The sequence below is a fragment of the Nyctereutes procyonoides genome, unplaced genomic scaffold (assembly GCF_905146905.1).
Source record: "Nyctereutes procyonoides isolate TBG_1078 unplaced genomic scaffold, NYPRO_anot_genome, whole genome shotgun sequence".
Classification (NCBI taxonomy): domain Eukaryota; kingdom Metazoa; phylum Chordata; class Mammalia; order Carnivora; family Canidae; genus Nyctereutes; species Nyctereutes procyonoides.
The window spans coordinates 59932253-59997128 of NW_026575020.1; the positions used below are offsets into that span (position 1 = coordinate 59932253).

The 64876-nt window shown below is 63.2% G+C and overlaps 7 protein-coding genes across 10 annotated transcripts in view; 5 read left to right on the plus strand and 2 right to left on the minus strand.

Annotated features, from left to right (window-relative positions):
• Window positions 1-810: 810 nt before the first annotated feature.
• Window positions 811-2014, minus strand: OXLD1 (oxidoreductase like domain containing 1). The gene is made up of 2 exons (XM_055315672.1): window positions 1942-2014; window positions 811-1395 (listed from the first exon to the last, which is right to left on the minus strand). The coding sequence occupies exons 1-2, from the start codon at window positions 1999-2001 to the stop codon at window positions 976-978; spliced, it is 480 nt and encodes a 159-aa protein (XP_055171647.1). The 5' UTR covers window positions 2002-2014; the 3' UTR covers window positions 811-975.
• A 109-nt stretch (window positions 2015-2123) lies between these two features.
• Window positions 2124-7479, plus strand: CCDC137 (coiled-coil domain containing 137). 2 transcript variants are annotated; one of them, XM_055315645.1, is made up of 6 exons: window positions 2124-2271; window positions 2584-2717; window positions 4134-4356; window positions 5873-5955; window positions 6090-6169; window positions 6305-7479. In XM_055315645.1, the coding sequence occupies exons 1-6, from the start codon at window positions 2156-2158 to the stop codon at window positions 6518-6520; spliced, it is 852 nt and encodes a 283-aa protein (XP_055171620.1). In that variant the 5' UTR covers window positions 2124-2155; the 3' UTR covers window positions 6521-7479. The 2 variants fall into 2 exon arrangements, with proteins under 2 accessions (XP_055171620.1, XP_055171628.1); XM_055315653.1 differs by lacking the exons at window positions 2124-2271; window positions 2584-2717 and adding an exon at window positions 2724-3111 and having other exon boundaries at window positions 4139-4356.
• Window positions 7480-7502: 23 nt separating this feature from the next.
• Window positions 7503-11292, minus strand: ARL16 (ADP ribosylation factor like GTPase 16). Its single transcript, XM_055315690.1, has 5 exons — window positions 11234-11292; window positions 10961-11021; window positions 10488-10601; window positions 9829-9944; window positions 7503-9682 (listed from the first exon to the last, which is right to left on the minus strand). The coding sequence occupies exons 1-5, from the start codon at window positions 11290-11292 to the stop codon at window positions 9511-9513; spliced, it is 522 nt and encodes a 173-aa protein (XP_055171665.1). The 3' UTR covers window positions 7503-9510.
• A 172-nt stretch (window positions 11293-11464) lies between these two features.
• On the plus strand, window positions 11465-25418 carry HGS (hepatocyte growth factor-regulated tyrosine kinase substrate). Of its 2 annotated transcripts, none has more exons than XM_055315576.1 (22): window positions 11465-11569; window positions 12712-12796; window positions 13147-13222; window positions 13630-13722; window positions 15243-15366; window positions 16632-16684; window positions 17203-17271; window positions 17895-18019; window positions 19136-19214; window positions 19288-19386; window positions 19502-19609; window positions 20190-20228; window positions 20305-20448; window positions 20526-20585; window positions 21161-21371; window positions 21782-21954; window positions 22027-22167; window positions 22251-22428; window positions 23890-24023; window positions 24097-24216; window positions 24384-24473; window positions 24828-25418. In XM_055315576.1, the coding sequence occupies exons 1-22, from the start codon at window positions 11533-11535 to the stop codon at window positions 24936-24938; spliced, it is 2349 nt and encodes a 782-aa protein (XP_055171551.1). In that variant the 5' UTR covers window positions 11465-11532; the 3' UTR covers window positions 24939-25418. The 2 variants fall into 2 exon arrangements, with proteins under 2 accessions (XP_055171551.1, XP_055171559.1); XM_055315584.1 differs by having other exon boundaries at window positions 21164-21371.
• Window positions 25419-26241: 823 nt separating this feature from the next.
• MRPL12 (mitochondrial ribosomal protein L12) lies at window positions 26242-29909 on the plus strand. Its single transcript, XM_055315659.1, has 5 exons — window positions 26242-26424; window positions 26992-27178; window positions 27341-27424; window positions 29291-29425; window positions 29548-29909. The coding sequence occupies exons 1-5, from the start codon at window positions 26351-26353 to the stop codon at window positions 29662-29664; spliced, it is 597 nt and encodes a 198-aa protein (XP_055171634.1). The 5' UTR covers window positions 26242-26350; the 3' UTR covers window positions 29665-29909.
• A 3723-nt stretch (window positions 29910-33632) lies between these two features.
• On the plus strand, window positions 33633-40389 carry SLC25A10 (solute carrier family 25 member 10). The gene is made up of 11 exons (XM_055315633.1): window positions 33633-33781; window positions 35898-36017; window positions 36531-36645; window positions 36729-36777; window positions 36949-36990; window positions 37677-37720; window positions 37829-37899; window positions 38187-38279; window positions 38457-38534; window positions 39229-39285; window positions 39437-40389. The coding sequence occupies exons 1-11, from the start codon at window positions 33689-33691 to the stop codon at window positions 39536-39538; spliced, it is 864 nt and encodes a 287-aa protein (XP_055171608.1). The 5' UTR covers window positions 33633-33688; the 3' UTR covers window positions 39539-40389.
• A 20953-nt stretch (window positions 40390-61342) lies between these two features.
• Window positions 61343-64876, plus strand: part of GCGR (glucagon receptor) — an 8965-nt gene continuing 5431 nt past the window's right edge. The window contains exon 1 of one of the 2 annotated variants that reach the window (XM_055327755.1): window positions 61343-61361. The gene's annotated coding sequence lies outside the window, so the exon portion shown is untranslated. Of the gene's footprint in view, window positions 61362-62243; window positions 62322-64876 lie in introns of those variants that run through there. The other variant, XM_055327752.1, reaches the window with a different exon arrangement.

Consider the following 64876-nt stretch of genomic DNA (forward strand, 5'->3'; position numbering starts at 1 on the left):
CTCTATGGAACTCGCTAGCTTTATGTTAAAGCTCCTCCCTGGGAAGGCCTGTTTACCAGCTCAAACCCATCATGGATTTATGCTTCAACCTTAGCTTTTCCTTTAGATGAGAGAAAACACACACAAGGTCCTTGGCCTCTGCTCCATCTAGGCCACTGGTATGAGCGCCTGGGCTTGCTGGGGGAGGGAGATAGGTGGGGTTAGTTCCATGATGGGGGTGAGCGGGAGGTGGAGATGGGCAGTGGGGGCCCAAAGATAAAGTTCTTCCTGGGCTCAACAGTCCTGTGGCCAGGTCTGCAGCTGAGGACCAGGCTAGTGCCAGGAGGCTGATTCTAGGGCTGATGCCGGAGGCCTCCGGGTCCTTACAGTTGCCTCGATGGTCATGGCTAAGTGGGATGGAGGGCTGGAGGGTCAGGCCCCTGCGGGCTGATGCACAGCCTTCTACCTGGCTGCTGAATGGGGTGTCTCCCCAGAAGCCCTGCAGCTGGAAGAACGGACCCTTCCCAGGCTGCCTACCGGGGTTCCTGCCTGCCAAGGGCTTTGCCAATGGCAGCTTCATGGGACTGAGTGGTCCTCCCTCCGCCACTGAGAATAACCAGAGCTGACCTCGGGGCAGGACTCCTGGGCTGCGGGGGCATGGAAGGGGGCTCCTGGGGTTGTTGTCATGCGGATATTCAAAGCAATGGATCTTACTTCACTCGTATAGGTTGGTGAAAGCTGTAGGCTGACGACAAAACTTGGATGGCAACCCGAACCTGCTTTCTTTGACAACGTAACTTAAGCCTAAGAGGACAGCACAGAAACCTCCCGTCCAACCACCACAAGAACTTATTTATTCTCAGATAAAGTCAGTAAATGATGCTTCCTACTGCCGTCTGACACCTGCCACGTGAAGGGCCGAGAAAAAAGCTCCGTGTTGCTGCCTGTGGAGGAGCCGTCTGGCTGGAGCCTGTGTGGGTGTTCGGGCGAGTCGGCTCAGCCTCCACTCCTCACTCGGAGCTGGATCTCCAACCTGAGGAAGGCCTTGAGGTTCTGGTCAGCCACGTGTTCCTCCAGGGCAGCGAGGGCGTGCTCCCCACCATCCTGGTAGTGCTGCAGCAGCGCACCTGCGTACTCCACCCACACGCAGTTGGGGCAGCCACTCATGCAGCAGTTTGTGGGGGGCTGGAGCTCAGGGGGAGGGGGATACCGGGCTTCTGCCGGGCCTGCACCGGGCAGGGAGGACTTGGGCTGCCTGGTGCCATCTGCACCTGACGGACAGCCCCCCTCTGCGTGGTCCTTCCCAGACTCTCCGTGGCCGTCACGGACCTGGATCCGGGCCTGAGGCCTGTAGAGAATGCTGCTGCCTCCGGGAAGCCTTGGGCGCGGGTCCCAGCTGCAGAGTGGCCACGGCCCCTAAGAGGACAGATGCTCGTGAGGCCTTGCCTGCCCCCAGCTCTGGGGGAACTGGCAGGGGGCTCCAGGTGGTGCGTCTCTGCTTCCTCATTTCCCGAGACCTGAGACAGGTTACTTCGCCTGCAGACTCGGTTTCCCCTCCGTGACACGGATGTAAGGGCCGGGCAGACGCTGGGTCAGGGACAGGCAGTCGGTGCACACTCCAGCAGGTGCGGGGGGCGGGTAGGTGGCACCCCACCGTGGGCAGAAATGGGGGCAGGGTGGAAGTGGCTCCTCCCTCCCCCTACCAGGCTGGGCCGTCCTGACCGGCGGCGCCCCCGCGGCCCTGGCCTCCCCCAGGTCACCGCCCAAGGCCCCGAGGGCAGCCCCCTCCCCCCAGAGGCACGGCTGCGCCCTTCTGTGCCTCCTCCGGCCCGGGCCGCACGGTCCTCTCCCCTGCTCTGCCGTCTCCGGGCCCTCGACCCCCGCCGCGCCGCCCCGGCCTCACTGGCGCGAGGAGCAGGAGCGCGGGTCCCCGGCCTCCCGCACGCGCCCGCCGGTACTTGCCGCAGCGCGCGCAGCAGCAGCCGCCGACCGGCCTCCCCCAGCCAGGCTCCGCAGCAGCATCCTCTGCGCACGCGCGGCGGCCCCGCCGGCGGCGTGACGGGCAGCCACCCTGGCCAATGGGCGGCGGGCTGAGCGCAGGAAGCGGAAGTGGCGGCGTGGGGCGGGGCCCGCGGAAGGGCGGAAGTGCCTTGGCCCGGGAGCGCCCGGCGTGGGGATGGCGGCGGCTCGCCGCGGAGGGGCTGCGCCCGTGGGCCCGGGGGGTCCGGGGCGGCCGCAGGGGCGGCAGCCGCCGGGGAAGCAGCGCTCAGCGCCGAGGCCCGGGCCGCGCAGGTGGGTCTCAGCGCCCGCGCTCCCTGCCCACCCCGCTCTGCCCGGGGGGCGGGCGCGCCGGAGGATCGGGGGCGGGGGGGGCGGAGGCTCCAGGGTCTCCGGCCCGGCACTAGGCAGCTCCCTCCCGCCCTCCTGGGCCAGCGCCTGCGAGAACCCAGCGCAGGGGCGGCCCCCGGGCAGGAGGCGCCCTCGCCGGGCCCGCACCCCAGCAGCCAGGCGGCCTGCCGGGGCCCTTGCCAGCCCAGCTTCGGCGCCTCTGACTCCGCCTATGCCGAACCTAGCTCGCGTCCCACCCTCCTATTCTCGCTCCAGAAAAGAAAAGAAGAAAGTGAATTGCAAGCCCAAGAACCAGGATGAACAGGAAATCCCCTTCCGCCTCCGAGAGATTATGAGGAGCCGCCAGGAGATGAAAAATGCCACCAGTAACAGGAAGAGGAAGAGAGAAGGTAACGTGCAGGCCCGGGCGGGGCGGCCATGCAGCTGTGTGTGTCCCAGTCCCCAGCTGCCTGGATGTGCACCCGGGCTTCAGCAGAAGAAACCTGCCAGCACGCGGTGGTCCGAAGGCGCAGGAAGGAGCACGTGGGGCTCTGACCAAAGGCTGGTGTCCCCAGGGCCAAGGAGGTGGCTGGCAGCAGGTGGCAGCGTGGTTTCAGATGAGGCTTTTTTTTTTTTTTTAAGATTTTTATTTACTTATTCATGAGAGAGAGAGAGGCAGGCTCCATGCAGGGAGCCCGACGTGGGACTCGATCCCAGGACCCCAGGATCACGCCCTGGGCTGAAGCCGCTAAACCGCTGAGCCACCCGGGCTGCCCTCAGATGAGGTTTCGACAGAGCCCTCCTGTAAGGATTGTTGATTCCCGCCCCCCAAACTAGCAGAGATCCATCCGAAGGGATGATGGGTTCAGATGTACTTTGAGAAACGATCTCTGAAACAATTGAGGGCTTGGGCAGGGCAGGCCCGTGAGGCTGTTGCAAAGTGATGGTGGAGAGAAGTGGCTGTTTTCCAGAAGTGAAGGAGGGAATTGGTGAAACCCCGCCCTCCCCGGAAAAGCTTACCTTTCCAACCCCTCACTCAAGGCTGGGTTGGGTGCCCACCTGTCACCCTCTGCCAGAGAGGACACTTGGAGAAAGGAGTCCGGCTTGTTGGTGTTTTGCGCATATACGTTTGTCTTCTCAAATATGAGATTGTTTTTACATCGATTTTTTTGTAACCTTCTGGTTTTTCATTGGAGGTATACGGGTATAAAGAGATAGCGACAGAGGCAGGGAAGGTGGGAAGTACAGTCGGCGTACTGGCGCCAGTGGAAGGTGGCACGTTTTGAACTGTGCTTTACTGAACTGCCTCCTGGTTTGGGTTATTTAAGACCTACAGTCACACACAGTGGTGAAAGGTATGAGGTACGGCATAGCGCCCCTCCCTGTCTCTGAATCCTGCTCCTCCGCCTGAAACAAAGCACTGTTCATCCTCCCGTATACCTGCCGCAGAGAAATACCACGCAAGTTCTCATGTATCCATGATGGAAAAGCTTCGTGTTCCTTCTGTGCATTGGTTAACATTCTGGGTTTGTGCGGTGAATCGTTACATAAACGGGGTAGTGATTCACCGAGTCCCCTGTTGACTAATGTTTAGGTTATCCGCTGTTTTCCTTTTGAACGGAGCTGTGGTGGACGTCTTTGATGCCCAGCAGTGGGCGTGTGGATCCCTCCGCGTGGCTGCCTGAGCTGGGCATCGCAAATCCTCTCTAGCTCCCGTGGTTGGGCTGCCCCCACTCACTGGAGTCAGGTCTTCCCTGTGGCTCCGTGCAGGGACAGGAGCATGGAGCCGCCAGCACCACAGCCCCGACATCTCCCTTTGTCCTCAGCCCAGGTGGCCTTCAGAAAGACACTGGAGAAGGAAGCCAAGGGAGTGGAGCCGGACATCGCGGTCCCCAAATTCAAGCAGAGGAAGTGGGAGTCTGACAAGGCCTACGTCCAGCGAATGGAGCAGGAGGCCCAGCACGTGCTCTTCCTCAGCAAGAACCAGGTGGTCCGGCAGCCTGAGGTGCAGGCGGCTCCCAAAAAGGAGAAGTCGGAGCGGAAGAAAGCGTGAGTAGGGGTGAGGTAGGGATCCTGTGACTGTTCTCTGTGGTGACCGTGTTTTCTTGCTGGGGGACCAGCACCCCACCCCACGACTCAGGGGGAGCACAGAAGGAAGTGAAAACCTGGTTGGTTGCTGAGCATTTTTCTCTCCGTCAGAGCTTCTTAACCCTGGGGGTTCGGGGAGCCTCTGAATCCACAGAACTCGTGGCCTAGCTTTGTCTTTGCCTTTCTCATCAAGGGGGCCCAAGGGCCAGTTGCAATGGGGGAGAGGGGGGAGATAAGGCTGATGCTCCCTCAGGAAGGCTTGCTGGCTCCTGGGGGACCGTGGCTGCCCGCTGGAGATGGGTACTGCAGGTGGGGGATCCCACGCGGCTATGGGGCTCCCCCGCTTCTGCCTGGCTGATGCCACCTCCGAGAACCTGATCTGGGGTCGTTTCCCTGAAGTTGGGGGGCCTTCAGCTGTGACCTCTTTCGGTTCCAGTGCCTCATCTGTAAAGTGGGGATACTGGCATGTCCAGCGGGGGCTCGGGTGAGATCCTTGCAGGGTTCCTGAGCGTGGCATCCGGCACCAAGAGGGAGCCTACCACCAGCTGTAGCTCCTCTGCCCCCCAGCCCTGTAGAAGCCTGGGAAGGAAGCCATGGGCCGCCTCCCTGAGCCTGTGGGCAGGGGCTGGGAGGTGGTTTCTTTTTTCTTTTATAGATTTTACTTGTTCCTGAGAGACACAGAGAGCGGCTGAGACACAGGCAGAGGGAGAAGCAGGCTCCCTGTGGGGAGCTCGATGTGGGACTCAAGCCCAGGACCCCGGGGTCACACCCCAGGCCAAAGGCAGATGCTCAACCACTGAGCCACTCAGGCACCCCACGGGAGGTTGTTTCAATAAAAAAAGAGCTTTTTGAGATGTTTCTGCCATAACTCTGTTTTTGAGATGAGCTGCTCCAAGCTTTGTTTAACAGCTGTGAGGGTTGGAGATGGTCTGCAGCCTCCTGGGGCTGCCTGCACCCGAGCGCTCTCCATACTGGTAGTCAGCTCGAGTGACAAAAAGTACGTCACAGAAAACTGTCCCACATGCCACCTAGAGCCGCAGCGATCTCCTGAACACAGCGCTGCTCTGTGAGACCATTTAGGTGCAGCAGCACAATCCACATGTGGGGCCAGTGAGTCTCGGGGTGGGGATGGGGGGCGTTGTATACAGCACGGCCAGCAACAGCCTCGTCTCTACCCCTGAGGTGCCAGGAGCACCCCACCCATTGTGACCACCCAGAATGTCTCCAGGCGTGGTCAGGTGTGCCCTAGGGAGCACAGTGTCCCCCACTGAGAACGTGGACTTGGAACTCTGGGGCCTGCTGTTCAGAGCCCTCTCGGGCGCATGGCTGTGGGTGCAGGTGGTTGCCAGAGTGGGGACTTGGCAGCAGCTCGCTGGGCTCTGCTGTGGGGCATCCTCCTGGACAGGGGTGACCTCTGCTTTGAGTCTAATGAGGTAAGACTTTAGGAGTCTGAGCAGCATTGTGCTTTCTTCCTCAGGTTCCAGCAACGGCGACTGGATAAAATCCGGCAGAGGAGGGAGGAGAAGGCAGCAGAAAGGCTGGAGCAGGAGCTGCTCCGAGGTAGCTCTTCCTGGGCACCTATGTGTCGGCAGGGTTGGGGGGGTGGCAGGCGGCCGTTGGGTGGCCGGGTCCTGGGGGCCTGGGGGCAGAGGTTGCATGGGCAGAGGCATCAGTGTGCTCCTCTTTCCCCCCAGACCCAGTGAAGTTCGGTGAGGTGGCCCTGCAGCCCCCAGAGCTGACTGCCCAGCCCAGGTCGAGCGCGAGCAGGGGCCAAGTAAGTAGGCCTGGTCGGGAGCCTACGTGGAATGCCACGTTCTCACCAGGCGTACAGCTGTTGGGCCAACACGGGTTCTTCGTTATCTCCCCTCCTTCCTGAACCTGGCCTCAGTCTTCCATCTCTGTTCTTTAGCCTGGGAAGAAATCGCTGATGCTGAGGAAGCTTTTGAGCTCTGGTGGCGTGTCCCAGCCTCTGACCACGTCACTGGCCCGACAGCGGATTATTGGGGAGGAGAGAGAGCGGGCCGTGCAGGCCTATAGGGCACTGAAGAAGCGGCAGCAGCAGGGGACTCAGTCACCACAGCCACCCCACCTCGCTTCCAGGAAGAAGGCAGAGATGTGTCTGTGACGGCAGGACCAGGGCCTCCACGCCTGTGTGGGGGAGGACGAGTAGACGGCCTGGAACACACACTGGGACTCTCAGGGCCCCCATGGACTCGCTCTCTGGTGCAGAAGGCTCCAGGCCTTTTCTCTCGTTTTTTCTCCTTAGGATGGCTCTCCTGTGAGTGACCGTCTGCTTGTGTGTCCGAAGTCCCCATAGAGTGGCCAGCGGCTGTTTGGGACACAGTCGGGCACACCTAGCCTCATTCCCCTGAAGCTGGCATCACTCACAGCTTTGTTCTGAATACTCAGGTCCAGGCTGAGATAATCAGGGCTACTTTAGGGAGGACAGTCCTTAAACGCCAGTCCACTGGAGAGACCATGCTCGCTCGGCCGAATTTAACTGAAGCTCTGTGGGGCTGAACAGCACAGTATGGCGGGAAGCACAGGCCAGGCAGCGGGTCGGGGTCCGCATCCCTACAGAGGCAGGTGGAGCCCACCCAGGCTCTCACTGGGGTACAGAGACTGATGGCACCACCCACACCTAGTGGGTTTGAGAGGAGGTTGGGGAAAGAAGAGGTATGAAGCCGTGTGATGGCAAGGACAGAACTCTGGCCCAGGTCCTGCCTGTGGTTAAAAAAAGGTGATGTTGGAATTCCTGCCAACCACAGGGCCTGGTGAGGTTTGACCCTTCCACCAGAGCCGAGGGAGGGAAGGAGGGAGGGCGGGCGGGCACGCATGCCCGGACAGCAATGTGCTTAAGACCTTAAGGGGAGAGTCCTGCTGCTCCTACCCTGGTGAGGACAGCACCTGGCTCTGCTTGGCCTCGCCAGCTCCGGCTCTGTAGCTGGCAGACGTGGGCCTGGACAGTCCAGGAAATGCTCTATCTCAGCCTCGGCCAGGTGGCCCTACACAGGCAGTGTGCTCTGTGGGATCCTTCTTTTGCCCTTGTTTGCATCTTTTTTTTTTTAATTAAAAACCTGAGTTAAAAAAAAAAAAAAAAAACAAACTTGAGTTGAAGTTGTATTTGTGCTCAGGGGTGTCTTTCTGTGTGGTGGGGGCCCTGTCCTACATCAGGTGACCAGGAGTGCTGGGCGCCCTGCAGCAGCCAGGACTCATGCCAGCTCTCCAGTGGCAGTGGGGTGGGCAGCACGCCTGCTCCTTCAGTGGCTGGCACCCTTTCTGCAGTAAGATTCCAGGACGTGGCATAGTGGCAAGACCAGGACCGAACGAGTCCCTGAGAAACGCCCATGCTCCTGGACGTGTTGCCAAGCGTGGCACTAAAGCAGGAAGATGGAAACAGGTTGTGGCTGGAGGAGGTCTGCCTTTCACACCAGGTTCGCCAGTCACATGACATATGGAATCCTCTCAGGCCTGTCAGAGTGTCCCCAAAACTCAACAACTTGGCCCGGGGTGGCTTTATCATGAGATGTCACCAGGTGTAAAGTTTGAGGTGAAGCCTGTGCCGGGGGGCCAGCCCCTGAGAGATGGTGCCCAGACTGAGGTCACCCCAAAGACAGAGCCAGGTGCTTGTCTCCTGAGTGCACGGTGTGTAACTGAAGCGGGGCGGGGTGGGGGTGGTGGGTGAAGGCTGGGGACTCTGGGTGCCAAGTTGTCTGAAAGCCACAAGGACTTCATCCTGGGGTGGAGGCCATTCACACCCAGGGCTGCATGGGGTGATTCACGGGCGATTCACGCAGTGACGCAGCACACAGTGATCCCAGGCTTTCCAGAGAGGAGCACGTCCACGGGGTGGGTGGGGGGCAGAGACTCAGCCCCAGGGGCCCCGCAAGAGCTTCTCGGAGGCATCCAACTCCCGCATACAGACCCTGGCAACGAAGTAGCCAAGTGGAAACTGCGGCTGAAGCCTGTGCCCCGCTCTGCACGCCCGGAGGCCCTACTAGCCTCACCCGCCAGCTGAGCTGAAGGAATCCATCTGTAGGAAACACCACCACACCCAGGAGCGGAGGGCTCAACCCCAAGCACAGTGGGCTGAACAGCAGCCCTGAGAACACGTCTCACTGTAATCCTGGAGACATGCAAGCGTGACCTTATTTTGACAAAGGATCTTTGCAGATGCAACTAGAGATCTCTAGATCATCCTAGATTTAGGGTGGGCCCTAGATCCAGTAACGGGTCCCTATAAGGAAAGAAGGCCACATGCACAGGCAAGGATTCTAGTTCCACAAGTCACAAGCCAAGTTCTATGGAGAACCGCCAGCAGCCACTCGAAGCCAGAAAAGCAGCAAGGAATGCATTCTCCCTCACAGCCTCTAGAAGGAACCAGCGCTGCGGACACCTTGCTGTTAGTTTTTTGACCTCCAGGACCATGAGCATAAATTTAGGTGGCTGTGAGCCATCAAGTTGGTGACAATTTGTTACGGAGGCCCTAGGACATGAATACACCCGACAGGTGTTCTGCAAACCCCTCAGCTGACATCAGGATGAGCTTGCCAGGACCTCCTGCGCTCTATCAGAGCCGCCCCCACGCTCGCCTACCCGTGGGACCCCGATGCCCTCCTGGGCACACAAGTGCATTCGGCACATGAACTAATGAAAACACTGTTCTCGTTTTGACTCCAGGCTCGGTTCTTTCTATGACAGCGGCCTCACACAGTGGAGGTCATGTCATCGGCATGTCAGAAACTCGTGGGTACAATCTGTACCACAGTCAAGAAACCAAGTCTGTGGGGCTGTGCAGCGCAAACACCTCTGGGGAAGCAGAGCAGTCCTGATGGGAAAGGAGTAGATTCCAGGACGGCAGCAGGACACCCAGCCACCCTGCAAGCCCGGCTTCCTCTCCCTGCCATGGGGACAATTTTTTCATTCAGAGGCCAGCTATCAGGAGTCTCTGTAACTAGGGTGCCTCAGTTTGCCCATCACTGCAACTCAGGCCAGGAGCCCCCTGGCTTGTGTTGGGTCATCCTGTCCCTGATGAGTAGAGATCGCTGGAGGCCGAACGGTGCTATTCTCTGCCTCCTCCCCGGAGCCAGCCTGTCACACTTCTGCTCCAGGTGGTCAGCGGTTGGGCCTGTGGGTGTCCTGGAGCCAGTGCATCACCTCAGATAAGCCAGTGCCCTTGTGGGCACTGATTTCTGCCGTGGTGATGTTCTGCTTGGCACAGGCAATGATGTCTGGGAGTCTGATCAAGGACTTCATCTCCTCGATGGTCATGTAACAGGGCAGATCACTAGAGCAGAAGCAGCGCGCAGTCACGGTGTGCTGCCACAAGCCCATCCCAGCCCTCGCCGCCCCATGGGCCACCCTCCTGGCTATGGTCCAAGGGAGCTCCTCCCCCGGGGCACCCCACACTCCTCCAGGAGGACAGACCCGTACATTTTATTGAAGAGTATCAGGACTGATGCTTCCGCAAGTCCTTCTGCAGAAAGAAGACCCAGGAGTTGCACACAGGACGCGGACAGCTGAGTGGGGTTGGCGGCATCCATCATGAACTGGGGAAGAAAATGCAGACCGGGACCACCCCATGAGGGAGACATTGCCAAATGCCCTCCTTTGGGCATTGAGACCTTGCTCAGAAAAGCAAAATGACTTTTAAACAAATGACTTTGGGGCCAGGGGAAATAGAGGAAATTGCATTGCACGAGAGTGACCTGGTGTCACTTGTTTCCACCCATGTGGAAGCCTCTCTACTCGTGTGGCCGTCACTTCTCCCAGGAAGGGTCCTGGGATTTGGGGCCAGGCCTTGCTAGGATGGAACAAACCCACAATGGGTACAATTCAATAGTAAACATTAAAACACACCCGAGGGAACACTGCAGACAGCAAGCGCCTTACAAGTGGAGAATAAACACTTCTGCCAGCAAGCCCCACACGGGCTGCGCATCAGCTCTGGGGCAGGAGCACTAGGGATCAAACTGGGGTCCCAAAAGGAAGCCGCTGGAAGGTGAGTCCTGTTCCCTTGACTAGCATCACTGCCCAGGAACCCAAACTCCTGCCCAGCAATGCCTAAAGCAGCCCACGGGCTGCTGACCTACCAGGAGACAATGGCAATCTCCATAGTAGCTGGGCCAGATGGGGCCCATGCAGCCCCCCAGCTCCCGGATGGTGATCTTCCTCGGGACCACGATGTCCGTCAGGTCGGTGCCCACCTGTGGGAAAAAACCAGGAAGCATTAAGGACACAGGCGCTTCTCCACTGGGAGCGTGCACTGGCCTAAGGCCCAACACACCGGCTCTCAGGGGCTTAGACGGTCCAGCACAACCCCAAGCAAAGAGGGTGAACCTGGCTTCCAGGGGCCAACGCCCTAACCCCGGAGCTGACTGGCCGCGGCTCCAACACCCACCAGCGGGTCGGGTCGGCCTCTGGGGGACCAGCTCCGTCCCAGGGGGCAGGCTCCTCCCCGTGACACCGGCTCACCTCCCGCGGGCTGCCCTAACACACCGACCGGCCGGATCCAGGCCCCAGAGGGTCCCCGTTTGTGCCACCCCGCGGGAGAGCGGAAACCTACCGTGGGCCGCGTCGGGGGGGGGTCGCCCAGGTCGCCCTTCCCGTCCGCGGAGCTCAGCTGTGCGGGCCGTCAAGGATGCGGAGCCAGGCAGGGAAGGCGGCGGCGGCCGGAGCCCGCCCCGGGCCACCCCGGGCGCCCAGCCCCGCCCCGCCCCCACCCCCCGCGCCCCAGGCCCCCGCGCCCCCCAGCCCCGCCCCCCCGGGCGCCCCGCTCCCCCGGGGTCCCAGCCCCCCACCGCCACTCCCCGCCCCCGCCCCGCGCGGAAGGATAGTCTGCAGCCTCTTCACCAACAGCGTCTTGCCGACGCCCGCGGCCCCCAGCAGCAGACACATCGCGGCCCCCGCCCCCGGCCCCCGCCTCGGGCCCGCGGCGCAAGTCCCGCCCCCCCCGCGCCCTCATTGGACAGGCCTGACGTCCGAGCTGCTCATTGGCTCTGGGCGCTCGCCGTCCCCAGCGCGCCCGGCCGGAGCCGCGCCTGTGCGCGCGCCCGAGGGAAGGCGGAAGCGGAAGTCGGGGGCGCGCCGGTTCGCCGCGGAGAGCGCCGCGGCGTCGGGTCGGGGTCCGGGGTCGCCATGGGGCGCGGCAGCGGCACCTTCGAGCGTCTCCTAGGTAACGCAGCCCCCGCCCCGCGCGCTGGCCCGCGTCCCGGGAGCGGCGGGGGGCGGCCGCGGCGCGATGCCGGCCCCGGGGAGTGGGAGGGCGCGGCGGTGCGGGGACCCGGCGGGCGCGGGCGCTGGGCGCTGGGCGCGGGCTGCGACCCGAGCGGGCGACGGCGCGCGGAGGCCGGGCGGGCGGCGGCCTGCGAGCGAGCGGCCGCGGGCCCTGAGTCACGGAGGCGGGCACCTGCCCCCGACCGCGCGGACTGCGGGGCCCGACGGTGCCCGGCGCAGCGGCTCCGCGCTCCCGCGCCGCCCCCCGGGACCCCGTCCGCGCCGCGCCCTCCGCAGCCTCGCGGCGTCACCCCAGGGCCCCGGCGGGCTCGGTGTCGGGGGCGCCCCAGCGGCGGCCCGGAGCCCGCCTGCGTTTTCCTCGGGTGTGGCTTTGGAGGAGACCCCGAGGAGGCGTGCTCCTGCGGGCTGAGGCCGGTTCGGGCCCGAGATCCGCCGCAGCTCACCAGCAGGCCAGTGCCCCCGCGGCTGGCTAGGCCCCGCGGCGCCCGGACGAGGGCCAGCAGGCCGGGGCGCACCCGGGCACCTGCCGGAGGTCAGCCCGCCGCGGCCCCCAACGCTTGAAGCAGGGACCCGAGGCGGCGCCGCGTCCAGTCCAGCCTTGCCCCGCTGACATCCCAGCGGACAGGCTAGAGCCCGGGAAAGCCAGGGACCCCGAGGCAGGAGGTGGCCCAGCGTAGAGTGAAACCCCGCCTGGCTCTGCGCCAAGCTGTGCCACTCTGGGCAGCGACCTCGCTTCTCGGCCTCGTCGTCTTTGTCCGTAAGGACGACGGACACAGGACGCTGCTCAGGAGCTCGTGTGAGACCTCAGATCACGCTGGGTGTCTGGAAGGGCACTTGGCACGCGAGTGTGCAAGTGCACGGCAGGTGCTCGGCGTTAGTAGTTTTTACGTCGTCTGCCTTTTTTCGGGGAACACAGCACCCTTGCGGTTATCGGGCGCCGAGAGGATTTTCTCCGGCGTCCCGTTCAGTCCGAGTGTTTTCAGTGGGAATGAGGCGGTCTCTTCTCCCCATTGCGGAGCTGGGGGACCACCCAGGGAACCGCAGAGGACGAGCCCTGGTAACCGTGTGCTTTTGCCTTAGACAAAGCGACCAGCCAGCTTCTGCTGGAGACCGACTGGGAGTCCATCCTCCAGATCTGTGACCTCATCCGCCAGGGAGACACGCAGTAAGCGAGGGGGCTCTGTCTGCTCAGAAGCGGGGGCTGGAAGCACGGTGCTCTGGGCTTGCCTGCTGCACGCTGGTGCCCCAGGATCCCACAGTGTCCTGCCCTGATGGGAGTGAATCACATTAGGCCTTAAGCGGAGAATCGAGCAGTCTCCACACTGGGGTTTCTGGGATCTGGGGACAAGGAAAGGGTTTTCTCGGTACAGCCTGGGGGTCCTTAACATTTGCTTGGGGATTTTGAAGATCAGGGGTAGGGGCGGGGGGCTTTTCTCAATTTAACTTCTAAGATACGTGTTTTTTTTTTTTTTTTCATTTTTTTTTTTTTGACTAATACCTTTTTTTTTTTTTCAGAGCTAAATATGCCGTGAGTTCCATCAAAAAAAAAGTCAACGACAAGAATCCTCATGTGGCCTTGTACGCCCTGGAGGTAACTAGACCCCTGCATTCTGGCCACCTCAAGGGTCACCCCCACCTCCACCCCAGTGTCTGGGCAGAGGGCAGAGACAGGCTGACCCCAGGGCCTTGCCCACCTGCCTGGGGAGTGAGGGTAGGTAGAAGCAGCTGTGATGGAAGGCAGTGCCTCAGCTGCCCCGCCTGAAGCTGACAGGCTTAGGGCCCAGAGGGTGACTCTGGTTCCTGAGACTCGTGGGAAGAGAGGACGGTCAAAGGAGCACACAGCTTGGGTTGCTGCCTGACCCAGAGCTGCCACATGGACTCTTGTGGGGCCAGGTGGCCCGAGGTGGGCCTGTCCCAGGGGCCAACCCCGCGGGTTGGGGGGGGCACCAGTCCCTGCCCAACCAGTGGCCCCACCCTTCCCTTCCTCGGGTCCTGCAGGTCATGGAGTCTGTGGTGAAGAACTGCGGCCAGACGGTGCACGACGAGGTGGCCAACAAGCAGACCATGGAGGAGCTGAAGGAGCTGCTGAAGGTGGGCGCTTGGTAGGAGGCAGCGGGGTGCAGAGCAAGGAGAGGACACAGTCACCCTGAGACTGGGCCTATGCTTTTCTGGGTGTTTGCCGGCACCTGAGGCAGGAGCAGTGCTAGGCAGACAGAGGACAGGAAGACGGGTGTTGGTGGTTCCTGCGCCTCGAGCATCCCAGCCTGGTGATGTCAGGGGCTGCTGTGTCTGGGGACACGGAGGAGGCTCTGCTCTACGGGGTCAGGAAAGGCTTCCCAGGGCAGTGTTCAGAGCCTCACTGGGTGGCGGAGGAGGAAGGGAAGGAGCGGTGTGGGGATGAGTGTGAGCGGGGTGTGTGGGCAGAGGCCTGGGAGGAGCACCAGGGGCATCTGGGTGGGTCCCATGTGCAGAGCCAGGGTTCTGAGCAGGGGGGCGCGTGAGCCTGACGTGTTTACGGAAGGAGAGCTGGGGCACATGGCGCAGCAGGGATGCCTTGGGAAGTGGGCTCCACACCCTCGGTTTGTAGAGCCCTGAGAGAGTGTGCTGCACGGGCCACTGCCCCCCCACGGCCCCATGGGCTGGTGCTGCCCACCTGCAGGGATTGTGACGTGGGTGGTGACACCAGCAGGTTGTGTGATGCAGAGCAGGCGGTACAGGGGTGCACCTGTTTCCTGAGGTGAAAGGGTGGCCCACAGGGTGAGGCGAGTAGTGGAGCCCCGGGTGCCGTGTCTGCTGCCCCTGGTGGGGGCGGGGGGGCTGCTGCTCTCTGGCCTGTTTGGGCTCACATGGCTGAGAGCCCTGCCAGGACCTGAGCTGGGCCCTGACTGGTGACCCGGCCAGTCCTTACTGTGGCCCGGCTGAAGGAGCAGGAGGGTTAGTGTGTCACGCGATTGTGTCCTGTTTGTGCCGTGTGTGGTCTGAGTCGGCTAGTGCCCCCTGGAGAGGAAGGGTTACAACGGGGAGGAGGAGTTCAGGACTGGACACATCACGGGCAGGAACCAGAGGGCTAGTGTGTGAGATGGTCGGCATTTCTGCGCAGCAGCTTTCTCATCCTGTCGTCTTCCTGAGCGTCCCTCAGAGCTCTAGGAACCTGGCTGGTGTTGCTCTAACCTGGTGGACGTGGCGGCTCTGCATGCCCGCTGCCCACCCCCCAGGCTGGCTGCACGGCTGCCCCCTCAGTGTGGGTCTCGTGGGCTCCCCCTGTTAGAGCCTGGCGTTTGCCGGAGCCTCCCTGCGGTTGGTCAAGCTCCTGGGGCAGGAGGAAGATTCATGTGGTTACGGGGAGCTGGGCTCCCGGGGTGCCCTAGCTTCTCCCAGGGCGGTAAGGAAGGGTCGAGCCCTGAGTGGGCAGGTAGCCACGACGGGTTTGTTTGAAGGACGGGGCTTCAAGGAGGAGGGTTGGGCCTGGGGAGTGGGTCCGTGCTCGGCCCGGTGTCCCACCCGGGGCCCTCCCTGCTCTGCCAGCCGCGCCGCTCCCTCACGGGGAGACGTCCCGGGTGTTGGTGTCCCCCGCAGCCCTCGTCACACTTTTCCTCCTCTTTTCCGTGCAGAGGCAGGTGGAAGTAAACGTCCGAAACAAGATTCTGTATCTGATCCAGGCTTGGGCGCATGCCTTCCGGAATGAGCCCAAGTACAAGGTGGTCCAGGACACGTACCAGATCATGAAGGTGGAAGGTGAGCTGGGCGGGGTCCGTCCCAGGCCCGGGACACAGCCTCCAGGAGCCGAGGGGCAGCTCTGCTCCAGGCGGAGCCAAGGAAGGCTGTATGCACCCCGTGACGGCACCCCACTGCGTGACGGGCGGCGGTAGGAGAGTGGAGTGGGGGTCCCCGTGGACCCCCTGCCTTTCCTGACCTCACACCCAGTCAGGGCAGGACAGGGCATGCGGCAGACAACACACACGTGGGGAGAGTTAGCAGAGGAGCTAATCCCCGAGCGTTGGGTCCTCGGGGGGAGGGAAAGCTGGGGGTCCTGGCCTCCAGGCGGCTGGTTGAGCACCAGGGGTGGGAGAAGGCTGGACAACAGGCAGCTCCTGTGCCGGGCCTGAACGTGAACAAGCCAGTGAGGAGGGCTGCTGCCAGCATCCTGGGCGGGACTCGCTTCCGGGCCCGGGGCCATGGTGGACCGGTGATAAGGTACAGGGGGTGGCAGCCTGCAGGAGCGGCTGGGGTGGGAGTTGAGGTGCCCTGAGGGTGGGAAGGTCTGGGAGGCATTTAGTGGGGCTGTGACAGGCGAGGGACCTTTTCAAGGCCTCTTATGGGTCCTCCCAGCCGTTGTGGTGGCCACCCAGATCTGCTGGGGCTTGGTGAACAGGGCAGTGGACTCAGGCCATAGTGCCCACGCTGGGCAGCAAGAGAGAGAGGGCTGGGGTGCCCCCCCCTGTGCAGAGGCCCTGTCCTGAGGCGTGGAGCAGGGGCGGCATCTGGATACTCTATGAGGGTCCTGTCCATGCCGCTGAGCTGGCCTCAGGCCCTCAACCCTGGATGTTGGACATGGGATGGTGGGTGTACACCCATGTTCACTTTCCTGGAAGGGCATCCAAAGCTTTATGGAGTCCCCAAAGTTATGTGCCTCAAAATAAGCTTGGGAATCCATTTGAAGAGTTGTGAGAGGTATAGTTGGCCAGAGCATGGGGCCAGGAGCCAGACAGGAGGTCCAGGCCAGACCTGTGGGGCCTGGACATGGTGGGAGCGAGGCCAAGCTCCCTGCCCTAGGACGGGGCAGTCCACGGGGAACCACCCTGGGGACAGCTGGCCCACTTATGCCCCCGGGCACTCTCGCCTGGTGCCGGGTCACTGTGCTTGCTGCCCAGGGGCTCTGGGCCTCCTTTTGTAGGTCTGCTTAGGGAGATGGATGCCCAGAGCTAGGATGTGGTTCCCGAAGGTCTCGGGGCAGACCAGCCAAGGTTGTCACAGCGGTGACCATGTTCTCCTCTCTCCAGGACACGTCTTCCCAGAGTTCAAGGAGAGTGATGCCATGTTTGCTGCAGAAAGAGTGAGTTCACGAGGTGCTGGGGATTTAGCAGTTAGGCTGTGTTTTGTTTTGTTTTTTTAAGTTTTTTTAAGTAACCTGTACACCCAGCATGGGGCTCGAACTCATGACCCCAAGATCAAGAGCCACATGCTCTTCCAACAGCCAGCTGGGTACCCCAGGAGCTAGGCTGCTTTGAGAAAGCGGAAGGGAAGCCGTGGGGTCCGTCGGTGGGTGAGCTGCCGTTGTGGAACGTGCAGCCGTGCTTTGCAGGCTGAGTTTGGAACGGGGCTCAAAGTGTCTTCATGCCACTGCCGACGGGTCACGTCCTTGAGACAAACATGGACCCTGAGCCGCGGCGAGAAGTCTCGCTGTCACATCTTTAGGAAGCAGCGTCCATTTGCGGTGGCTCATGCCTCGCTGCAGACTCGGCCCTTGGCCCCTGACCCCCGAGCCCATGCTGGGTCTTCTCCCGTCTGTGGGAAGTCGGGATCTCGCCGGGAGGGTCGGCGCTGTGTGATCCTGATTCTCTCTGCCCCCAGGCCCCCGACTGGGTGGATGCTGAGGAGTGCCACCGATGCAGGGTGCAGTTCGGGGTGGTGACCCGCAAGGTGAGTGTGCCCGCCCCGGGGCCGACCCCAGGTCCCCACTGTCCTCACGAGGCCACAGGGGCCACTCCAGGTCCGTTTTCTCTTGGCCGTGACCTCATGATGCAAGGAGCAAATGCAGCTCCTAGCTAGGCGGTGAGCGTGTGAGCGTGGTCCCCAGGGGGTCCTGTGTCCATGGTCTGTGCTGTGGGATGAAGCTTGGGTGAGGCTGCACTCCCCAGGGGGCAGGGAGAGGCCTCGAGAGGCTCCGGCGTGCGTGGCGGCGTGCATGGCCCGGGCCAACAGCCTTCTGGCGGCGCCCGTCTTCCTACTGCGGCACAGACCCCGACGGTGAGGCCCGGGGCCCGGGCGTCTGAGCAGCCTCACCGGAGCCACCATCAGCAACATCTCTTACCTCCGCACAGCTCACGCGTGACGTTCACGAGTCTTTCTTTTTAGCTTGACATTTTTATCTCAAACGACTGCTGTTAAGAGCCTGGAAGCGTGCCGTTTCCCTAGGGCGTTTGTGGCGCCCAGGTGGGGAGGCCCAGGCTGGTGCACCCTGCGGCAGGCAGTAGTGGGCAGGGTTGGTGCGAGGGGCCACCGGCCCAGCACGAGGCCGCACGCTGATGTGCTCCATGTCACAGCACCACTGCCGGGCATGTGGCCAGATCTTCTGCGGCAAGTGCTCCTCCAAGTACTCCACCATCCCCAAGTTTGGCATCGAGAAGGAGGTGCGCGTGTGTGAGCCCTGCTACGAGCAGCTGAACAAGTGAGTTCCCTGCTGGGTGCAGGGGGGCCTGGCGTGCTCAGGGACGCTGGGCTTCTATCCTGGCCGTCCAGCAGCAGGGCCGGGACGCGCCCAGAGTCTGACACCTGCCAGCCAGTTGCTTAGGCTTGTTTTTTGGTCTGTCAGTTTTTTTAATTTTTTTATAAGATTATTTATTTATTTACTTACTTATTCAGAAAGAGGGACAGAGGCAGAGACACAGGCAGAGGGAGAAGCAGGCTCCATGCAGGGAGCCTGATGTGGGACTCGATCCGGGGTCTCCAGGATCACACCCCGGGCTGCAGGCGGCACTAAACCGCTGTGCCACCGGGGCTGCCCGGTCTGTCAGGTTTTTAACTTTTTAGTTTGGAAGTAAAACTTAGAGAAGAGTTGCAGGAGTGGGAAGCGGACCCCACACGGTGCGGCCTCCCCCCAGGTCCCTCGGCGTGGCCGTGGCTGTGGGGCTCACTTGCGTCCCCCTCTGTACGGGCACTCCCACGTGCCGTGTTCGTTGTGAACCTGTGCGGGTACCCAGTCCCTGTACCCGAGACTCCCGGGAGGAGTGTGCTCGTGGGACCAGCGCGCCGCTGGCAGGCGGGGACACATGATAGTAGCCTGGCGCCGGCCCCTGGTTTGTGTTCCTGTTCTGGTTCCACTAAGTCCCAGCCGTGTTGTGTGGCAGTTATGCCCCTGGCAGGCCCGCCCAGGTCCACAGCACACGCAGGTGGCTGTCACACCTCCTCGGCTTCTGTGACCTGTGTGCAGCCTTTGTCCTGAGATGTGCTTCTGCTCCGGGTGCGACCCCAGGATGCGGCTGTCTCCCTCGGTGCAGCCGCACTGACGTCCCTGGTGTTCGTCTCCCAGCGTCAGCGATGGGAGCTCATCCCTTGGTTACGTGGTGACTGCAGGCTGCTCCCCTGGAAAGTTCCTTTCCCACATTTGTACCTCGTTTCCAGGAGAGGGGCTGGGGTTTAGACCAGGTGACATGCCCGGGGTCCTGCGTCCCAGGGACAGCAGAGCTAGTGTGAGGGACCAGTTTTTGTCCAGAGTGTGTCGTTCTATGGGGATGCTGGGGGCCAAGGGGTGGCGCTCAGCCACCCAGCGTCCTCTCGCTCCCAGGAAAGCAGAAGGAAAGGCGTCATCCACGACAGAGCTGCCACCAGAGTACCTGACCAGCCCCCTGTCCCAGCAATCCCAGGTACTGGCCCCGGGTCCCTGGGTCCCCAGGGGTGCCTTGCCCCGGGCCCTGCTCACAGCCTCTCTGTCCCCAGCTGCCCCCCAAGCGGGATGAGACGGCCCTGCAGGAGGAGGAGGAGCTGCAGCTGGCCCTGGCTCTGTCCCAGTCTGAGGCCGAGGAGAAGGAGAGGATGGTGAGTGGGGTGGGCTCCCCTGGTGTGGGGGCGCTGGGCCCCTGGATGTCTGGGAGGGTACCGGAGTGTGGAGGCTCGGCCCACCCAGGCCAGGACACTTCCTACCTCTCCACAGAGACAGAAGTCCGCCTACGCGGCGGCCACAGCCTCATACCCCAAGGCGGAGCCCGCGCCCGTGGCGTCGTCGGCGCCCCCTGCCAGCAGCCTGTACTCCTCGCCGGTGGTGAGCCCCCCCCCAGGCTGGGCCACGGGTCTGTGGGGGGAGGGAGGGCCGTCCCAGAAGATGGGTGAAGATGCCTGATCCGCAGGTGCAGGTCAAGGTCCGGCTTGGCCGTCCCCAGCCCTCTGCTCCTGGTCAGAGTTCCCTGTAGGGCAGGAGGACGCTGGGAAGGCTGGAGACCTCCACAGAGTGAGAGGGGGCAGGCGAGCCCTGGGGTCAGGGTGGCCTGGCTCTCTCCAGCCTCGGCTCCCCTGCACCGTGTAAGTGGGGTGTCAGTGGGACAGAGGTATAGGAAGTCGTGAGCTCTGTGGGCTCTGGGCGGGGACAGGGCCAGGCGCTCGAGGGCCTAAGAACAGCCCTGCCAGCCCGCGCTGGGACCGGCCGTGTGGCTGCAAGGAAGCCGGCGGGATACTGCCGGCACCTTGCTCATGGTCACAGAGCTCCTAGGGCCCCTCAGCCAGACTGGCCAGTGCCCGGTGCCCACCGTCACCGTCGTGGTGCCCAGCCTCCTGAGGGACGGCCCGGGAGGGGCTGGGCAGCGTCTGAGCCTGTGGGTCACCGCTGCTCTGGCCTGTCTCCCCAGACGTCGTCGGCGCCTCTGGCTGAGGACATCGACCCAGAGGTGAGGGCGCCCCCACGTGCCGGGCTTTCCCCTGCCGCTCCTTGGCCCTTGGGAGTGACCCTTGTTGTGCGCGCAGCTTGCCCGCTACCTCAACCGGAACTACTGGGAGAAGAAGCAGGAGGAGGCCCGGAAGAGCCCCACACCGTCTGCCCCTGCACCCCTGACGGAGCCGGCCGCCCCGCCCGTGGAGGGACACGCAGTCCCAGCCAACGCGCTGGAGGTGGGCTGCTCTCAGCTCCCAGGTGGTGGGGGGTGGGCCACACCGGATGCCCCCCCTCATCCTCTGGCCTTTTCCAGACTCCCCTCCCGGAGACAGACCCTCAGCCCATAGCTCCCTCCGGCGGCCCCTTTGGCGAGGTAAGCTGTGGCTCCCTGACGGGCCCGCCCAGGCACCTGTCCTGATAGGGTGAGCCCTGCCTACACTGACCTCCTGGAGGCAAGTCATTCCAGCCCAGAACTCTGCGTGGAACCTCGCCGGGCTGGTGGCTGTGGTCCAGGACTTGGCCACATGCTGCCTAGAACGGATCGGGGTATTGTAGGGCGGCCCAGCACCACCTGGATGAGTCCTTGTCCCGTCCTGGGGCTGCTGGGCTCTGTTGGTCATTGGAGTCAGAGACCAGGGCCTCTTCAAGGGAGGCAGGCCCCGTATAGGGGAGGGACAGAGGGGCCATGAACTGGGCTGCCCGAACTCCAGCCAGCTCTGTCCTGGCCAGCGCCATGCCCATGTGCAAGAGTTAAGACTTCTTGAGCCTCAGTGTTTGCATCTGTAAAAGGGGGTGCCGAGGGCGCCCCTCACAGCACCACTGGGAGGGAGGGGGGCATGCATAGCAGGCTCAGAGCTCAGCGCCTGGAGTGGTGGGTGCTGCCCCCGCCCAGGAGGCCTGGAGGGCACAGGGGCCGGCTCCACAAGACCCCACCGTGTGTCCCCACAGCAGTACCAGAACGGGGAGTCGGAGGAGAGCCATGCGCAGTTTCTGAAGGCCCTACAGAACGCCGTCACCACCTTCGTCAATCGCATGAAGAGCAACCACGTGCGGGGCCGCAGCATCACCAACGACTCGGCCGTGCTGTCCCTCTTCCAGTCCATCAACAGCATGCACCCCCAGCTGCTGGAGCTGCTCAACCAGCTGGATGAGCGCAGGCGTAGGTGCTGCGGTGCACGGGGTCCTCATCTCGAGGCCTCACTGTGCCCCCTGGGTGCAGTGTTGTGTGAGCACCTTCCGCGCCGGCCCAGTCGCTCTGGGCATCTGCAAGGTTCTCAAGGGCGGGGCTACCCCAAGGGGCGGCAGCTTCTCAAGAGCCCGTCTCTGGGCTGCAGGCCACTCAGGAGGTAGTCCCAGCGATGGGAGGTGTCCTGCTAAGCACAAGACAGCCTAAGGAATCCCACCCCCAGCCCTGACACTGGGAGCCCAACAGCCAGCTGTGCCCTGATGACAAGCACTTGGCTGGGCAAGGGCAGGCCCAGTGGCCACGGCCCAGAGCCAAAGCCCAGCGTGGGGCAGCCAGGCTTCCCTCCCATGCCAAGCACTCCTGGCTGTGCCCTGTCCCCACAGTGTACTACGAGGGGCTGCAGGACAAGCTGGCACAGATCCGCGATGCCCGGGGAGCACTCAGCGCCCTGCGGGAGGAGCATCGAGAGAAGCTTCGCCGGGCCGCCGAGGAAGCTGAGCGCCAGCGCCAGATCCAGCTGGCCCAGAAGCTGGAGATCATGCGGCAGAAGAAGCAGGTGTGGTGCTCGGCCCCACTTCAGGGGAGCCAAGGTTGTGGACAGCCCTGATTGCCGCGTTGTGGCCCACAGGAGTACCTGGAGGTGCAGCGGCAGCTGGCCATCCAGCGTCTGCAGGAGCAGGAGAAGGAGCGGCAGCTGCGCCTGGAGCAGCAGAAGCAGACCATCCAGATGCGGGCCCAGATGCCCGCCTTCTCCCTGCCCTATGCCCAGGCACGCACCCAGCCCCGTCCTACCCGTGCCCCCGACTCCAACAATGGAGGAAGCCGCTGACCTGTGTCCCTCTTTGTCCCCAGCTCCAGGCCATGCCTCCGGCGGGGGGCGTGCTGTACCAGCCCTCCGGCCCAACAAGCTTCCCGGGCACCTTCAGCCCCGCAGGCTCAGTGGAGGGCTCCCCCATGCACACGGTGTACCTGAGCCAGCCGGCCGCCGCCGCCAGCAGCCCCTACCCCAGCATGCCTGGGGCCGGAGCAGGTAATGGGCCGGGCAGAGGTGCCGCCAGCCAAGATGAGCCCAGACCGCTACTTCTTTTTTGGTTTTGCTTTGCTGTTTCAGATTTACAGAAAAGTTGAAAGGACAGCACAGTTTTCCATATTTTCCCAAACGTTAACATCGCGTCACAAATCTGCTCTCTCTGCACATGCACACGTGTGCACCCACGGGCTTTCTCTCCTAAACCTTTTTAGAGCAAGTGGCAGGCGCGATGCCCTTTGCTCCCGGCAAATGCGAGACCCTCCCCTGTGTCCTGTGTATGGATTGCAGGTCGGGAGCCCGAAGCTGCGGTGTGACCTCCACTGCGGGGCTCAGCTCTCCCACAGCGTCCGTCACACCCCTTGTGCCCACAGGGAACCCCATGGTTGTTGTCTTTAGCTACTCGACTGCTTATCATCTTTGGTCTAGAATGTTCCCATACTGCCTTGGCGTTCACGCACTCACTTCTCCAAGGTGCTGGCCTGCTGTCTTGCAGACCCCCTCCCCCCACAGTGAGTTCTGTCTTCGTTGGTGTGACCGTCCGTGGCTGTATTTCGGCCAGGCCTCTGGGCGCTGAAGTGTTCAGTGGGAGGGCACAGCCAGCTGCTGGCTGCAAGGCATGTGGCAGCCTGCCCAGGTTCCTCCCCAGAAGGGACTGGCTCTCCTGTGACAGCCCCAGTCCAGTGGGGAGATGAGACCTGTACCTGTGCTTGTTCTTCCTACATTTTTAGCTGCTAGCTCTAGCATCTCCGCTGCGTCTGAGGCCGTCTTTGCGTTTGTCAGCTAGTGACTCTGGCACCTTGGCCCTCTCCTGTTGCTAAGGAGGCAGTCTTCCTCCTCCCGTTTGTTTTTTTGTCATCTGCATCAGCATGGACCCATTTTATTCAAATTTCACAATTGGTTTTGGTGCTCAGACTGTCCCAGGTGCGGGCTGCTCCATGTTCACGTTGTGGCTCTCAGCCCAGGAGGTAGCCCCCGTGGCCTGGTGTGCTCCGTGGCGACTGTGAGGACACGCGTGTGCCCACACCTGGCTCACCTGTGTGGCAGACAGGCTCGCTGACACAGCGTGGGGCTCCTCCCCTTTCCGCGCTGGCAAGTCCCGTTCTCACGCCCCGTTTGTTCTGTTTGCTCCTGGAACACACAGAACGTGGTTTGGGGAGTGGCAGGCCGAGCCCCGGGGAAGGGGTGCCTGTGACCCGGCGCGGGGTCTGTGGCCCTGTCTTCAGGCCGAGAGTTTCAGGAGTGCAGGGGCCCGTTTCCCCGGCCCTCCCGCGTCGTCCTGTCACTCCCCGTCAGTAGGGTTTGGTTCGTTTCCAGTTCCATTCAGCGTTAGAGCTCCTCGCCCATCCTGGATTTTCCTTCTTTTACTTTTGTGAGAATGTGAAAAGTGAACTTGGTTCCCGAAGTCACAACAGAGGAAAACTGCCCCCACAGGGTGGTGAGCTGGCTCCTCTCCCTCCGCAGATCCTGCCATGGTGAGCGCCTACATGTACCCGGCAGGGGCGGCCGGCGCCCAGGCAGCCCCCCAGGGCCCCAGCGGGCCCACCGCCAGCCCCGCCTACTCGTCCTACCAGCCCACTCCGACGCAGGGCTATCAGGTAGGCGGGCGGGGCAGCTCCCCTCCCCAGCCAGGGCCCTGGACCTTCTCCCATCACACCCTTCCCTCCACAGAACGTGGCCTCCCAGGCCCCGCAGAGCCTTCCGGCCATCTCCCAGCCCCCGCAGTCCAGCGCCATGGGTTACATGGGGAGCCAGTCGGTGTCCATGGGCTACCAGCCTTATGGCATGCAGGTGAGACCATGTGGCATCCGGATGGAGAAGAGGCTGGGGAGCACTGGGCGGGCCTCTTCCCCACTGTTAGGCTCTCCTCGCAGGTGGTCATTTGATTTTTCCAAGTCAGAAATGCCCCCTTTCTTGGCATGCAGGACTCCTTAACGCAGGCTTCACTTCACTTTCAGAGTCTCATGACCACCCTTCCCAGCCAGGACGCCCCTCTGCCGCCCCCACAGCAGCCCTACATCGCAGGGCAGCAGCCCATGTACCAGCAGGTGAGTGTGTCAAGGCTCAGGATGCTGAGCATGGTGGCCGTCCTGGGAAGAACAGACAGCGTAGGCCAGGATGGCTTCCCAGCAGATAGCGAGGACGAAACACCCTGCACACACGCACGCAGCAACAGGCACAGACGCCCAGACCACGCGTGTGCCCAGCTCAACCCCACACACTGGTCGGGAGCCCTAGGGTCTCTGCTGGGGCAGGACGGGAACAGGGAGCCCACGACAGGTTGGGAGGAGGGAGGCCTGGGGGGAACTGAGCCCTGGGGCTGAGAGCAGGGCGGAGCCTCCGGGAGGTGGGAAGGCTGGGGCCTGTGGCTGGAAGACAATGGCTCCTGTGCGGCCCCCCAGATGGCACCCTCCGGGGGACCCCCCCAACAGCCGCCCCCCGTGGCCCAGCCGCCGCCTGCGCAGGGCCCTCCCGCACAGGGCAGCGAGGCCCAGCTCATCTCGTTTGACTGATCCCCGGCCGGGAGCCCGCCATGCAGAACACTATGGTTCTCCGAAACCACCGCCTCCGTCTCTAACTAGCGTCGTCCTCCTGCCTCGCGCTCCCACTGCCATGTAGTGCCCCTGCCACGGGCTGGGGGTGGCCCTTCACCCTGCCCGCCCCCGTCCTCTCCTGCTGACTGCCCGTGCCCCCAGCCCCCGTCTTCATCCCCGTCTCCCTGCGTTGGTCTCTGACTCCTTTCCCCAGGGCTGGGCCTCTGAGGGTGGGAGGGAAGGACCTTCTCCCAGTGAGCCAGGGCCCGCGAGGGCTGGCTGGAGCGCCCTCCCGTCTGCTCCCCAGAGCCCTCCGGCGATGCCCCCGAGGTCAGCAGGCGCTCCTGGCCCTCCCAGGAGGGTGGGGGTTTGTCTCCAGCTTCTCTGCTTGAGCCGCCATCTCATCCAGTGCCCTGAGTAGACGGAATGGAACAGTGATAATAAAATGTCTTTCAACAAGCGTCTGGGAGTCTGTGGAGAAGGAAGGTGGTGGGTGGCTGGTCCTGCTTGGCAGGCGCGGGTAGGCTCGGCCGGCGGCCACCTGTGCCCAGAGCCAGGCCGGGTCCCACAGCAGCAGCCGCAGCCCCCCCCCCCCCCGCTGCGCCCCCCCAGGACCTGCTGGATTCCTCCCCGTCGGCCGACTCCCAGCCCGAGGATCTCCCGCCCGAGCGCCCGGCCCCTGGGCGACCCCAGCATCAGCTCCTCCAGGCTCGGGCCGCGTGCGCTCCGCCTGGCCGGCCGGCCGTGGGGGCGCTGCTCCGGGCCGGGCTCCTAGGAATCGCCGGGCGGGGCCCCCGGGGCGCACACGCCGGGTGTTGGCGGGGCCCGGGCGGGGGAGGGGGCGCGGGCGGGGCGGGCGGCTGGCGCAGGGCCGGTGCTCACACGTCCTCCGCCCCCGTCACCGGGAATGCCGGGCGGGCACGGACGAGGCTGCCCGCAGGTGACCTCGGGCGGCGGCAGCACCTGCCGAGTGGGCGCTCGGGACCCTCGTGCCCGCCCCGCGGCAGAGCAGAGGCCACGGGCCCAGGCCTCCCCGAGCGTCGGCCTTCTTGGGCTGCGGTCGCCCAGCGCGGAGAGGGCCTCGCAGGCCACCGTCGAGCCCCGGGCCCGACCCCGACGCCGGGCGGCCCACAACGAGCCACTGCGCCTGCGCGGCTCGACGCCTTGTGGGTAACCTTGGGGAGCGAGAGGAAGGAAGCGCAGCCGCGGCTAGAGCGTCGCCTCCGGCCCGTATGCTCGGCGGCCCCGGCGGCTAGAGCGTCGCCTCCAGCTCGCATGCTCGGCGGCCCCGGCGGCTAGAGCGTCGCCTCCAGCTCGTATGCTCGGCGGCCCCGGCGGCTAGAGCGTCCTCCTCCCGGGGAGCCGCGTGTGACCTTCCCGCCCGCGGACCGATGCTGCCGCCGGCCGCTCGCCCCCTTTGGGGGTCGTGTCTGAGGCTTCGCGGCGCTGCGCTCCGTCTCGCCAGGTACGCGGCCCGCCGAGCCCTGGCGGGTGGCCGGGTTGGGGCCCTCCGCGGGCAACACGGGGTGCAGGGCGGCGGCGGCTCCGCGCGCGGCGGGCGGGTGCCCCCGGGGCGGCGGCCCCGGCGCCGGCTCCCCGACCTCGCGGGCTGCTGACGGCAGGGGGGGCCCCGGGTGGCCTCGCACAGGTCGCCGGCCCTCCCCAGCCGCAGTGTCCCCCGCAGCCCCAGGGACGTGCTAGGGCTTCCGGCGGCGGGTCTGGCCTTGTGCCGCCCGAGGGCCCCGGCTCGGACTCGCTTAGTGCAGCGGAATGAAAGCATTTAAGTTACTGCCCCGCTCCGTGGCCCCACAGTCTTTCGACCCGGAAACTAACGTGGGTCCCACGTCTGCAAATGCCTGCGTGCATCTCCAAAAGTCACTGGAGGATTTAAGGCAGCTGGGCAATCCCCTTATGCACGTGCACCCTGGAGTCCGAGGAGCCGGCCTGGGACCCGGGAGCTAGACCCGAGCTCACAGCGCCTGGCCCGAGCCGCCCGAGCCCGGCTGACAGCTCTGTTTGAATGGGGGGCTAGGCAACAGGTGCCCCGCGTCTGCGCCGTGCGGCTGATGAGATGCAGCAGCCATCGGATGGGGGAGGCCCTCGCCGGTGCACCCCTGGATAACGCCCCCAAAGAGTATCCCCCCAAGATCCAGCAGCTGGTCCAGGACATCGCCAGCCTCACACTCCTGGAGATCTCAGACCTCAACGAGCTCCTGAAGGTACCACAGCCTGTGTCTTGTCCCTGGTCTGTCTGCGGAGCGTAGTAACCATCAGAAGCCTGCTCCCTGGGTACAAAGTACACGCGCCCCGTGCCAGGCTTGTTGTGTATCTTTGGATGTGATGAGCGACCGCTGAGACTACTCTCCCCCCTCTCCCTGCAGAAAACACTGAAGATCCAGGATGTTGGACTCATGCCGATGGGTGGCGCGATGCCCGGTGCTGCCCCTGCCGCAGCAGCCCCTGAGGTGAGCCCAGGCCAGGGCCCCGTGCAGAACGGTTTTTCTCTGGTACCTGTTCTTCCCATGTCACGTGGCCAGCCGGCCAGATTTCTCTCATTGTCCCTCGTCTTGGTCCTGCATCAGCCGACACATCCCGCAAACCCGTGTGTGCTGGCTGTGGGCTCCCCCGCAGCCTCGTCGAGGCCTCCTCCTCACCGAGATGTACAGGTCCCTGCCTGCATGGAGATTGTTTCTCGTGGAGAGAAATTGGCGATGACCCAAATAAGAGGAAAAAGAAAAACCTTACTGAGTAGCAGAGCGTAATAAGCGTTGTGGGGAAATGTAGGGAAGAAGGCTTAAGGGAGGGGACGGTTACAATTTCAAGGAAGGCCCCAAAAAGGAGGTGACGCCATGGGGGAGATGTGAGGAATACGGGAAGAGAGCAGGGCACTCCGTGCAGAAGGCCAGCAGGCACGAGAGCCATGGGGCACGTCCAGGGCTGGAGCAGACGTCGGGGGGCGATGGCCGGGGATGGATCTCCACGAGGAATCCAACAGACCTGAACCCACACACTAATTTATTGTGTTTTGTGTTTGGTTCTTTGGTTTGGGGGCAGGTATTGCAATTTCTGTTAGCAATAGCTCGGGTTATCTGTGAGTACAAATAGTGACCCATGTGTGTGTATCCCCCAGCCTCAGCAACGATCAAGGTTTTGCCCCATTTACTCTTCCTTGTTACTTGAAGCTTAAAGCACATTCCTGGTCTGTCCTTCCTCTGTGTTCCAGCACATCTCTCAACGAGCAGCTGGTTTTTTGTTTTGTTTTGTTTTGTTTAAGATTTTATTTATTTATTCATGATAGACACAGAGAGAGAGGCAGAGACACAGGCAGAGGGAGAAGCAGGCTCCACGCAGGAAGCCAGACGTGGGACTCGATCCCAGGATTCCGGGATCAGACCCTGACCACAGGCAGATGCTCAACCGCTGAGTCACCCGGGCATCCCGGGCAGCTGTTTTCTTTACATAGCTGCGAGCCATTTGCGCAACAAACATAGTTAACGGTCATCCTCTAGCTCGTCTGCTCAGATTTAGCTGATAGTCCCAGACTTTATAGCAGTGGGTTTGCTCTCGTCTGAACAAGGTCTGTGTGCTGCATCTGGCCTCTGGGTCTCTGAAGTCTGGATCCTGGCCTCAGTCCCCTTTCCCCAGCCATCCGATGCCGAGGAAGCCAGGTCAAGGGGTCCTGGGGAGTGTCCCACGTCCCAGACGTGTCTGCGTGAACTGGTACCTTTACAGGCAGATGAGATTCAGGCTGAATATTTGGGGCAAGGAGAGAGAATTACTATGAAATTTGTTTGAGCTGGAACTCTTCTGAGAATAAAGGGATGCTGGTAGTAACCGGGGGGCAAATCCAAACCAGGACTGCCTCAGGCCGCCATGCCAGGTGGCCCCCTGCTCCCCAGTGGTGCTGCTGAGTCTCACATGTGGCCGCAGGGCGCACTCAGCACAGTCCTGACGTGGGTCGCCAGGTGACGGCGGGGCTGGGGCTGCCTGTCAGGTTGTCACCCACCTGTGATTTGGGGTTGAGCTGAGGATGGGAACACTGCTTTCCTGAGACATTGTTGGATAAGACCTGTTGATGTCACCCTGCCTGTGCCCCAGTTACCGCGTTTACAGGGTGCGGGAACTTGAGCGGCTGTTTGAGAGCAGCCTCCGGAGAGAGGTAGTGTTTGCGGCCAGGGAACCGCGTCTCACTGGGGAGTGTGTCGGAGGGAAGGCTCCGAGCGGCCTCCTGCTAGAACTGCAGGCCTTGCTGGGCTGGCCTAGGGGTTACAGGACGGGGTGGCCCGGGAGTGAATATGCCTGCTTTACCTGGTGCCTCCGCTCCCCCCCAGGCAGTAGAAGAAGAGATCCCCAAACAGAAAGAACGGACACATTTCACTGTCCGCCTAACGGAGGCAAAGCCCGTGGATAAGGTGAAGCTGATCAAGGAGATCAAGAACTACATCCCGGGCATAAACCTCGTCCAGGTGAGCTCCGTGTGCGGCGCGGTCCTCCTGCTGTCCCTAACGTGGCAGCAGCACCGGGACTGTCCCCTTCTGGGGCAGGTGGGCACAGAACCCAGGCCCGATCTGACTTTGCTCTATGGCAGGCAAAGAAGCTGGTGGAGTCCCTGCCCCAGGAAATTAAAGCCAACGTCGCCAAAGCAGAGGCAGAGAAGATCAAGGCAGCCCTGGAGGCGGTGGGCGGCACCGTGGTTCTGGAGTAGGCCACTCTGAGGACTGGTGGACACGGGTCCCTGGGACCTGGGTGAGGCCCCACCCGCCGCACCCCAACATCCGGGATCTGCTCAGAACTGCGGCACTGGCACACCTTGGCCAACTCTGGATGGACCTGCTGGGATGGGGGCCGTGGCTCCTGTGTGAGCACCAGGGAGGTGGACTCTAGAACATACCACGGTTAACATGCACCCCCTGGTGGCCACTGAGAAATATACATTGTTCGGGTGCGGTGTGTGCAGAGTGGTGTGTCCAGGTGGGCTGCCAGGCGGGTGGTGTGTAGCTGGCTAGGATGGCCATCTGGGGGGCAGGGCTCCTTCCTGGCCCCCTCACCCCCCAGCAGGATGTGTGAGGGGCGGCCAGCCACCTCCGGGTCCTCTGTGCAGGGGCCTGACCTCCCAGGGCTGGCAGCAGCACCCGTCCTGCCTGGGCGGCAACAGCTGGCACGTGACTGATCCCAGATGTCACCTAGGAGGTGGGTTTGGGGCACCTGTGAGGGTCTTTAGCAGACTGAAGCAGGAGGTGAGGCATTTGCAGGCCCCCATGTATCCCCCCCCGCCTCCGCCCTGGTCCTGTTGGAAGAATGACCTGCAGGAACAGGGCTGCGGGACCTTAAGGGGACATTGCATCTGGGAGCGCCCAGCCTGGGCCCTCAGGACAGGCCTGGGGAGCGGGTGTGCTCCCGGGTGGGCGTGTCCAGCCCAGGACATGAAGGGCCCTGGAGGATGGGATGTGCTTCCTGCCGAGCCTCCTTATCTCCTTATCGGAAGGCTGCTCCCTGACCCTGAGAGCCCCACTGGCCAAGTCTGTGGCCCTGGGCAGTCCCTAAGGATTAATGATTTACCATCAGCTGATCTCTGGGCGTGCCTCCCCCCAAGGAAGGTGACTGCTGGGCCTCCTAGGGCGCGTATCCTGCTGACCCAGCTGCCTCTTCTGAGGGAAGAATGTGGTCTGAACTCAGGGAAAGCTCTCAGCCTAGGCCTTCTGCAGGTGACCTACAGAGTCTGCATGTTCTAGGGGAGTTGAGGTGATGTTTAGGGACCCCCTGTTCCGTGTTGGACATCGTGGGGGTGGCTGCTCAGAAGTGCAACTGGTGCCACACCCCACAGCCTTCAGGCCCTCATCCTGCCTGCCTGGCCTGGCCGTCCCTGATGGTGCCTCCCTCCATCCCCCCACCCCCCACCTCTGGGCTTGATCTACTCTGGTCTGCAGTTGGCCAATAAAGTTGTGTCTCCGACCTATATCCCATCTACTCCAGCGATAGATGGGGTGTGCCTGGGTCCCCGGAGGCCATTTGGCCTGGCCCACAGGACACAGCACGGGGAGGTGGGTCTGCTGTGCGTCCTGAATTGGTCTGATGGCACCCACATGAGGCCTTCCAAGGTCCTGTCAGATCCTGGTGGGAGTTAGCATACTGGGTCTCTGTACATGCTGATGAAATGCAAAAGAGACCTGGAGCCAACCCCTGCCTCCAGCCGGGTCCAGGACCCTCCAGGCGGCTGCCTGCCCCTCCTGTGGCCCCATCGGTCCTCCCCCAGCAGCATGGGGAAGTGGGAGTGCCCCGGCAAGAGGTCTGGCCAGGCAGCCTGTTTTAGGACCTCACCTGACCTCCCCATCTAAGACCTTGGGTTTGTGCACAAGTCTTTGTGATCCACTTGAGAGGTCAGCTGGGGATCTTTTTGAGTTTCCTGACCTATAGCTCACAAAGTCCCACTTTTCCTTAAGAAGGTGCTCCATACTTGCACTTCCATTTTCCAGGACTTCTCGCCTGTTTCCACTTCTCAAGGGTGTGCCATGCTGCTGCTCTTTATGTTTTTAGTTGTTTGGTATCTTCAGCTTCTGCTCCTAAGCCTCAGGGATCTGCCGTTCTCATCTGGGGGCGGTCCTGGGCCTGTGCACCAGGGTGTCCCAGCCCACCGCAGGTTCAGGACTCTTGCTGATGTGACCACAGTGAGGGGAGCAGCACACACCATGTCACCCACTTGTTTGCTGCTTTGCAGTCGTGTGGATGGTGCTGTCCTGGGGCTGATCGGAGATTTGGACATCGTGATTTATCCCGAATGACAAGGGCAGGTTTTGTGCTGGCTTGGGTCTCAGAATGGGCTACTGACTTCTGGTGGGACAATGACAAGGAGGCCAATCAGCTCGGTCTGTTAGCTCTGCAGCTGCTGCGTTTTTGGTTTTTTTTTTTCTTTTAAAGATTCTATTTATTTATTCATGAGAGGCAGAGACACAGGGAGAGGGAGAAGCAGGCTCCCTGCAGGAGCCCCATGGGAAACTCGATTCCAGGACCTTGGGTCACACCCTGAGCCGAAGGTAGATGCTCAACTGCTGAGCCACCTGGATGTCCCTGTTAGCTCTGCTTCTAAATAAAGGGCTTAGGTGTGAAAGCCATCTCTGTTTGATGACACATTTCACTTTGCAGAGCTCTGGTGTGTGTCTCGCATCTTCTCTGGGTTTTTAATGGAATGGTTTTTCCTAATTTGTTTATTACTGATGTGTAGAAGTACAATCTTTTTAAGTAAGCTCTATGTCCAATGTGGAGCTTGAGCACAGAACCCCAAGATCAAGAACCCCATGCTCTTAGAACTGAGCCAGCCAGGTGCCTCTCTGGTTTCCTCCGGTGAATTGCTGTGACCCTGCCCCCTCATGCCTTCTCCTGGCTGTGTTACCATCTAGTCTGCAGCTTGCATCTTCCTCAGTCCCACCCGTCCACTTGAGATAAAGCGGGATGCCTATATGGCTGACTCCACCCCCCACCCCCCACCTCTCAGGGTCCTCAGCATTCCTGGGCTGGACACTATCTCTGCAGCTGTTCACTTCCTGAGCTGAAGACCTCAGGGGTGAGAGGCCTCCTAGGGTTCTAGAAGGCAGTCTCCAAGTGGCAGCTTTAAGCAAACAAAGGTTTGCTGGCCCGTACCATGCTGCTGACATAGTCACAGGACGCTCAGAGGCCTGGCTGGACTTGGTCACGGTGCTTGGCAGGTTCAGGGGATCCAGAGCTGTTTCTGCAATGCCCCTCACACTTCTCCCTTCGGGTGTGGGTGCTGCAGTGGGTCTGGCTCTGCCTTCTCTGAGATTGGAAGCTGCAGAGAACTCCTGGGTCCATGTGTCCCTGCTGTAAGGTAGCCCTGGAGATGCAGATTTCCCCTCTGGCCAGCAGGTGCATCTTTTACCTAGGAGCACACTTGTACCTACCACCTGTTTGCTGGAGGTGGGATGAGACTGAGAATCTGCACACAGGGGGGTATCTCCGGGGGCAGGCAGCCTGCCAACTGTCCTCTTCCAGGACGTCTGCCTAGCGCTGTCTGGTCAGAGCAGACCTGAGGCTGGACTTGGCTGGGAGCCCGGGAGAGGGCTGCTGGTCTCCCCGAATTGTCGTTCGCCTCTAGTTTTCTGTGTAATCCGCACACTGGCTCCAAAAAAGAATCTCTGCCACCTCCTGCAGATGCACGAGTCCCAGGGCTGATCCCAGGGCCGGCGAGGCTGGGCTGGGACACTGGGTGCAAGGTCAGGGCCGCGGCTGGGGCGGGTTGTTTGCAGGAGGAGCGGCGGCGCCTGGCCCAGAGCCGAGGCTGCTCCTTCGCGGTGACCTTCGGGGACCAGCCCTAGGCGTGGGGGTGACCCTGGGGCGGCCGGAGCCTGGGGGGCCGGGGGACGCCAGATTCCCGGGCGGAGGGGAGCAGGCCCGCCCAGCAGGCTCCCTGCGGTCGGTGCGCCCCAGCCCCGCCACACCCCGGCCCCGGGCGCAGCTGCGGGCGGCTGGGCGATGCCCGCTCTGCTCCGCTGACGGGCCGCGGCCGCTTTAAGACGCGCGCTCCGCCCCCGCCGGGGGGCGTGGTCCCGCCGGCCCCGCCCCCCTCCGGCCCCGCCCCCAGGCCCGCGCGGGCGCATTGGCTGCGCGGGGCGCGGGTGGCGGGTGGCGCTTTGAACCTCGCGCGTGCGGCGGCGGGGCCGGGGCGCTGCGGGGGCGGCGGGGGCGGCGGGGGCGCTCGGGGCGTCCGCGGCGGGGCCATGGCGGCGGAGGCGCGCGTGTCGCGCTGGTACTTCGGGGGCCTGGCCTCCTGCGGGGCCGCCTGCTGCACGCACCCGCTGGACCTGCTCAAGGTGAGGGCGGGGCGCGGGGCGCGGGGCGCGGGGCCGGGGGGCCGAGCTCCCTGCGCGCACACCTGCCGCGGGCGTGGAGATGCCGCCTGCGCCCGCCGCCCCCCCCGGCCGTGCCCCCGCTACCTGCGTGACCTTGGGCCCCGCGCCGAGCCTCTGGCCAGGGTCCGCGCCGCACTTCTGCGGACGGACTGTGCGGGCTCCGAGTGGGGGGCGGCTCCGTGGGTCCCGCGGCGCGGGGGCGACCGAGCGAGGGCGTGGGGGCGCCGGGGGCGCCGGGGGCGCGTCCCTGCCGGGGGCTGCCTCCCCTGGGCGGGGCACCCGGGAGGCGGCCGCAGCGTTCACACGCGGCTTTACTTTCTGTCGGAGGATGCTTACGGGGCGGCCCGCCCGAGACAGAGCCGCTCTTGTCTCCCGGGGCAGCCGGGGCAGCCGGGGCAGCCGGGGCAGCCGGGGCGGGGGCGTTTCTGCCCCTTTCTCCCCAGAGAACAAAGGGCCGATGATGCGAAGCACAGCTCGGCCTGCCCCCGAGGCCCTGCCCCGGCCCGGCCACCTCCTTCCCACCCCCGGCAGCCCCAGGGGGGCACTGGCGCCCTGGCCCCGTGGACCCCAACCTCAGCCCCTCCTCCACCTGAGGATATGTTTCTTTGAGCAGCTTTTGTCCTAAAGGAAGGGGATTGACTTTTCTAGTAGAAACGGTCCCCACCGGTCAAGGCAGGAGCAGCAGATGGGGCGGCACAGCCCGGCCCTGGCCCGTCCCGTCCTGGGAGAGGCCTGCGTGGGGCCTGAGGGGCGGCCAGGGGAGCGGGGCCAGGCCTGGAGGGTGCCAGGCTCCAGGAAGGGCCCCGGGAAGGGGCGGTGACGGTGAGGAGAAAGGTGCTCTTTGGTTTGGGGAAGGAGGAACCTCCCCCGTGTCTGTGTTGTCTGGCTCTCCCCGCCCCCCAGGCCCTTGTGCCCGGCCCTGCCCCCCCCACCCCCGCTGCGGGGCCCTGGGGGTTAGCTGTGCGCCTGGCTGTGGGTGGACACAGCTTCCCGGGGCCCTCGGGGCGGCCCAGAGTCCAGGGCTCAGTTGGGCATCACCGCCCCACGCCCTGACCCCGGGTGCTGGTTTGCTGCCGACGCTGCCAGGAGGGGGTCACGGGAGGCCGTGGCCACACGACTCTGCTGTCTGGCCCGGGAGCCCTCAGTCCTCTGCGGGGTGCAGCGGGCGGGAGGTCGGCAGGGAGGCCGGCTTGTTGCCTCTCCGCGGCGAGGCCACGGGAGTGATTACAGCTCTTTGGTCTCGCTTTGCCTCGCCCCGGCTCAGGCCTCACAGCTGCTCCCCGCCTGGACGAGGGCCACTTCCTGCGTGGCCCCCTTGCCCCCAGGCCCAGTGCCCTCTGTCCCGTCCAGCTGGCGGCTGTGGCTGAGCAGAGCGCCCCTCCCACCTCCACTGCCCCGCCACCCAGTCCCCTGGGCAGCGACAGAGAAGGAAGGGAGGGTTACCCCCACTGAGGGAAACCGAGGCAGGAGGGCCCGTAACCTGCCCAAGCAGGCCCCCCCAGAACATGACTGGGGCCGCCCAGGCTGGGGTGAACAGCAGGTGCGTCCTCCCCCTCCTCCCCCACCGGAGTCCCGCCGTCTCTTCCAAGCCCGCCGGCAGGCTGTCAGGCTGCCTCTGGAGTCCCCATAACTTTGATCGCTCTTTTGAGACGTGGTCTGGCTAAGAAATGGGGCTCTGCAGTCCCCTTGCTGGGGGTCACACCCTGCCTCAGTGTCCTCATCTGTAAAATGACACTGCTGACCCCACCCCTGCAGCCCGTGCTCTGAGGCCGCAGGCACATGTGTGGAGTATTGTCACGGGCCTGGCGGGCCCATGTGTCAGCTGGTATTGCCACGCGTAGAGCAATAGCGTAGGCTAGAGGTTGCTGCCAGGTGTGGGCATGGAGTCCCTTCTGCACCCCAGCTGGGCTTCCCTGTGCCTGTTTCCCATCTCTAAACTGGGGTGCTGACAGCACTCAGCCCATGGGGTCTTGGTGTGGGTGTAGAAGTGGTAGGTGATGGGAGAGGGCTCAGGGCTGAGCCGGGTGGGCCCTGGGCGGGGGGCGGGCCCTGTTCTGAGCAGGTGTGACCCCGACAGGTGCATCTGCAGACGCAGCAGGAGGTGAAGCTGCGCATGACGGGCATGGCGCTGCAGGTGGTGCGCTCCGATGGCATCCTGGCGCTCTACAACGGCCTCAGTGCCTCCCTGTGCCGACAGGTGCCTCTGGGGGCCCCGCCGCCCAGGACGGTGGGTGGGCAGGACTCTCGCCAGGGCCTTCTGCCTCCCAGGCCCCCGGCCTCCGGGTGAGGGCGTCCTAAAGTCCCGGGTCCAGAGTCCATGCAGGTGGGGGAGAGGCTGGCACGGCCCAGGCCCGGCCTGGGAGGCGGCCTTGCCTCCTCGCTGTGGCTGCCCCGTGGGCCGGGACGTCCCTGTCTCCTCCTTTTCACGGTGGCTAGGCAAGAACCCCAGGCCCAGGGAGGGGGCGGGGTGTGGGGGCAGGGGGAGCTTCTGCCTCCCGCAGGGTCAGGGGTGGCCCTGCTCTCCAGCGGCCTCAGACCTCCGCTTAGAGACCCGCCCGGGGGACAAACGGGGGGGCAAGCGCACAGCTCCGGACTCCGCTGGCCCCGGGTTAGTGTGGCCTTGGGAGGGTCGCCCCGTGGCCCCTTAGGTGAAGACTGCACCGGGAGGGTCCCTCCACCTGCACCCTCTGAGCCGGGCCCCCTTCCCCAGATGACCTACTCCCTGACTCGCTTTGCCATCTATGAGACGGTGCGGGACCACGTGGCCAAGGACAGCCAGGGGCCCCTGCCTTTCTACAAGAAGGTGTTGCTGGGCTCCATCAGCGGTGAGCTGCCGGCGGGGCGGGGGAGTGGGGGGGCAGGTGGGCATCACCAGTCGTCACACGTGGGCTCGGGTCTGTCTGCCCAGGTTGCATTGGAGGCTTCGTGGGGACGCCCGCAGATATGGTGAACGTCAGGTCAGTGTGTGCCCCCTGCCCAGGCGGGCCGTGCCCCGTATTCAGCCTGGGACGGGTGGCTCACGCCTTGGGGTCCTGGCCCCTGGGGGGCGGGCCAGGCTGAGCCCCGATGCCCACCGGCTTCTGTGTCCGGGCCCCTGCCACCCTCCTGAGCCGGTGTGGTTGTTTCAGGATGCAGAATGACATGAAGCTGCCCCCGAATCAGCGCCGCAAGTGAGTAGCGGGACGGGGTTCTGCTCTTGGGGTGTGGGGTGCCAAGCAGGAAGCCCTGAGCGGCTCTGCGGGCCCCAGCTGGGAGCAAACAGGGCCGGCTGACGGCTTTTGAAAACCTGCAGCGCGGCTGCCCTGAGTCAGGAGGGCCTCTGGGTTCTTTGTGGGGGGATCTGGGTGGGCAGCTGGGCTAGGAGGGCCCGGGAGGCTGCCCCCCCCCCCGCCACCTTTCTTGTATCTTGTGCTGGTTCACAGGAAGGATAGTTTAAAAATTTGAGTGAGTTTGGGCCTTTAAACAGGTTTGGGAGTTGGGATATATGTATATATTTGATGGTGAAAATACCGTTTTTCATGAAGTCTCAGGTCCTATTGGTTCCAAGGTGCTTGTGGCCTGACGCCCTAGCGAGAGAGCAGGCGTTGGCCACAGTCCAGGGTAAATGGGCTCCAGGCAGGCCTGTGTCCACTCCGGCCGGTGTGAGCTGCCGGGAAGACGGACCAAGTGAAAGGGCTGCACCCTCTCACCTCTGGACCAGCCTCGAGGGCTGGCGCCCAGGTGTTTTCTTGTAGAACCTGAGGGGCCCCTGACGCCCGTGCGAGCCGCATGGTGCTCCCCAGGGAAGACGCCCGTGGGGCCCGGGGGTCGGCGGTCGGGGAGGGCCTCACGGGGACCCATTCTCTGTCCCCGGCAGCTATGCCCATGCCTTGGACGGCTTGTACCGCGTGGCCCGCGAAGGTAAGGGGAGCAGGCCCTTGGTGGGGCCCAAGGAGGCAGAGGGGCCTGGGGTGTCCGGGGGGAGCCCTGAGGGATCTGGCTGGGCGCCTGACCTCCATTCTCTGGCAGAGGGTCTGAAGAAGCTGTTCTCGGGCGCAAGCATGGCATCCAGTCGAGGGATGCTTGTCACCGTGGGCCAGGTGGGGCTTCTGCTGGCGGGGGGCTGTCAGGACAGCATCTGGGGGACCCGCCCTGAGCCCTTGGAGAGGTGGTGGAGGAAGGCACTGGGCGCAGACCATGGTGGGGGCTGGGAGGTGGGTAGGCCCATCCCCATGGGCCTCGCCCGTCTGCCTGGTCACTGTCCCCATGTAGGTGACCACAGAGCAGGCGCATGGTCAGCCCCGGTGGGGTCCCCGGGGGCCCCTGTGTACTTTCCCTGGAGCTGGGGGCCATCTCACAGGCCTGCCCACCCCCTCCACCCCCACAGCTGTCCTGCTACGACCAGGCCAAGCAGCTGGTCCTCAGCACCGGGTACCTGACTGACGGAGTCTTCACTCACTTTGTCGCCAGCTTCATCGCAGTGAGTGCTGGGCTGGGTGCGGGTGGGAGCTGAGGGCCCATGCGGGGCTCAGGAGGGCTCGGGAGCAGCCCTCGGGGTCCTGCAAGCATCCAGGCCAGGGGCTTTTGTTTGTAGGGGTGGGTCTGTGAGGGGCACCCGCGTGCCCTACCAGTGGTGATAAGCCTCCCCCCCCCCCAGGGTGGATGTGCCACGATCCTGTGCCAGCCCCTGGACGTACTCAAGACTCGTCTGATGAACTCCAAGGGCGAGTATCAGGTGAGCGGGGGCTGCAGGCAGCGTTCTCCACCCCCCCCCGAGTATGGGGGCAGGGAACCAGGGAAGGGGTCCCAACGCTGCCAGTCAAGTGGAGGCTGCAGGCACCATTCCCCCAGAGTACGGGTGGGGGTGCCGGGCCAGGGGGACCAGGTGAGGCTCCGCGGCTGGGGGGCCGCGTCCGGGTCCTGGCGTGTGGCTGAGGCTCGTTTCCTGCCTGCGCAGCTTTGGAGCAGCCCGCGGCCCGTGTGTGTGTCTTTAAAGATTTTATTTTATTCTTTCAAGTAGGCTCCGCGCCCAGCGTGGGGATTGCACTCAGGGCCCTGAGATCGAGAGTCACATGCCCTACGACACCGGGCGTCCCCCGTGTGTGTTTTTAAATCCGAGTCCTTGACGTGTTAACAGAGGCCGCCGGTTCACTGTAGTCAGTGAAGTTCGGTGAGGTGCCGGGCCCGGAGCCCGCGGGCGTGCGTGGCGCCCTGTCCCTACAGCGCCGCTCTCCCCGCCAGCCCCCCACGCCTGGGGTGCCCGGCGGTCACCTGGCCCGCGCACGGCTTCTGCTGCTGGGGACCTTGTTGCTCGCAGGCCCCTCCTGCTGGCAGGACCTTGGGTCCAGGCCGCCCTCTGCCCGCGGCTGCAGGTGGGCGCCGCGTATCGTCCACGGCAGGAGCCGCGTCTCACAGCTTTGTTTCTGCAGGGTGTCCTCCACTGCGCCGTGGAGACGGCCAAGCTGGGGCCGCTGGCCTTTTACAAGGTGGGGGCAGGGCTGCAGGCGGCATCAGGGGGTCGGGGGCATCAGGGGGGTCGGGGCTGCGGGGTCAGGGGCAGGGCATGGGGCCGAGGGGGCGCGGCTGCGGGCGGGGGTCCCTGGGGCCGGCTCCACTCCTGCCCCTGTGCTCCCCCAGGGCCTCCTGCCTGCCGGCATCCGCCTCATGCCACACACCGTGCTCACGTTTGTGTTCCTGGAGCAGCTTCGCAAACACTTCGGCATCAAAGTGCTTTCCTGAGGGGCGGGGCCGCGGCCGAGCCTGGTCCTTCCCGAGCCCAGGAGGCCTGGGCGCTGACCGCGGGGGCTGAGCGCTGCCCCAGGCTGGGCCCCCGCCCCCGACCCCCCTCCCTGGCTTGGCTGCAGGCTCCTGCTCCCACCCCTCCCAGCCTGCCTGGGCCCGAGCCGAGCCGTTTCCAGGGACCTTCGTCCCCCCGCCTCCTTCCTGCCCTCCCAGGTCCCGGGCGGTCTCCTCCTCCCTGAGCAGCCGCCTAACCCGGGAGGTGGGAAAGGTGGGCGCCCAGGCTCTGTAGGGTCGGAGTCCCCTGCCCTTCTGTGGCCCTCGGCGCCGTCTTCCAGCAGCTTCCAGCAAGGAGCTAGGTGGCAGAGTGGGGGGCCCGGCCTCCGGCCTTGACACCGGATTCGGGGCGTGCACACGCACTTTTCTTGCCTGAGCGGGACCAGAGCTTCTCTGACATTCTCCGGGGTAGCTGCGCCCCGAGGGGCGGCACATGGCCCCGGCACCAGGTCCCGCCACCCCCTGTTGCTTTAACAAGTAGTTTCGCCAAAACCTCTCAGCCTGCCGCTCCGGGGAGAGCAGCGTCCACGCTGTCCTTGCTGTCCTCGCTCCCCTCGCTCCCCGGTCCCCAGGCAGAGGCGGGCTGCAGGGCGTCCCCGGGGCCCCCGGTGTCGACGTGGCTGTCCACAGGCCCCCCCACAGCTGAGACCCAAAACACCAGCGCCTGAGTCCCGCTGCCACCGCAGTGGTCTGGGGGCTGCGACCTCCTGCCTCCCCGGGTCCCCTGAGTCCTGCACCCCCAGCCAGCAGGGTGCTCGGCGGGGCGCTAATAAAGGACGGTGGAGTGCTCCGTGCCTGGCGTCTGTGTGTAGGCTGGTGGCGCGGTCTGCGGGCTGCTCCGCTGTCCGGGGCACGGGACCCACTCTGCACCCCCCAAGGAGGGCTGTCCGGTCTCTGGGGGACAAGGCTGAGGGCGCCAGGGGAGAAAGAAGCCCCAGCCCTGACTGGACACATTGGGGGGGTGGCTTGTGGGCAGAGGAACTGGGGGTGCTGGGGCTGCAGCAGCTCAAAACCAGAGGGAGGGGGTGGGTGTGCCCAGGGGGTCTGGTCAGTGTTCAGTTTCTAGATCCAAGCCCATGGACCCCCAGGGCTTCCCCTTCTCAGCTGGCACCTGGGTGCTGCAAGCTGCCCCCCCACCAGCTTTGAGGGTCCCCAGCTGCCCTGGGAACCCCCCCTGGGCTCTGGGAGGAGCCCCTCGGGTCAGAGTCCTGGGCTCTGGGGTCCGGCCCAGAGAGGGGCGGGGGAGACCCCAGTTGTGCAGACCACAGACCCTTGGACAGCAGGCCAGGGCAGCAGGTGGCACGGGTGCCACCCCTGAAGCCTCCCGATGTCCCAGGCGGGTGGGCGACCCCCGCCTCTGGCAGCCCGCGGGCAGCTGCCTCCAGCAGGACCTCCCACTGGTTCCGGAGCATCCCGCGCGCCCAGCAGAGGCGGTGAGGGCGGCCCAGCTCCGGGGGAGCCGGAGCCTGCCGCCACGACAGTCCCGCACCCGTGTGTCCACCCGCGGGGCTACTTGGAAGCAAATTCCAGACTTTGAGTCATTTATACATAAATCAGCTCGTGTATCTAAAAATAGTCTCTCCGGGGCACCTGGCTGGCTCAGTGGGCCGACTGCCCGGCTCCTGGTTTCGGCTCAGGTGATCTCAGGGCCGTGGGATCGAGCCCTGCGTCGGGGTCTGCACTCGGCACGGAGTCGACTTGAGATTCTATCTCAAGTAAATCAATGTGTTCTGTTCCAAATAAATCTTTAGACGTAATCCCTCGGGGCGCCCAGGTCGCTCAGTGGGTTGAGTCTGCCTCTGGCCCAGGGCGTGATCCTGGGGTCCCGGCTCCTGTCCCGCATGGGCGGGGACTCTGCTTCTCCCTCTGCCTCTGTGCTCTCGCTGTCTCTCAAATATTTTTTAAAAGGCCTTAACCACGAACGCAACTCCAGTAGTCATTTGTTCTACGTAAACAGTGTAATGGGCCCTCTTTACTGTCCCGCGTCTCCCCAGCGGCACTTGGGCAGAGCCGGTCTCCCGGTGTCCGGTCTCCGAGTGCCAGAGAGGCCTGTAGGGCGTCTGTTCCCCCCTCCCACCCATCCTAGCCCGGGCGGCACCCTCACCCCTGAATTTCCTAAACTGGTGATAGATGTGGACGCGTCTGAGCATCAGTACCTGGTGTTGGGTGGGGGTCCTGCATCCTGGTTTGGAGGGATCCTCAGGGCCCAACCAGGTTTGGGGGTCCTCACAAGCAGCAAGCACCTGGAAACCCACAGCAGGTGAAGCGAGGCCTCCAGGATCTCGGGGCGCCCGGGGGGGCTCTGCTGGGGAGCAGGCACGCCCGCCTGTCCAAAGAACCTCCTGCCCAGCCGACTTGCACACGACTCCCCGCCCAGGTCGGAACCCCCACTGAGGCCACTAGAACCCAGAGCCCAGTAATGAAGGGCTCCCTGCCTGAGGTCCGGGGAGGCCCCTGCTCCTCCCAGGCCCAGGCTCCTTAGGACAATGGCAGATTTGGGCGCCCGGGCCTTGTGCTTTCTCCTCGAAGCTGCTTTGGTTTGGAGCGAGGATTCGTCTTCCCCTGTGCTCAGTGCCCGGGTATCCGGGATCCGGGAAGCTGGCAGCTTACCAGCCTCCGGGCCTCCCAGTGCCCCGCAGACTGGACGGGCCCGACAGGTTTGGCGATGGTCTGGCAGGCGAGGCTGGGTCGTGGGCGGGACGCTGGCTTCCTGCGCCTGGTCTGGGCAGTGGCGGGCAGGCCACCTGCACCCTCCACCCTGCACCCTCCACCCTGCCTGCACCCTCCACCCTGCACTCTCCACCCTCCACCCTGCACCTGCACCGTGCACCCTGCACCCTCTACCCTCCACCCTCCACCCTTGCGCCCCGCCAGGCCCTGCCGCGCCCCAAGCCAATTATTGCAGACGCAGCCCGGCAGGTGACGCACAGAGGCGTCCACCTCGGCCTCCTTTTTTTTTTTAATTTTTTTTATTTATTCATGAGACACAGAGAGAGGCGGAGACCCAGGCAGAGGGAGAAGCAGGCTCCGTGTGGGGAGCCCAGGACCCCGGGGTCCCGCCCTGGGTGAGGCCGACGCCCACCCGCTGAGCCCCGGAGGCGGAGCGGCGGCCTCCTTCTTAGACACTTCACGGTTTAGAAGTTCAGGGAAAGTAACTTGCGGTGGAGAAATCTCAACAAGGGGCCAAGGCCGTGCAACGCGGCAAGGCCGCTCCAAGGACTGGGGCGCTGGTGCCGGGCCCTGACGCGCCGGCGGGATCCCGCGGCCCGACGTCCCGGCTGAAGGCTGAAGCCGAACCGGGCGGCGGGGGCGGGGGCGGCTCCCTGCGGACACTGGGAGGGCGGCTGCGCTGCGGACACGCCCGAGGGCCCGGGGTCTGCCCCCCACGGCCTCCCCTCCACCGCCTCGCCCACGGCCCCGCCCCCTAGGCCTCCCTCCCCACGGCCCCGCCCCCACGGCCCCCTCCGGCCCCGCCCCCAGGACCTCACCACACAGCCCCGCCCCCACGGCCTCCCCTATCGCCCCGCCCCCACGGCCTCCCACAGGCCCCGCCCCATGGCCCCGCCCCCACGGCCTCCCCCTACGGCCTCGCCCCACGGCCCCGCCCCCTACGGCCTCCCCTATCGCCCCGCTCCCACGGCCTCCCACACGGCCCCGCCCCCTACGGCCTCCCCCCTATCGCCCCGCCCCCACGGCCTCCCCTATCGCCCCGCCCCCACGGCCTCCCACAGGCCCCCGCCCATGGCCCCGCCCCCACGGCCTCCCCAACGGCCCCGCCCCATGGCCCCGCCCCCACGGCCTCCCACACGGCCCCGCCCCCATGGCCCCGCCCCCACGGCCTCCCCCTATGGCCTCGCCCCCACGGCCTCCCCCACGGCCCCGCCCCCTAAGGCCTCCCACACGGCCCCGCCCTCTACAGCCTCCCACACGGCCCCGCCCCCACAGCCCCGCCCCCAGGACCTCACCACGCAGGTCACCCGCCCCCACGGCCTCCCCCCAAGGCCTCCGCCCCCGCAGGGAAGGGTCCCCGCACCCCCACCTCTCCAGCAGAGCCGCTGCCCCCCCAAACTGAACCCCTGTGAGAATGGACAGAACATGCTGGCCAGGTAACCTTACAGAGAAACGTTAAATAAGGTTTCCCTTTTTGCTTAGAAGGGAGGTAATTATATTTGATTTTGAAAAGAGAATTTTCTATAAAAGATTTTAAGTCAAGTCGAACTTCAATTAAAAAAATAAGATAGAGGGATCCCTGGGTGGCGCAGCGGTTTGGCGCCTGCCTTTGGCCCGGGGCGCGATCCTGGAGACCCGGGATCGAATCCCACGTCGGGCTCCCGGTGCATGGAGCCTGCTTCTCCCTCTGCCTGTGTCTCTGCCTCTCTCTCTCTCTCATTCTATGTGACTATCATAAATAAATAAAAATTTTAAAAAAATTTTAAAATAAGATAGAGGTGTCTGGGGGGCGCAGCGGTTTGGCGCCTGCCTTTGGCCCGAGCGTGATCCTGGAGGCCCGGGATCGAGTCCCACCTCCCGCTCCCTGGTGGAGCCTGCTTCTCCCTCTGCCTGTGTCTCTGCCTCTGCCTCTCTTGTGTCTCATGAATTAATAAATGAAAACCTTTAAAAAAATAAGATAATTTTTTTTAAAAAAAATGAAGATTTTAAGCCATGTCTACACTCAACATGGGGCTTGGGCCCACAACCACGTGCTCTGTGCCTGAAAACGGTCGGTGATTACAGGACGGTAGTAAGTGATGGACCGAGGCAGCACGGGTGGGACACCCGCCGGCCACACGGATGTGGATGCTGGGGACACCAGGGGACATGGGCAGGACAGCCCAGTGTGTCCACACTCTGCAGAAGTGCCCACCTGGGGTGCCCAGGGGGCTCAGCGGTGAAGCACCTGCCTGTGGCTCAGGTCCTGATGTCAGGGTCCTAGGGTCGAGTCCCCATGGGGCTCCCTGCTTCTCCCTCTGCCCCTCCCCCTGCTCTTGCTCTCTCTCAAATAAATAAATAAAATCTAAAAATTCAAAAAAGAAGAAAGAAGGAAAGAAGAAGAAAGAAAGAAAGAAGAAGAAAGAAAGAAAGAAAGAAAGAGAGAGAAAGAAAGAAACCCACCCTGATGGAGCCCTTCATGTAAATTCAGATCGTTGAACGGGGCTGGTGTCCTTTGGGGCAGTCGGGGACGGGTCGAACCCTGAAATCAGCCCAAAGGAGCGCAGAGGGCAGAGGGCAGCCTGTGAAGGGAGCAGCCACGGCCAGCGGCCCCAGGACCCTGGCTCACCCGCCTCCTCCCTGTGCTCCGGCCTGGGGTTAGCTCTCGCGTCTATTTATAATAGTGGCTGTTTTTAAGTAACCCGCAGACCACAAGACACCTTCGCGGGTGGGGAAGGCTTTTCTTGGAACAGCGCAGCTCCCCCCCCAGCAGACCCCCCAGAACCGGCCCCAGCCACCAGGTGGGCAAGTGCGCTGCGGGCTCCACGTCAGGGAAGTGCTTCCACAGGAGAGGCTGGCTCCTGAAAGGGGATGGAAAACCTCAAAGTGCAGTGGACAGCTTCCCCCGCTCCCCACCTCTCCCCCCACCCCCCCACCCCCGCATCCTGGCTCTACAAGCCCGGGGCTGGCCCTGGTCTCAGGCCCACTCTGCGCCCGCAGGGCCCCTCGGGGCCTCCTCGCGTCACAGGTGACCCAGGACCCTGCCCATCCTGTAGCGCCCACCTTCCGTGTGTTCTCCAGACATCACCTGCCCAGGAGCAGAGGCCTCCGCGCCCGGGACACATGCACACACGTCCCGGCCCCGCGTGCCCCCCCAGACCTGGGCCCTAGGTGACCTCACGCCGTGGCTGCTGCGGGCTGGGAGGCCCCGGGCTGCTGACCCGATGTGCCCACAAGAGGCCTCCTGTTACCTGTGTTCATCACAGCGCCGCCACTGGGTTCCCAGAGAGACCTTCCCCAAAGCGGATGTTCCAGAAAACCAGGTGAAGTTGTTTTGTTTTTAGCTTATTTATTTATTCAGTAAGTGCCCCACCTCCCGGGGCTCCAACTCATGACCCGGAGACCCAGAGTCGCCCGCCTTTCTGACCGAGGCGGCCAGGGCCCCCCGCGCCCGCCCGCCGCCACCTCTTGAAGTTTTAAACAATCTGATCCACGCGGACACGCGACAAACTACACGCTTCTGCAGGGCACGATTTCACACGTCTGCACGTGCACCGACGCCCGTGAAACCATCGCCGCAGCCCAGCGGTGAAGCCCCGCAGCGCCGACCTCCTGCCCGTCCCCACCCCCGGCGCGGCCAGCCGCCCATCTCCCTCCACCACTATAGATTTCCATAAGTTCAGATACATAAAGTCATAGAATATGTAGTCTTTTTTTTTTTTTTTAAGTAAGCGCTCCGCCCAACACGGGGCTTGAACTCAGGACTGAGATCAGGTGGCGGCTCCGCCAACCAGCCCGGCCTGTGGCCTGTCCGCTCCTGCCGGCCTTCCCGCCCAGCCCCGACCCATCCACGGGGCTTATGGCACCTGACGGCCGTGGGAACAGGTAACCCCACCTGGCTTAGCCACCTACCTATTGAAGGACACGGGGAGGGGGGGGCGGGGGGTCCAGCTTGGGGCTGTCACAGGGACAGCTGCTACTACCGTCTGTATTCGAGTCTCTGCGAGGACACGTGCTTTCCTTGGTCTCAGTAAATACCCCGCGGCTCGTGGCCTACCTGGACACGCCCCTCCCGGGGTGGTGGCCATCGGCTGACCAAGGCTGCGGTGGGTCTTCCTACTCTCACCCATTTTTTTTTTTAAATTTTTATTTATTTATGATAGTCACACAGAGAGCGAGAGAGAGAGAGAGAGAGGCAGAGACACAGGCAGAGGGAGAAGCAGGCTCCATGCACCGGGAGCCCGACGTGGGATTCGATCCCGGGTCTCCAGGATCGTGCCCTGGGCCAAAGGCAGGCGCCAAACTGCTGCGCCACCCAGGGATCCCTCTCACCCATTTTAATAGGTGTGCAGTGGTATCCATCGTGGTTTTATTTATTTTATTTTTTAGGATTTTATTTATTTATAAATAAGAGACACAGAGAGACACAGGCAGAGGGAGAAGCACAACCCCTGTGGGGAGCCCGATGGAGGACTCGATCCTGGGACTCCAGGGTCTTGCCCTGGGCCAAGGGCAGATTCTCAACCACTGAGCCACCCAGGCGTCCCTCCATTGTGGTTTTATTTTTATTTTTATTTATTTTCTTAAAAGATTTTATTTATGTATTCATGAGAGACACACAGAGAGAGAGAGGCAGAGACACAGGCAGAGGGAGAAGCAGGCTCCATGCAGGGAGCCCGACGGGGGACTCGATCCAGGGTCTCCAGATCACGCCCCGGGCTGCAGGCGGTGCTAAACCGCTGCACCACTGGGGCTGCCCAAAAGATTGATTTCTTTAGGAAATAGAGGCCTATTCAGGGCACGCACTTCTTCACTGAGCTTTGGTGCTTTGTGTTTTTCAAGAAAGGTGTTGAATGTGTTGGCCTGGAGCTGTTCCTAATGTTGCTCATTATCTTTTTCATCACTCCACTGATTACCAACCATTCACACTTTCTAAGTCAGTCCTTAATGGTTTAACGCGTTTCCTCTGACACTGACTTGCTCTATTCCACAGGTTGCTGATCAGTAGTGTTCCCTCATTATGGATCATTTAAAAAAAGATAAAAATCTTTTAAAAAAATTTTGGAGCTAATCTCTAGGCCCAACTTGGGGCTCAAACTCATGACCTTGAGATCAAGAGTCACATGCTCTGCAGACTGAGCCAGCCAGATGCTTTGATCATTTGATTTTCTTTTTACTCAAGAGGTATTTCGAAAAATAGACAAATCTATGATTATAATAGAAGAATTGGATAGAAGCTAATAGAAGCTATTAGCTCAGCTAATAGAAGAATTGGATAGAAAATCCCCAGGAATGTGGAAGGTCTCCTCACATGAGTAATAGGATCTAGTGGGCACCTGCAGAATGTTCCACCCACAACGGAAGAGTCCAGGGAGACCATGGGGGACCATACCCTGAGCCAGAAAACTAACCACAACAAACTTAAAAGACTTGAAATAATCAAATTGCATCTCTAGCCACAGTGAAATCAGTAACAGAAAGATAAGAAATCCCCGAGCGCTTGGAGACTATACTACACACCGTGTACAAAACAAGCCATGCGGGGCGCCCAGGTGGCTCAGTGTTGGGGCATCTACCTCCGGCTCAGGCCGTGACCCCGGGGTCCCGGGATCGAGTCTTGCATCAGCTCCCCGCAGGGAGCCTGCTCCTCCCTCTGCCTGTGTCTCTGCCTCTCTCTGTGTCTCTCATGAATAAATAAATAAAATTAAAAAGAAAAGAAATGATCCATGCGTCAACAAGACAGCTCAAGGAAAACTAAAAAAAAAAAAAAAAAAAGTTGAAGTGAATAAAAACGAAAGTACAACATGTAAAAACTTTGTTTTTTTTTTTGTTTTTTTTTAATTTTTTTTTTTTTTAAACTTCGTGACTGCAACAAACACAGAGCTTTGAGGGAACCTTGTAGCAATAAACAGACTAAAAAGAAAGTTTTCAAACAGAAAAAGTGAGATTCCACTCTAAGGTCTAGAGGGGAAAAGAGCAAAAACAAACACTAAGCAAGGAGAAGGAAAGGAAATAATATCGATACGAGAAATCAATGAAATTTTAAGCAAGTAGGAGCTCCTGAGTGACTCAGTCGGTGAAGTGTCTGCCTTGGGCCCAGGTCGTGATCCCGCTGGGCGGGGAGTTTGCTTCTCCCTCTGCCTCCCCGCGGCATGTGATCTCTCTCGCTCTTTCAAATAAGTAAATAAAATATACTTTTTAATTTTTATTGTATTTTTTTTAAGATTTTATTTATTTATTCATGAGAGACATAGAGAGGCAGAGGGTCTCCAGGATCAGGCCCTGGGCTGAAGGCGGCGCTAAACCGCTGTGCCACCCGGGCTGCCCAAAATATACTTTTTTTTTTAATTTTTTTAAATTTATATATTTATGATAGTCACAGAGAGAGAGAGAGGCAGAGACATAGGCAGAGGGAGAAGCAGGCTCCATGCAGGAAGCCTGATGTGGGACTTGACCCAGGTCTCCAGGATCACGCCCTGAGCCAAAGGCAGGCGCCAAACCGCTGCGCCACCCAGTGATCCCAAAAATATACTTTTTTAAATCAAAGAACCAAAAAATGTTTCTTTGAAAAGGTCAATAAAGGGATCCCTGGGTGGTGCAGAGGTTTGGCGCCTGCCTTTGGCCCAGGGCGCGATCCTGGAGACCCGGGATCGAATCCCACGTCAGGCTCCCGGTGCATGGAGCCTGCTTCTCCCTCTGCCTGTGTCTCTGCCTCTCTCTCTCTCTCTCTGTGACTATCATAAATAAATAAATTAATTAATTAAAAAAATAAAATAAAAAAATAAAATAAAACTCCAAAGAGGGACACCTGAGTGGCTCAGTGGTTGAGCATCTGCCTTTGGCTCAGGCCATGATCCCGCATTCCAGGGTTCGAGTCCGCATCAGGTCCCCGCAGGGAGCCTGCTTCTCCCTCTCTCTGTGTCTCTCATGAATAAATAAATAAAATTCAAAAAAAAAATAAAAAGGAAAGTCACTGCCATTCACTGACTGAAGAAGAATTGAAACCTGACAAAATTCAACACCTATTCATGATTTTAAAGACCTCTCAGGAAACTAGAAGGAACTATCGCAGCGGGACGGGACTGGGAAAGCGTCCAAGAGCCCGGGCTAGCGTTGCCCTGGACACTGGGGGACAAAGGGCTTCCCTGAGACCAGAGCAGGCTCAGGCTGCAGAGCCAGCGGCAGAAAAACAAAAGACATGAATAGAAAGGAAGAAATAAAACTACCTCCATCTGCGTGTGTCAGGGTATCTCCTAGAAAACCCCAAGGAATCTACAAAAGGGGAAAAAAATCCTCCCAAAACTATATTTTTCTTTTAAGTATCAAAAGAGAGGTTCCTCAAAAGAGAAACATGTGCTCAAGAACTAAAATACCCGCTCCGAGGTGGCTTGGCTGCCGAGGGGACGAGCACGGGGGGAAAACGTGGAAAATTCTCAACGGCCAACGATGAGTGTGCAACCCAGCCAACCGTGCAGCGGCCACAGGAGCGCGGGGGAGGTGCGCAGCCTGAAATGCGCTTCTTGCAAAACTGAAACGGTGTCTACGCGGTCAGGGGGTGCGGTTGTAACAGAAACCCAGAGAGAACAGGGGGAAGGAGCGACTAAAGATGAGGATGAAAGAAAGAAATCGATGGACAGAAACTCAAGGCTCACACTTCAAGGAGACGCGAAAGGCCAAAGCTGTGGCGGGACCGCGCAGGACGGGAGGGACCCGGTGGTGGCCGGAGACCAAGTCCTGAGCAGACACTAGGAACGGCTGGTTCGTGCGGAGGATGGAGCAGATTCGGTCCTAAGAACGAGGCAGGCGGAGCGAACAAGCGGCCAGGCCTGGCGAGCTGGGCCCACGAGCTCAGCCCAGGCGGCCAGGCCCCCCCTCCACCCCAGGCGGGGGCCCTAAAGGCGGCACTAACCCGCTGAGCCCCCCGGGGCTGCACCTGTGCTCAGCGCCGTCCACACCGGGCCCCACCAGCCTGCAGCGCCCTGGTCCCTGGTCCCTGATCCCTGTCCCGCTCCTCGCCTGCCCTGGAGCCGCTGCCAAAATGCCAGTCCCCGCGGTCCCGCCCGCAGGCTGCACACCGCTCCAGCTGCTTGCACAGGCGAATTCTTTTTTGTTGTTTGTTTAAGATTTTATTTATTTATTCATGAGACACAGAGAGAGATGCAGACACAGGCAGAGGGAGGAGCAGGCTCCCTGCGGGGAGCCCAATGGGGGACTCAATCCCAGGACTCTGGAGTCACGTCCTGGGCCAAAGGCAGGTGCCTGTAGGTGTCCCTACAGGGAAATTCTGATTAAATGTTCATGGAATGTGGGCAGCTGGGGTGGGGGGGGTTGGTTAGCGCCGCCTCCCGCCCAGGGTGTGATCCTGGAGACCCAGAATCGAGTCTCACATCGGGCTCCCCGCATGGGGCCTGCTTCTCCCTCTGCCTGGGTCTCTGCCTCTCTCTCTGGGTCTCTCATGAATAAAGAAATAAAATCTTAAGAAGAAAAAGAAAAATGTGAGCCCTCATGACCACATGGGACTTACAGCAGGATTTCGGTGTCAGGAAGCCGATGAGCACACTCCTCATTACACATCAGAGAAGAAAAGAGACGTGCCGTCATCTCCATGGCTGCACAAAGCTACTTGATTCAATTGGATGCTCATTTGCCATTAAGAAAAATTTTCTTAGCAACTCAGGAATAGAAAAACAATTCCTTGGGACTCCTGGGTGGCTCAGTGGTTGAGCATCTGCTTCTGGCTCAGGTCATGACCCCAAGGTCCTGGGATCGAGTCCTGCATCCGACACCTGGCAGGGAGCCTGCTTCTCCCTCTGCCTGTGTCTCTGCCTCTTTCTCTGTCTCTCAGGAATAAATAAATAAAATCTTAAAAAAAAAAAAACAGAAATCTGATAGAAACATAGACTAAGATTGTTAATATTTAGTGGGTCATACACCTTGCATTAATTGGGAGTCTCCTGATTACATGGTACAGAAATAAGGTTCAAAACGACAGGTACCAGGGATCCCTGGGTGGCGCAGCAGTTTGGCGCCTGCCTTTGGCCCAGGGCGCGATCCTGGAGATCCGGGATCGAATCCCACATCGGGCTCCCGGTGCATGGAGCCTGCTTCTCCATCTGCCTATGTCTCTGCCTCTCTCTCTTTCTCTCTCTGTGACTATCATAAATAAATAAAAATTAAAAAAAGTAAAAAAAAAAAAACAAAACGACAGGTACCAAAGAAAATGTATTGGCTTGCATAACTGAAAACCCTGGGGGGTGAGCCTTCAGGTATGGCTTGATCCAGGTGCTTCACCCACTCCTCTTCTCCTGCCTCAGGCCAGCTTTCCTCTGTATGGCTTCTTTCTGGGGCAGCCTCAAGTGGAGGCCTCGTTCCACCAGTTCAGATTCCCCACGGACAGGGCGAGAGCAAAGACCTAGATGACCTCTCACTGACCCCATGGGAGCCATTCGCCTTCCTGAGTCAACCCCGACCTCAGCTGCCCAGGACGGGCTGACCGGCCAAGCCATAGCCCAAGGGTGGGACGGTCCCCAAAAGAAAACCAAGCAGGAAGAGACGATGTCTTCTTTTTTTTTTTTAAGATTTTATTTATTTATTTATTCATGAGAGACACAGAGAGAAGCAGAGACACAGGCAAGGGGAGAAACAGGCTCCCTGCAGGGAGCCCGACATGGGACTCGATCCCGGGACCCCAGGATCAGGGCCTGGGCCAAAGGCGGCGCTAAACCGCTGAGCTCCCCGGGCCGCCCGAGACAACGTCTGCGGACAGCAGCTGCGCCCACCGCAACCGGACGTAGAAGTTAAAACAGCGACAGAAGACGATTCCGCCCCGACATGGAATGAAATCCTGCCATGTTCGGTGACTCGGCGGAGCTAGAGGGCATGACGCCAGCACAAGTCAGGGAAAGGCGAACATCATGTGATTTCACGCGTGTGTGGAATTTAAGAAGCAAAACAAGTGAGCAAAGGGGAGAAAAGAGACAAATCAAGAAACATACTCTTCGCCACAGAGAACAGAGTGAGGGTGACGGAGCCGCGGGGGCAGGTGCCGGGGATGCGGGAGGGCGCCTGTCGAGGCGGCACCGGTGACGTCGGTCCGGAAGGTGGTCCCTGTGTCCCGCACCTGAGGCTGGTGCTACCCTGTACGGTAACTAATTGGAATTTATTTTTTTTCTATTTTTTTTTCTAATTGGAATTTAAATAAAAACTTGAAACTACAGGAAAAAAAAAAGATAGAAAAAGAAATGGAAACAGCCCTGGATCCTGTCCTGGTGCAATCTGTTCTGTCCCCAAGTCCTTGGAAAGGCCACGACGCAGGAGGGGCGCGGTCGGTGGGGTGAGGGGGGAAGCTCGGCCCATAGAGCCTCCGAGGCCTGACTTCTGCTCGGGCTCTGAGGTGGGCTCTGCACTCGCTGGAGCCTGCGTCTCCCTGTCCCTCTGCCCCTCCCTCCACTCCTGCTCTCGCTCCCAAGTAAATACATAAAAATAAAAATAAAAAGGGGCCACCCAGGTGGCTAAGAGGTTGGGCGCCTGCCTTCGGCCCAGGGCATGACTCCAGGGTCCCAGGATCGAGTCCTGCGTCGTTCTCCCTGCTTCTCCCTCTGTCTCTGTCTCTCTCATGAATAAATAAATAAAATCTTTAAAAACATAAAATAAGGAAGGCAGCGCTGTCACCCTCCTGGCGCCTCCGGACTGGACGCTAAGTGATTCACGAGCGGCGTGGGAGGGATGCCGCCGTCTGGGGGCGCGGGCGCACACCTGCAGGGTCTGGGCGGGAGGCGACTCGGGCAGTGTGGGGGACAAGCAGCTTCCCCGGACCCGCAGCTCCGCTCATGCAGGTCTGTCCCGGAGCCATGAGGCCCGTGGCCTCGTTGGAGCCCTAACGGGGGTCCCAGGCTCCTTCCTCCGTAGCCCGACGGCGGCCCCAGGGGCGTCAGGGGTGGCCTGTGCCAGCTGTGGCCCCGGAGCTGCAGGTGTGCCCGAGCCTGTCGCCCCCCGAGTGGCCGCTGGGGGGCAGCCCTGTGGCGTCAGGCCGGGAAGGCCCAGAGCAGAGCGGGCCAGGCCTGCGGGGTGGCCCGCAGGGGGCGGCGGGGTGCAGGCCGGCCACGCGGCCTCCCAGGGGGACGGGGAACCGACGACGCAGGACCGGCCGGGTGGCCGCCCTCCGGGGCTGGGGGCGCCCGGGGATGTGCTTCCTGGGCGGGCCGCTCTGTGCTTCCCTCGGGCGGCGCCGGACCCTGAGGGCCTCCGGAGCAGACGGTGACCCGAGCTCCCCACCCCCGGGAAGGAGGAAGGGAGACGCCGGGCCACGCGGCCAGTCCGTCCAGCCCGACCCCAGCCAGCACCGTGGGGAGCCCTCGCGCGTCTGGGGCACAGCCTGGGAGGAAGGCCCAGGCTGCCTGGGGTGAAGGTTTGGGGACTGTGGCCATGGCTTCCCGAGGGACGCGGGCCCCGAGGGACCAGGTGGGGAGATCCCGTAATCCCCAGGCCCGGCGGGGGGGGGGCACCTGCGCAGGTGCAGAGAGGGACCCAGCTGTTTCCAGCCTGGGCCCCTGGGGGGCACCACCCCGTCCTGCCCCGGGCGGCCAGGCCCTTCCTCACCCTGGGGAGCCGACTCACTGCCGCTCCCTTTTTATTATTTTACAGACGTTATTTATTTATCCATGACGCCCGGAGCGAGGCAGAGACGCAGGCAGAGGGAGGAGCAGGCTCCCTGCGGGGAGCCGGAGGCGGGACTCGATCCCAGGACCCCGGGGTCACGCCCTGAGCTGGAGGCAGACGCTCCACCGCCGAGCCCCCGGGCGTCCCCCGCTCTGAGTGTTTGAGTCCCCGTCTCCCGGCTTCGGTGACACCCGAGCCATCCCAGGTGGGCCCTTCTGCGGAGCCTGCCTCACGTCTTCTGTGCTTGAGGGGCCCCCAGCCTGGGCGCCCGCACCCCCGCCGGCTGGGCAGCCCGTGGACGGGGCGTCGGCGTCCTGGGGAGGCCTGAGGCCTGCGCTGCCCGGCGGCCGCTACCGAGGCTGGACTCAGGTCTGACGTATTGGCAGGGGGTCCTCCGCTCTCGGTCTGTTGTTGGGGTGTCAGGTCCAGTGACACCCGCGCCTCCCGGAGTGGCGGCTCCGAGCTGCCCCAGGACCTGCCACCCGTGTCCTGCGACAGCCCCTCCCCTGGAGCGAGGACTGGGCGTCCTGACCTGCCTCTGACGTGACACAGGGCGTCCCGTCCTCGATTAGTGACAGGAAGACGGGCTTTGGTCCCCCCCCCCCCCGCTGTCCCCGCACGCCCCTCGGGGAGCCACTCGGGTCTGGCCTGCTGCCTGCGGGAAGGCCACCGAGGAAAGAACCGTTGTCCCTGCCTGGCCAGCAGCCGCCAAGGACCCGAGGCCTGTGACAGCTGCGTGGGGGAGCCCGGGAGCGGGTCCTGGAGCCCCGCAGCCCCGGCCGACACCGTGACCCGGATTCCTGACCCACGGAAAGCGTCATACGGTGGACATTTCCCGCACAAGCTGCTGAATTTGGGATCCTTTGTCGCGCAGCCGTAGGCAGCTGATGCTCTCTGCTAGCACCCCGGGTCCTACCCCGCCGTGGGTCACGGCTCCCGGGGGGCCATGCCCGCCTGGCTGCCTGCGGGCCCCCCGGGACTCTGGCATCCCTTGGGTATGCGCGACCCCCGGTTCTGGCGGGACCCACCACCCGGCCTGGTCTGGGGAGGATCCAGGGCCTCCCGACACCCACGCCCCCCACGGCGGCTCTTGCCGTCCGGGCGCCCTCCCAGGACCTCGCAGGTGCGGGTGCTCTGACCGTGCGAAGTGAGCCCCCGCCTCCCGCTTCCTCGTCCTGCCCCCCCCTTCCCGCCACTGCCCAGGGCAGCTCTCCGCGCTTCCGCCCGCCCTTGTCACGCCAGCGCCGCTCCTGGTCAGGACCTGTATCGACAGCCTCCCCTCCCCCCAGCCCCGGCCTAATTCCTCCCACTTTCCAGCAGCCCCGACATTCGTCCCAGCCTTGTCCTGGGGCCTGCGGGTCCTGGCTGCTCGGCTGGCGGCTGCTCGCACCACAGGCCACAGAGCTCCGCGCTCAGGCCACGCAAGAACTGACGCTCTTGGGGCGCCTGGGGGCTCAGCGGTGGAGCGCCTGCCCTCGGCCCAGGGCGTGACCCCGGGGTCCCGGGATCGAGTCCCGTGTCGGGCTCCCTGCATGGGGCCTGCTCCTCCCTCTGCCTGTGTCTCTGCCTCTCTCTCTCTGTCTCTGTGTCTCTCATGAATAAATAAATAAAATCTTAAAACAAAAACAAAAACTGACCCTCTTTTCTGGTGGGCAGCACAGAGGGCAGGCAGAGGTCCTGGCCAGGGATGCGGGAGACTGGGCCCCTGTGTGGGCCTGCCGGCTTCGGGCCAGCGGATTCTGGGCTCTCGGGTGCTCCCGGCAGGTGTCCCACTGGCTGGTGGGGTCTCCTCCGCTCTCAGCCCCCGTGGTCCCACGTCGTGGGGAGGCTGCCCGGTGAGTGGGGGCCCAGCACCCTTCAATCAAATCTTGGGCCTGAGTCCCCCTGGCTTTAGGACGGGACCCTGAGCACCACTGGGGCCGCCGGGGCTCCACAGCACCCCTGGTTTTTCGGGGTCCAGAGCCAGGCTCCGGGATCCGGGCCGGCCCCTCCCGAGGCCTCTCCCCTCAGCTCACGGGGATCCCCCGGGCCTCACCTGTCGTCTGTCTGCGTGAGTCTGTTCTCACCTCTTGGGAAGGACCCGCTCATGCTGGGCCGGCGCCCACCCCATGATCTCATTTCCAGTCACACAGGTACTGGCGTTGAGACTTCCACGCACACATGTGGGGTGCTGAGTGTGGCCCCTAAAGGGCGCTTCCGGGTCTTGCTCGGTGGGGGGACCCCGAGTTCCTGCTGCTGCTTCAGGGCATCCCGCCGGCCAGAGCCCGATCCCTGCGGCTGTCACCCCCGTGCCTGTGGAACACTGGAGAGCTGTGGCCAGCGGGTTCCTGCCCATCCGGCATGCAGGCCCATCCACCCCAGGTGAGCAGCTGTCCCCACCCCATTGCCGCCACCCTCCAGGGAACCCCCAGCTTCCTGGCCCCAAGCCTCACCCAGTTCACCCTTCTGAGATAAGAGAGGTTAGGCAGGGGCCAGGCTGCAGGCCCCGTGTGCCCCTGAGAGGTGGCACCAGTGTCCCTCGGGGGTCGGGGACCAGTGGGTGGGGGCACAAGGAGCCTTGCTGGGTCGTAAGCCCACAGGGCATCAGAAGGCCGTGGGGCGGCCCCCAAGCACTGCGGCTCCAGCTGCGGGTGAGCCCACCGGGCACCGCCAGCCTGAGTCCCTCTGCTGGCTTTCCTGCCTCTCGTCCCCCCTCGCCACCGGGCCTGGAGCGCCCCGCAGGAGCCCGGGGACAAGGCCTCCTCCGTCCCAGTCGCCTTTGGCTCTAAGGACCTCAATGGGGGCCCGTGGCTTGTCTGCCCTGCCGCAGCCTGAGCTCCCGGGTTGGGGGCCACCTGCCCGGCGGCTCCTCTGAGCCCTTGCACCACCACCTGTCTCCCGCCTCCTCTGCCAGTGGCACCGGCCCCCCGCCCTCCCCCCCCCCGCTTTGTCACTGACCTGAACCTGGCCCCATCCAGAGCCGGTGGCCCCAGGGCCCCTTCCCGCCACGGCCATCCCTCTAAGTGGCCTGATTTGATCCAGCCGCACTGGATGACACCTCATGTGACTGTGCAGAGCCTATAATGACGTGGATGGTGGCTCGGGGCGAGAGGCAGCTGGCGAGACAGAGGCCAGGACCCAGGTGTCCTCCCAGAGGATGGGGGTCACTCGGGGAGAGAATGATGGCCAGGGAGGGAGGGTGCCAGTGTCCTTGGTCTCGCCTCCCTCCGCTCAAGCCGGCCGGGCCCTTCCCCTGCACCTGCCACTTCACTTCCCACCTGGGAGACGGGGGAAGCGACCACGGAGGTTGGTCTCGGGGCCCAGAACCCCCTGAAGGTCAGGCACGTGGGCTCGGGGTTCCCACTGCACCCACCTCCTGACCTCTTGGGGGTCCTGGGCCAGCACCCGGCCTGGGGGGACCGGCCACCTGCAGGTGCTTCTTTTACAACCGAACAACAAGATCAGGGGAGGTGCGGAGACAGCGGCCCAGGAGGATGAAGACGGGCCGGGCGGCCCCCTCCCGTGCCCAGCTGCGGGCAGGCGGGCGGCACCAGGTCGCCGCGAGCCCCGGGCCCGGCCTCCAGTGCCCAGGACCCCCGGTGCCCCCTGCCCGGGCAGTGCCTCTCCCGTGACACCAGCTTTTGTTTGCTGACGGACCTGAGGCTCGTGCCCCTCCTCCCCCAGGGCTGGACGCGTGCGGACGCACAGCGGCCCATAAGCGCCCCCCGCGCCTGACCCGGGGCCAAAGGTCAGCCAGGGCCTTCCGGGGTGCACGGTGGCTCCTCGGCAACCTCACTGCTCCCCGACCGTCTCCTTGGAGACTCAGAGGGCGGCGAGTACCCCTGGAGCCAGGCACGTGCATGCGCACCCCCACGTGCACAAGACACAGTCTCCGCCCAGAGAGGCCAGGCCGCTCCATCTGGGGCAGGACCAGAAGCAGGAGAGGAGCAGTGGGCTCCCCGCGCCCCACTCCGCAGGCTCGGGTTCCTGGAGCCTTGGCTCGTGTCGGCACAACTGAAGACCCCGCGGGAGGGAGGTCCCCAGAAGGCGCTCTCCATCTCTGGCTCCAGGGGCACGGGGTGGGGTGGGGGGACTCAGCGGGTGAGCATCCGCCTTGGGCTCAGGGCGTGACCCCGGGTCCTTGGATCGAGTCCCCGCAGGGAGCCCGCTTCTCCCTCTGCCCCTCCCCAGCTTGTGGGTTCTCTCTTTCTCTCAAATAAATAAATAAAATCTTTAAAAGAATAAAATTTGGGATCCGTGGGTGGCACAGCGGTTTAGCGCCTGCCTTTGGCCCAGGGCGCGATCCTGGAGTCCCGGGATCGAGTACCGCGTCGGGCTCCCGTGCATGGAGCCTGCTTCTCCCTCTGCCTGTGTCTCTGCCTCTCTCTCTCTCCTCTGTGTGACTATCATAAATAAATAAAAGAATAAAAATTTCTTTTAAAAAAAGGAAGCAGCAGACAAGCCACCACATGGAAGCAAATACTTACAAATTAAGTATCTGTTAAAGGCGACTTCTGTCCAGAAGGTAGAAGGAACTCTTATCACTCAAGTTTTTCAAAAACCAATTTTTTCAATGAGAAGGCCTGCCAACCCCGGGCGCCCGGGCGGAGGTGGGCCCCGCACCCTCAGCTCGGCCGCTGGGAGCTCGCCGGGCTGCCGCTGCCCCGAGAAGAGCCTGGCCGTTTCTTTTTGTTTATTGATTTTTAAAGATGCATTTATTTAAGGGACAGTCTGGGGCTCACTGGTTTAGTGTCACCTTCAGCTCAGGGCGTGACCCCGGGGTCCCGGGATCGAGTCCTGCATCGGGATCCCTGCATGGAGCCTGCTTCTCCCTCTGTCTGTGTCTCTGCCTCTCTCTCTCTCCCTCTGTGTCTGTGAGTAAATAAATAAAATCTTAAAATAAATAAATAAATAAATAAATAAATAAATAAATAAATAAATATCTTAAAAAAGAATAAAAATAAAAAAGATGTATTTATTTGAGAGAGAGTGTGCACGCGCAAGAGGCGGGGTGGGGGGCGGTGCGCAGAGCAAGGAAGTGGAGCCAACTCCAAGCAGCGTGGAGCTTCACGGCCTGGATCCCACGACACCCCCACCCCCTCCGCCATCAGGACCTGAGCTGAGACCCAGTGTCCGATGCTCAACTGGGGGCAGCAGCCAGGACCGCGCGGCGCCCGCCGTGCCCGGCACAGCTCGCTCCCCAAGCTCACGCGCCATCTGGATGCGCACACGCGTGTGGCGAGGGGCCGGGGCGGGGGTCTCCGCAGGAGGGGGCTTCGGTGGTGGCGGCGGCACGATTTCTTTCCTTTTTTCCTTGTTCCCCGGAGTCACCTGCACGCCGCACAGGGCTTGCGCTCGGCACCCCGAGACCCAGAGCCGCTGGCCCAGGGACAGGGCGGCCGGGCGCCCCTAACGGCTTGGTTCTTCATGCAACTGACGCCTTCTGTACCTTTTTTGCCTGAAATGTCTCACATATTTTATGTATTTATTTTTTATTTTTTTAAAATTTTTATTTATTTATGATAGTCACACACAGAGAGAGAGAGAGAGAGGCAGAGACACAGGCAGAGGGAGAAGCAGGCTCCACGCACCGGGAGCCCGACGTGGGATTCGATCCCGGGTCTCCAGGATCGCGCCCTGGGCCAAAGGCAGGCGCCAAACCGCTGCGCCACCCGGGGATCCCTCTCACATATTTTAAAGCAGACGCGGGAAGTGGGCCCGCGACTTCCCCGAGGCTGGTGGGCCCCTGGCCTTGCAGCGCCTCACTTCCACTTGGAAAATTGCAGATGTTAGGGTTCTCGTCACGGGCTCGGCTCGTCCTCTGTTCCACGGCTGCAGGGGCACGGGCCTGGGGCTCTCCCCGCTTCCTGCAGCGCCGCCCTGGGTCCCGGCCTGCCCGCCTGGCCCCTGGGATCCCCTGGGGTCCTGCCCCGACTGTGAGCCCAGGACCGGGCGCCAGGACACCGCGGCCACCACCACGGGGCGGGGCAGGTGGCAGCGTGAAACCTGGGGAGCGAGGCCAGGGCGCCCAGGAGGCAGTGCTTGAGGAACCCCGGCTGACACGGGGACGCCCGTGTGACAGGCCACGGTACCGAGTACTAGGCCGGGTGTGGAACTCTAGCCATTGCCAGGGGAGGGGCCAGTGGACTCCCCAAACCCGGGAGAAACAGCGGGTCGCCTGCCACCCCTTCCCTCCGCCCTCAGCCCCCATGTCCCCTCCCCACCCGCGGTCTCTCTGCCTGGGTTTCCCTCCACTGCTATCTGGGCTGAACACCCCTTTGCTTGCTGCCTCCTGTCACCACCCTGGGCCCTGAGGGTGGTTGTCTGGGGTCCCCGCAGGCCAGCAGGTGCCACCCCCCTCGCCCCCTCGGGCACTGTCAGAACCTGCACTGCAGAGGGTCAGCCGCATTCCAGGGGCAGGGGAGGGGCGGGGGGGGGCATCAGTCCCCAGCCCAGGCCTCCCCGAGCAGGAGCCGCCAGGCCCCCAGGGACACGCCGCGGGGACTCATGGGGGAGGCGGGGTGGCTCCACGGAGGGCAGCGGGCACCTTCCTGGGCCCTCATCCTGGGCCCGGCCCGGACGCCACGTGGGAAGGCCTGGCCCCTGGCTCCCAGCTCCCGCTGTTTACAGCCAGGAGTCGGTTATGTAAACAGAGGTGGCCCAGCCCCCCCAGGCCCCCACCCGGTCTGCTCCCTACTCCCCCCACCCCGCTCCTCAGGTACATTTATTCCAAGTCACCTCTTTGGGCTGTGACCCAACTGATCCAACTGAGGCTGCAGGGCAGGGTCCCCCCAGGGGCTGGAGGGGGGACACGACACACCTCCAGGGCCCTATGCCGGCCCACACGGGCACCCCACCCCCAGACGAGGGGGGAGGCGCTAGAGGGAGGGCTGGTGGAGGGGGCGTCTTCACTGAGGGAGGCAACCTCCCCCCAGCACGTGCTCCCCGCAGCCCCCGAGCCCCCCCCGAGCCCCCCACACACAGGCAGGGCCACAATCTCTGACCTTTGCCTTCTGCCCATTCCCAGAACCGAAACACAAAGGCTCGCCCTGGGGGTAGGGTCTGGGGTGGGCCGGTAAGAATTGGGGTCTGGAGGGCGGTGCGGACCCCCCGGGAGCCCCCCTCCTGAGTCCCCAGCGGGCGCAGAGAGCGCTGAAGACCGCCCACCTGTGGGCCGGCAGCAGATTGGTCTGCAGGAAGGGGGGCCTTGGGCGCTGACACCCCCTAAAGCAGAAGAGTTGGGTGAAGATCCCCAAAGACGAAGGACAGCACCTAACGAGGGGGCTGGGGGGTGTCCTGGGTGACAGCGGGTGATGGACAGAGGCTGACAGGAGGCCGCAGCCCCACACCAACACGGTTTGCTGGTGGACGGGAGCCCTTGGGACACTGCCAGGTGTCAGAGGCCAGTGGGTGAAGTGCCCCGGCGAGGGGAGCAGGTCAGGGAGAGGGCTCCAGGTGAGGCCCCAGGCTCCGGTGACAGGTGACATGCAGCTGCGGGCAGGGAGGGATGAGGGATGGAGGACGGAGGGGAGGGGAGTGGAAGGGAGGGGGTGTGTGCCTGGGGCCACAGACGCAGGGTGACTTCCTGGGAGGCTGTGACCTGCAGGGTCCAGGATGTCCGGGGCCGAAAGATGAGGCCCCTGAAGTCAGCAGGCGCTGAGCAAGGGCTGGGACTCAGGCCTCAGACCTGGGGGAGGCGAGGGCACAGGAGGGCGGCTGGGGGCAGAAGTGGGGGGGGGGGGACACGAGCCGGCCGGCGACCCCACGGCAACAGGAGCAGCGGGGGCCAGCGGGGGACCGGCCACTGGCCAGTGGGACTGCTGAGTGGTGCTGGGGGGCTCTGAGGCCCCCAGCCTTGCCCTCCCCCCGAGTCCAGCGTGCTCTACGCTGCCGGGAAAGAATGTCACCCGGGAGCCGAGGTGGGGTAACGGGGGTATTGGGGGGGCAGACCTCTCGGCAAATCAGCGGCCGGGATCCCAGGAGGGGAGGGTGGCAAAAGAGGAGGGGGCGTCCAGGCGCAGTCCCCTCCCGTCCACCCTCCTCCCTTGTCCCCGCGGGGAGCTGCGGACCCGCCTTGACCCTGTCCGCAGGCCTGTTCTGAGAGGAGGCGACCAGGACCTGGTGGGGGGGCTGCAGAGTGAGTCCAGGGGGGATCTGAGGGCAGGAGTCAGGGGGGCAGGTGCTGAGGCGCGTCGGGGCCGGAGGCGCAGGCAGGAGCCGGGCGGAGGGGCGGGCGGGGACCCTCGGCTGCCGCTCCCCCTCCCTCCACCCCTCCGGGGCCGCCCCCGCCCCTCCGCCTCCGCCTCCGCCGCCACTGCCACCGCCACCCAGCGTCCCCGCTGGAAAGTTTGCGCACCGCTGGCCGCGGAGCCGGCGCCGACCAGAGCTGCTGGAGGCGGAGGGCGGGAGGGTCGGGGCCGGAGCAGGAGCGGGCGGCGCGGTGAGTCCCGTCCCCGAGGGCAGGTCCCCAGAGCCCCCACCTGGGCGGGTGCGGCCGGGGCGCTCGGAATGGGCAGCCGGAGATGGCCAGCGGGGACCCCTGCCGTGGGTGGGCGGGAGGTCTCAAGGCCTGGGGCGTCGCCGTCCGCACCCTCTGGGCGCCTCTGATCCCAGTCCCCGGCTGCGCCCTTCCAGCTCAGCCAGGCAACCAGTGTGTCCCGTCCCCACCACCCCGCTCCCCGTGGGGCAGGCTGGGGTCTCAGGGCTTCGCTGCCCTCCCCTCCCTGGGGAAGGTCGCCAGGGCGCTTCGGGGAGCGCTTTGGGGGTGCTTCGGGGGCACCAGGCAGGCGGTCCTGCGGCTGCGGGGAGCCCTGCACTCCCCGTCTGGCACCCACCCCAAGGCCCTCCCCAGGGGCCCACATGGGGCCCCACGGAGCCATCCCGGAGGAGGGGGCTGGGCAGTTGCTGTCCCCTGCGGAGGGCCCCAGCCCCCCCTCCGGGACCCCCCCAGCGGCATCCCTTCCACCGGTGTCCCCGGCTCCCCACCCGGCCAGCTTCTCGGCAGAGCCCACACTTGTCACTTTGACCCGCGGGGAGGCTGGGTCACTGCCCTGCTCTCACCTCTCCAGCGGCCCCCACTGCCACCTCTGGGCGGCAGGGTGTCTGTCCCCACCTGGACCTACGGATCCCTGCCGCCTGGCTGCCCGCATCTTCCGGGCTGGCGCTGGCTGCCTCCGGGCCCTTCCGTGCTGGGGGATGAGGGCTGGTGGGGAGCTGCTCTCTGGCCTGCCTCCAGGTCACCGCCTGGGTGCCCAGGGGAGGAAGCAGGAACCGGGCTCTGTCAACAGCCTTTGGCCCCTGATCCTGCCCTGGGGCCATGACCTTCCTGCTACTTGCTCCGGTTTCACAAACACCCCCCCCACACACCAGCTCGACCCTTCTGAGCCTGGGAGTCTCCCCCCCAATTCGGAGTGCAGGGCAGCAGGGGTGACCCCAAGGTCATGACCCCATGGCCTTGCCTGTGGGTGGGCCATCCGCCCATCTGGGGGCCCCACCTCCTGCTCCAGGCCTGGGGGCCCCCCAGCCGTCCCCAGGGAAATCGGTGGGACCCTGGCGGGGCCCTGGCACCTAGAGATGGCGTGTTCTGGGCAGCCCGGGGCAGGGCACCTGCCTGCAAGCAGCCCAGCAGGTGGGGGAGGGCTGGGGCCGGGCCCAGAGGCTGCCCACAGACCCCTGACTCTCCCCTCGACCCCCTGCCCGCATCTCCAACACTGAGCTGCTTGGGATGGGAAGGTCCGAGACCCCCGGGGGAGCGGGACCCCCAGGCCCAGGAAGGGGGGAGGGCCTGTTCCCGGAGGAGGGCCGCCCCCTCCCCCCACTGGCTCCAGTGAGGGTAATAAAGTGGAAAACCCGCCAAGCTGGCGGGTGAGGAGGCCCTGGGAGCGCGCCACACCCAGTGCTCGGCAGGCTCGACCCAGGACCCCCCGTGATTCACCCCTTAGCCCTGAGGGGACCTGAGACACTGGCACGAAGGCCGGGCGCCCAGGTCACGGCCTGTTGTGGGCGTCCTGGCCCGGCCCTCGGTCACGGGTGCAGGCCAGGCCCTGTGGAGGCCTCCTCACCCCACAGCCACTTGTCCCAGACCCAGGCTGAGGGCTCAGGAGCCACAGAGTGAAGGCCTCTAGGCAGAGGTGACCGGCAGGTGGAGAAGGGGTGGGCGGCACCCAAGGGGCTTTATCTCCTGCTTTGGATCAGACGCCCCTGTCTGCTGCCCTTCCCCTTGGTGGGGGGGGGCGCTGGGCTGGCCTGCAGGGCAGAGGGGGGAGGAGAGGTGGGCGCAGGGGCCCGAGAGGCTAGAGGCTCTGGGGGCAGGAGGGGATGGGGAGCAAGGACACTGCCCAACAGGATGCTCCCTGCCCAGATGCCCTGCAGCTGGGGCGGGGGTGGGACAGCAAAGCTGTGGCCCCCAGGAGCTCAGGGCCAACTGACAGCCCCCAGACCACAGCGTGGGGGCGCCTGTGGGGGCTGCACCCCTGCTCACCCGCTGGAGAAGCGGGAGCCCAGCATGTGCTGACCCTCGGCTGTGCCAGGCCTCGGGCCTCAGGCCCCTGCCCGGGGCACCCTGAAGTGAGGCTGGCCCGCAGGATAGGGCGGGTCACCTGCCGGCCCCTTTCTGGCCCCGGGACCAGGGCCCATAATTTGACTTCTCAGGGCCTCATTCCCTTGCGTGTCTGGTGGGGGTCCCTGCTGCCCCGTCATGAGGCGTCAACGAGCTTTGCCACCTGAAGAGCAGGGTGGACTGTCGTTTCCAGGGCCCTCCCTCCTGTGGGGGCCACTGAAGCCCCGTGAGCCCCAGGACGACCCTGTGCCAAATGAATGAGGTGGACACCCAGGGGCCCAGCCAGGGGCAGGGGTGCGGCGCGCGCCCAGGGGCCTCCTCGGCCAGCTCGCCCCAGCTCCACCCACTGGACCCTGATGGGCGAGGCTGAGCCCCTCCACCTGCTGCGGCCTGACCCCTGGCTGCTCACTGTCTTCCGGCCCGCTGGCCGTCCGTCC

Excerpts from the sequence above, each read along its gene's own strand:
- OXLD1 (XM_055315672.1), bottom strand. The coding sequence starts at position 2,001 with ATGCTGCTGCGGAGCCTGGCTGGGGGAGGCCGGTCGGCGGCTGCTGCT. Across the intron at positions 1,396-1,941 it reads CTGCTGCTGCGCGCGCTGCG|GGGCCGTGGCCACTCTGCAG; the intron begins GCAAGTACCGGC and ends CTGTCCTCTTAG.
- CCDC137 (XM_055315645.1), top strand. The coding sequence starts at position 2,156 with ATGGCGGCGGCTCGCCGCGGAGGGGCTGCGCCCGTGGGCCCGGGGGGT. Across the intron at positions 2,718-4,133 it reads CAGGAAGAGGAAGAGAGAAG|CCCAGGTGGCCTTCAGAAAG; the intron begins GTAACGTGCAGG and ends CTTTGTCCTCAG. Across the intron at positions 5,956-6,089 it reads GGAGCAGGAGCTGCTCCGAG|ACCCAGTGAAGTTCGGTGAG; the intron begins GTAGCTCTTCCT and ends CTTTCCCCCCAG.
- ARL16 (XM_055315690.1), bottom strand. The coding sequence starts at position 11,292 with ATGTGTCTGCTGCTGGGGGCCGCGGGCGTCGGCAAGACGCTGTTGGTG. Across the intron at positions 11,022-11,233 it reads CTGTTGGTGAAGAGGCTGCA|ACAGCTGAGCTCCGCGGACG; the intron begins GACTATCCTTCC and ends TTGACGGCCCGC. Across the intron at positions 9,683-9,828 it reads CTGATACTCTTCAATAAAAT|TGATCTGCCCTGTTACATGA; the intron begins GTACGGGTCTGT and ends CTTCTGCTCTAG.
- HGS (XM_055315576.1), top strand. The coding sequence starts at position 11,533 with ATGGGGCGCGGCAGCGGCACCTTCGAGCGTCTCCTAG. Across the intron at positions 18,020-19,135 it reads TGCTACGAGCAGCTGAACAA|GAAAGCAGAAGGAAAGGCGT; the intron begins GTGAGTTCCCTG and ends TCTCGCTCCCAG. Across the intron at positions 20,449-20,525 it reads TCCCAGCCAACGCGCTGGAG|ACTCCCCTCCCGGAGACAGA; the intron begins GTGGGCTGCTCT and ends GGCCTTTTCCAG.
- MRPL12 (XM_055315659.1), top strand. The coding sequence starts at position 26,351 with ATGCTGCCGCCGGCCGCTCGCCCCCTTTGGGGGTCGTGTCTGAGGCTT. Across the intron at positions 26,425-26,991 it reads GCTGCGCTCCGTCTCGCCAG|GCAACAGGTGCCCCGCGTCT; the intron begins GTACGCGGCCCG and ends ATGGGGGGCTAG. Across the intron at positions 27,425-29,290 it reads CTGCCGCAGCAGCCCCTGAG|GCAGTAGAAGAAGAGATCCC; the intron begins GTGAGCCCAGGC and ends GCTCCCCCCCAG.
- SLC25A10 (XM_055315633.1), top strand. The coding sequence starts at position 33,689 with ATGGCGGCGGAGGCGCGCGTGTCGCGCTGGTACTTCGGGGGCCTGGCC. Across the intron at positions 36,991-37,676 it reads CCCCCGAATCAGCGCCGCAA|CTATGCCCATGCCTTGGACG; the intron begins GTGAGTAGCGGG and ends TGTCCCCGGCAG. Across the intron at positions 38,535-39,228 it reads ACTCCAAGGGCGAGTATCAG|GGTGTCCTCCACTGCGCCGT; the intron begins GTGAGCGGGGGC and ends TTGTTTCTGCAG.